This window comes from Lygodium microphyllum, chromosome 14 (assembly GCF_053477565.2).
Source record: "Lygodium microphyllum isolate KBCC chromosome 14, Lygodium_microphyllum_v1.1.10, whole genome shotgun sequence".
In the NCBI taxonomy this organism is placed as follows: domain Eukaryota; kingdom Viridiplantae; phylum Streptophyta; class Polypodiopsida; order Schizaeales; family Lygodiaceae; genus Lygodium; species Lygodium microphyllum.
Genome location: NC_141148.1, coordinates 75,686,679 through 75,758,767, shown reverse-complemented (window position 1 = coordinate 75,758,767; position 72,089 = coordinate 75,686,679).

Below are 72,089 nucleotides of genomic sequence, written 5' to 3'. Positions count from 1 at the left end.
AGCATAATGGAGCACTGCCATAATAACCCCTCTACACCATGGTGCACAATATGATCACTCTCCTTCTTTGTATCACCATTAGTCTCTTTACTATCCACTTGCATCATAGTTTCTCGATCCTAATCCTTAGTTAATATCCTCCACCTAATTTTATCTTAGCACTCTGACAACCAATCATTTAGGTTGTCAACATGCATCTTCGACCTCCATTTCATTCCTCTTCTTCTTTTCATGTGAAATAGATGGAACTAGGATGTGTTTCTTGCCACCACTTCTCAAACTCGAGTACTTTATGTGCACATAACTCAACATGCAAGGCATGCAACACAACTAATCATAATATGAGTAGGATTTGTTGTACCTCTTATCCTCCTTTTTTTGGCTACTATCATTGTCTCTCATAATGTTACTACTATGTTGATCATCGTTCCTCCATAGCTTCTTCATGCTCTTTGATGATCTAGTTTTGCATCTAATCCATTGCTCATGGAGTTGTTTTTGCATATCCTGATATATAGTTTCCCAAATGACCCTTGATCCCAATGGCATATTTTTATTTTTGAGCTATCAAGTTGATTTTTGGAATTAATGATTGAGGGGGCAATGACTAAAAAGGAAGGATAGTTGCAAAATAAAACAAATAGAGTATGATGATGGAGTCTCCTTCTTTGAAACCAAAATGCCTACTCCTAAAGTCCTCTTTTTCAGAAACCATGGTACCTAATCTTGAGCCTTGACATTTCCTCCATTCTCTACCACCTTGTAGTCTTCACAAATGACTTCTAATGTCATCACATGCCCTTTATCTCATCTCTATCACCTCCATGTTGGTTTTAAGTATCCCCCGTCTCATTCCATTGATCGCCCCTCGAGATAACAAAGTTAAGCAAGGGTGACACCCACATCACACCAAGAGTTTCATTGAGAGCTCTCAAAGACTTGAATACAAGATATAGGGATCACCTAACTTGATCAACATGGCCCAAAAATGTTGATCACTAGCACTTCACTCCATTGTTGCAAATCATCAAGTGATTATTACCCCCTTCCTTGAAGGTGAAACTTTTTATAGATACTATAGATATGATAGTACCAAGTTACATATTCAAAAAAGGGATTAATATTTAGCCACACAATCAAATCTTTATTTCTAATTTGAGAGTGGAACTTGGGAGAATCGTGATTTCTTTGATATAGTGTTTGTACTTGGTTTACTCATCTCAAGCCATCTATGACCAACCTCCTCGTCATTGTTGGTACCACCTAGAAGCCTTAATATGAATGCCACCTCTTTAGCCTAACAACTAGATCCTCCCCCTACTAATCACCAAACACATGGTCAATTTCTAGTCACCTTAATCTTTAACAAGAGTGAGAGAGAGAGCTCTTGGCATACGATAATGTCAAAGAGGAGGAGGGACTATTACCATTAATCTAAGGCTATAAAAACCTTAGATTTAAGCCCCTTATACTAGACTTTTTTGTGTCGTTATTGCACACCTAAGGGGAGAGAGAGAGAGAGAGAGAGAGAGAGAGAGAAGAAGAAGAAGGTAGGAATAGAAGAAGGATTGGAGAAAAAGGATAAGAGAGGAAGGAAGAAGAGGAGATATAGATCAAGAGAAAGATATAGTGCAAAATAGATGTTACAATAAATGAATAAACATATTACATTATGAAAATATGAATTAAGTGCTTATATTTTCCTTTTTATGATATCATTCATACGTTGTCATTGAAACAAATCAGATTCTTTGGTAAGAGTGCCTAGACACATAAATCCAATATTTTTGCTTAAGTTAAATTTGTTTGAAACACTAAAGTAAATATGATAGGCCTACTAAGGGCATGGATGTATAATCCTTGCACAAGGAGGGAAAAAATAGAAGGATCCATTGACCCTTCCCTCAAAACATTAGAGACTTAACGACCTCTAGAGAATATGATAAACATTTACGAAACCATTTAGTGAATGACCTCCAAGTGAGTTTCATGTAGGGAAAGGCAATAAAAGCTTTTAGCTAGAAAGCTCCCCATAAGTCCCAAGGGGAAAGCGAAGACAAAAGAAATGTTGAAAAGATTTCCTACTAGGATAAATCTTGCTTGTGGTTTCAATCTTGTTTCTGATTTCGATATTACATTTAAAGGACTACTTGATGCATCAAGAAAGAAGTGTTTGTATTGTACAACTTTAGGATTCTCATTGAATCAAATTACAATATGTTAAAGGAAAAGATCACACTAGACCTTTCCCAAGGCTAATTGTAGAACCCTACACCAAGGGGGCTGGCTTTATTACCTTGGAGAGCTAAGACCATGGCCCTAATGGTGAGAGGTCACTTTGTAGGGAGACCAATAGGCAGCAGGAGGAGGTGAGGGTACTGAGGGGGATCTAACTAGTAAATCTCTTAGAATCATAGGAACTTGCTAACCATTAATTGACTCAAGATGGACTTCTTGAGAGCCCTGTTACTAGAGTTAAGGGTGGAAATTTTGGTGGAAATTAAACCTTTGAGTTCTTACTTCCATATGGGCAGAAGGAGAAATTGTAATAAGATCCTTCAAGATGAATAAATATTGTCTCTCAAAGGACTATTTTCAATTGTTTGAACGCCGTGATTTTAAATTATGTGAATAAACCCAATGTCTTGAAAAAGGATTAATTAAGGAAGTTGTCTTTATATATTGAAACATAAGCGTGGTAGGTAATTAAATAACTAAAGTTGATCCATTGAGGAAAGTAGAAGGGCAAGATCTTCAATGGATCCATTCTAAGGCAAGGTGGTCTCACTGAGCGAAGAGATTTTTCAAAATAATGTATTAACTTGAAATTATGAGCTACAAAACTAGAAGATTAAATAGAATCTTGACTTTCTATCATTTTAGGGGATCAGAGTGAGACTATGGCTTATGGGTAGAGGGATTGACATGCTACAGTGGACTCATTTCTCACTCTCTTTAAACCAAGTGCAACACTAGTTTGAGTAATCTAGAGCATGCATATGATTCTCAAAAATTGATGCTATGGATCAATAGGTGGCCTTAGTCCGCTCTAGAAAACTAGATTTAGGTTGATCCTTATGGGTTCTATCCAGAACCTTTTGTTGCAAAGTTGACTCAAAAGAACCTAGTTGACAAACCTCATGTTATTCCAAGGAGTATTGGGTAGTGTCTCTTAGGAACAACTCTTGATGGACCACTAAAATCACATTGAGGGCTTCTCAATGTAGAGCATGCAACACCTAGCTTGTAAAGTGACAAATGGTTGCCATGAGGGTGGTAATGTAGTGAGGATAAGCATTGCTTGTAGATCAACTAGAAGAGTGAGATCCACAATGAGGGCATCATCCATAGTCGATTGCCTAGTATTTACAAAATTTGGGATATCATTATTATTCTTTGGAAAAAGAGTCATTGAACATTTTGATGTTGCAACATGGCTTCATATATCCATGGTTTCATACATTGCATTTAGGAGTTTTTAAATTTCAAATATTTTGGTCATTATTCTCATAGCTTGTGTTTGCCTATCACCTAAATGAAGTAAGAGCTCCAAGCAAGCACTCAAGTCATCTTTTTTCCAATTGACAGAATCATGACTATTTTCTTGAGTTTATACACATGCACCATTTACAGTGGTTAGAAGATGTAATTCCCTTGACATTATTTTCATCTTTAATATTCAAACTTGAAGATTTTTTTCAAAAGGCTTATCTATTTGTACGTCTACATTGTTTCTATTGATATTTCTATCGAGATTGACATGTTGTTGCAAGCTTTATATGGTTTATTATTAGAATCAACTTATATTTACAAATTTAATTCGGTCTTAGATCAGGGCAAGTGTCACAAAGATATAACTCAATATCATGCAAAATATTACTATTGTTTATTATGGCAAGAACCACGAGAGACAAGAGAGCATTGTATGATCATATATTGACAAAGTAAACTCAAATAGAGCAATTACAATGTTGGTTCAAAGAGGAAGTGACTCTTTGAATTTTCATGCCATCTTGCATGTTGAATAAAATTAACTTCCTAATTAGTTTAAATTATAACAAGAGATGGCTTTTAGCCAAGTTGAGAATGTAGCTACCTTTAGTAGTGACATCATAGTATAGTTGATACTAATTTTACAAGAAGTAGCTAGATGAGATATATTGCTACTTGAATGCATCATCCTTGGGTAGAGCTCTAAGCCTCATAGCAAGTGCATAGTTAGGAAAAGTAAGGTATCTTTGCAGTTCTTTTTTGGGAGTTTGCATGAGAGTTGCTCTTAGATAGGGATGATGTTATGGTATAAATTTCAAGATTGTGGGAGAGAAGGAAGGAGTCTCACTTGTAGCTTTCTTGCTTGCACAATGGGGGAATACACACATAGGTGGAGGCTGAAAACAATTTTCCTCTTCTTAGTTGTGTAAGCCAAAAGAACTCAAGTACATAGAAATAGAAGAACCCTATATATGGGTCTCAAACCAAACTCAACTAACTAAGGTGGCATACTAATTGAGTCACGAACTAGAGTAAATAAGGATAGCTGTCATCTAGCTATTATTCATGGGCGGTGTACCAACTGCATCTGCAACTGACAAGTCGGTGACATAAATGCACAACGGTCACCCTGGCATATCACGAGTGGAGATCGATATCTCAACACTCCCCCTCGAGCTCAATCCCAATTCCTGCACACCAAGCAGGTCTCTGAACTTGCGCAGCTTCTCTATGCCCAATGCCTTCGTAAATATGTCAGCTACCTGATAGACTGGGTTATTTTCCAAGTGTATACTACTCATGTTGTCACAATAAATGACAACTGGCCCATCTGTAGGCTGATGCATATCATAAAGTAGCTTATGCAACCAAGCTACCTCACATGCAGCCATTGTTGCGCCCCTGTACTCAGCCTCTGTGCTCGACAAGGCAACTGTAGGTTGTTTCTTGCTGCTCCAAGTGACTGCAGCACTCCCAAAAGAGAACACATATCCACTAGTAGATCGTCTATCAGAAATACTACCAGCCCAATCAGCATCAGTGTATCCATGCAACTGTATCTGAACCCTAGTCTCATAAAGTAGTCCATACTGCAATGTGGACTTCACATACCTGAGTATGCGTCTAGCCGGATCCAAATGTGGTTTCCTTGGAGCCTGCATAAACTGACTTACCAATCCAACAGCATAGCTCAAATCTGGCCTGGTAATATTCATATAAATCAAACTTCCTACTATGCGCCTGTACATAGTAGGGTCTTCCAGAAGCTCACCTGCATCTGTTCTCAGCTTCACATTCTGCTCCAAAGGAACTAAAATAGGCTTACAGCCTGTCATCCCATATTTGGACAGCATGTCCAATCCATACTGCCTCTGCAAGAGCCGTATCCCACTTGGTGATCTAATCACCTCAATGCCCAAGAAATAACGTAGCTCTCCCAAATCCTTCATCTCAAACTTCTGCTTCAATAGCATTTTCACATGAAGGATATCTTCATTACTATTACCTGTCATAATCAAATCATCAACATAAATGACAAGTAGCATAATACCTTTCTCTATTTTTCTCACATAAAGTGAAAAATCTACCTTGGAAATCTGAAAGCCAATAGTGAGAAGATACTGTCCTATCTTGTCAGACCATGCTCTAGGTGCTTACTTCAAGCCATACAAGGCTTTCTTCAACCTACAAACAAACTCAAGATGAATAGCATGCACATAACCTGGTGGTTGCTCCATATAGACCTCTTCTTGCAAATCACCATGCAAGAAGGCATTCTTTACATCCATCTGATGTAAAGACTATCCCTCTGATGCAGCCATAGCAATGAGTGCTCTTACGATTGCCATCCTTGCAACCGGACTGAATGTTTCTTCATAATCAATGCCATATGTTTGTGCATACCCCTTGACTACTAATCTTGCCTTGTATCTATTCACAGAACCATCTGCATTGTGTTTCACCTTATAAACCCACTTAACCAATTGCATTCTTATATTTAGGCAAAGGTACCAATTCCCATGTAGCATTTTCTTCCAAGGCATCCATTTCTTCATCCATGGCTTTCTTCCATTTTTCTTTTCCCATGGCTTGCTCAAAAGAAGTGGGTTTTGGTTCCTGTATCACTTTGACCAATATGCATAGTGAATGGCTGCAAATCCATCATATTTCAGCCTATCCACAGGATACCTAGCTCTGGTAGACCTGCACAAAGTAGGTTCACTCCCAGGTGCTCTCAAAACATCCCTGGTCTTCCTTACTCCAGGTGTAACAATAGAAGGAATATCCAACTCATCATCAATGCTCTATTCTGAGCCACTGGATTCACCATCCACATAAGAGTGACCTGCATTCACATCAAACATGGGCTGATCTACCTTCTCTTTTCGTTTTCGTGATACATGCATATGCTCTGAGAAGATTCTCCTGATCTCAATCTACCTATCCATGGCAAAGAATGTGAACCACTGCTAGAGGATGCTCCAGGTCCACTAATATCTTGTGACTGCTACTATGAATTCTATGCAGCATTACCATTTTGTGCATCTACATTATCAATCACATTTACTAGTTTATACCAGCTACTCATCTCATCAAAAACAACATCTCTGCTCTCACTGTAAACTTACAAGTAGAAGGGTTATAGCATCTATACCCTTTTTGCTGCAAAGAATAACCAATAAAGATGCACTTCTCAGCTTTTGGATCCAACTTGGATCTCAACTCATCTGGCACATGAACATAGGCAATGCAACCAAAAAATTTTAAATGAGAAATATCTGGTTTCCTACCAGTATACCTCTCCTCTAGAGTCATGCCATGTATTGTTGCAGTGGGAGTCATGTTCATTATGTAGACTGCTGTAGCAACTGCCTCAGCCCAGTAAAAATCTGGCAAGTCTTTTTCATTGAGCATGGCACGAGATACCTCTCCAATATGCCTGTTTTTTCTTTCTACAATTCCATTTTGTTGTGGGGTATGACTGCATGAATATTGTTGCTTTATGTCATGGTCCTGCAGGAACCTTACAAACTCATTTGAGAGGTACTCTCCCCCTCCATCTGACCTTAGGCATTTTATTTGTAGGCATGTTTCTTTTTCAACCATAGTTGAAAGAGTTTTGAAATGCCCAAAAACTTCACTTTTCTTTTTCATAAAATACACCCAAACTTTTCTGCTATAGTCATCAATAAAAGTGACAAAACAATGACAGCCTCCAAGAGATGCAGCTTTAGTAGTCCACACATCAGAGTGGATTAATTCCAATGGCTTCTTACTCTCCTGAACATGTCTAGGAAATGGTTTCCTTGCCTATTTTCCAAATTGGCAAGCTTCACATACCTTATGCATTTCTGCAACCTTGAATTTAGGCAATCCTGCAACAATATTTTGGGCATGCATTGATTTAAGTCACTGTACATTAACATGACCAATGTGTTTATGCTAGGTATCAATATCTGCAACTACACCGGTCCCATATGCAAACATTGCTGCACTCAATTCAGACATGTCTGCATCCAACGTAAACATTATGTCCTTCTTCTTTCCTTTTGCTATCAAGCGACCTTTATTTTTCATATCCTCAACAAAGCATCCATGAGAGTTAAATCTGACCTACAACAAGCCCTGCTCAACCATTTGACCAATAGAAACTAGGTTCTTGGTGATATTCAAGACATGAAATACATCCGATAGGCATTTCTTTTTCCCATCCTGCATAGGCAAAGGAATTTTTCCAATCTGCACAATAGGATGTGCAGTATCATCACCAGTCTCCACAAATCCTGGTTTTTCCATTTTCCTTGCATCTTGCATCCATTCTGCATGACCTGTCATGTGGTTTGATGCACCTGAGTCAACATACCACACATCGTTTCTTTCTTCTGCACTTGTCACAGAATTGGTCATGTGCTGCACCATAAACAAATGCTCATTTCTGTCATCACCCTGTCTACTAGAAGATGCATAATTCCCTTGTTGCAATTTTCCATTCATGATGTCATTCTGCTTTTTATAGCAGTCCTTAGCCATATGACCCATTTTACCACAATAGTAGCATTCAACATTGGTGTTTTCATTTTGGCCTCTTTGCCATCCACCACAACCTCTTTGGATCCCCCAGCCTCTAAAGTTACCACGTCCTCCTCCATAGGACTGGTTTTCTTGAGTTTGCTGCATATTCTGATTTCTACCACGGCCTCCAGATCGGCCTCCTCTACCTCTGCCTCTACCTCTTCCAGCATTTGAGTAGAAGACAGCTTCTTTTAAAGTTCCTCCTGAAGAAGATGCACCACCATTTCTCTGCTCCTCAGAAATTAGAAGAGCAATCAACTCCTCAAAATCAGGAAATCTTTCACGGACGGAAATGGATGTTCGGAACTGTGCATAATCCTTTCCTAGACCATTCAAGGTCACAGAAACTAAATCATCATCTTCCACTGGCGACCCAATGGAAGCAAGTGCATCTGCAATCTTCTTCACCTTCATGTGGTAGTCATTGATGCTCATATTTTCTCTTTACACATTATGCAACTCTTGCTTGAGCTGCATTTTCCTGGCTTGCGTATTTATGCTATACATTTTTGACAAAGTATCCCATTCCTCCTTTGGTGTACTTGCATCTTGAATATGCACAATCATAGAGTCTGAAATGCTAATAGACAGCTAGTACATAACTTTCCTGGCTCTCTCATGCCATGCTTTAAATGCCTACATTTGCTGTTGATTGGGAACATCAGGAAGAACTGGTTCTTCTTCATTTCCTGTAACAAATTTCCAATATCCTTTTCCCATAAGGAAATTCGTCATTCTAAACTTCCATAATTGGAAGTTGTTCTTGTCAAGCTTTTCAGTGACAATCTGTGAAAGAGAATCAGACGCCATTACAGAACACTGCAAAAAATTATATCACTGCAAAGAACACAGCTTCAGCCTCACAAGGGCAAATCTGCAAAACTGACGAAAGTGGTATTTGACCACACAGTCACTTCCTAGTGACGATTTTGCATCAACAGGCAACAAGGATGATTCTGTAACTCCCAATGTCTCTGCGCACAGGCATACGATGCAATTTCTACAGTAACTTTTCACCGACCTGTAGAACAGTGGTCGCACAGCATAAAACTGGGCCTTTTCTTGACTGCGTGCAAAAAACTTCCACCTCCAAAATAGGCCCCGAAATGGCCTCAAATCAAAAAAGCAGGGTCACCGCATGGGCTTTAAAGCCCTCGCTCGCAGCATATACTACCCTCTTGCTTCACCGCGAAGGGCGTCTCAACCTGAGACAATGCACTCTTGCACTTTCCGGCTGTGCTACCTGCAGATACTTGCTCCCAAAATAGAAGAATGAAAGCAACACTGGTCCTCTTACCAGAACATCGCAAACTTGGCTTGCTTTCTTAAGCTCCTTACCACGAACAAGGCTCTGATACCATGTCAAGATTGTGGGAGAGAAGGAAGGAGTCTCACTTGTAGCTTTCTTACTTGCACAATGGGAGAATACACACACAGGTGGAGGCTGAAAACAATTTTCCTCTTCTTAGTTGTGTAAGCCAAAAGAACTCAAGTACATAGAAATAGAAGAACCCTATATATGGGTCTCAAACCAAACTCAGCTAACTAAGGTGGCATACTAACTGAGCCACGAACTAGAGTAAATAAGGATAGTTGTTATCTAGCTATTATTCATGGGCAGTGTACGAACCGCATTTGCAACTGACAAGTCGGTGACATAAATGCACAACGGTCACCCTGGCATATCACGAGTGGAGCTCGATATCTCAACAATAAATGCTCTTATTTCTTCCACATGGCAGTAGTAGGTAAATTGGGTGGTTGGCCTCTATCCACTCCCAAGAAAACACTACAACACAAAAGCCAATAATCTCTCTCAACAAAAAGTTTCCGAATTGATGCCACATAAGGCAAAACAAGGTTCCCTACACCACTTTCTTTCAATTGATAGCTTAGTCTAGCCTTATAACAACCTTAATATTTAGCTTTAATAGTCTCCTTATTTTTAGGATTGGACCTACTCTGAGGTGTCTATTGTCATTGCAAGTAACATCCACCATTGCAAGTGATTGGCATTGCACGTAATGTAGATTGCCTTTCTTAATTATATACATATATTCCAACATAAGAACCAAGGTAAAAGTTAGGGGAAAATCTTAGCCTAGAGGCTATTTTTTGGAGGTTTTCTTGGTCACTGGGCTAAATTTTTAGGCTTGAAAACTCAAAAAATAGCCCTTATACACAAAAATTTACATCTTTTGACCTTAAATTTTTCTGAAAAAAGCTAAAAATAGGGTCTTCTTATAGCATTCGCCCAGTTTTCTAAACTCTTCACCATTGATAAGCCAAATATTTATCCGCCTATATATAACTTAAAAATCATGGGGATCTCTTAAATTTTATCCTAATAAGAACATATGTTCCTACACATTTCCCTTGATACAAACTATAGAGCTTTAAGATCCCTACAGGTATTACCGTCTACAAGACTACAAAGACAAAGGATTATAGGGAAAAAATATATTTTTATTTTAAATATATATATTTAGTATAAAAATACATATTTTAGCATACACTTCCCAAATACACACTCTAGAACTTTAGAATGTAGCGCAAGTGTTGAATACCACTACAAGGACTACAAAACTACATGAAACAAGAAAAAATTATTTCATACTTCTATACAAGCACACGGACAAGTATATATTTGAGTATACTCTTCTCTAGTAAAACACAACAAATCTCTCAAGATTTATAGAACCTCAAGGGCTGCAGAAAACTTGTATTATGTGAGTATGAAACATAGCCACATGAGAATGTCTTTTCATTCTCAGAGAAACCTACAATTTCATAGCTTTTTCTATTGCAAATCCTTCAAATTTTTCATTAAATCAAGTCACTTATTTAGCCTTTAATAGAAATACATTATTTTTATGATATACTACTCCTTCGATCACCAAAACTCCCATTTTCCTTCTCTAACTAATAAGAAACATCTAATGCATTGCTTATACCATCAACAACATAGAGCAAACCAACCCTTCTTCTATTTCTCTTACCAACAACAATACCTCCAACAAAGGATTGCACTTGTCATTCTTCCTTTAGTAGGAGAAAGGAGAGGAGAGATTGAAATCAAAACCTTGCTATTGTAGTTAGAGAACAAAGAAATTAAAACAATAAATTTCACCCCACAATTCAATTCTTGATCCCTTTGTCACCATTAATCCTAAAAACCATGCTATCTCCTATCACATGTTATAGGTCTCTTGTTTGCATGCCATGTTTGTTCTCTTCTTTTTGATTGCCCATGTTTTTACTCTTTTATTAAGGTTTATCTCCCATGCCAAGTGATAGACATGCCATTAAATACTTAAAAAGTCCACAAATGATCCCAAATACCACATGAAGATTGCAAATCCTTTCAACAGGGCCGTACTTTCTGCAACAATAATGCATTTCAAAACTAAGTGAAAAAACATGTGGCAAACATGTGAGTTACCACTTAAGACTCCCTTGCATTAATATGACTCCTACTATGGAAAATTTTTGAAAAATCAAATGAGCCACATTTTCACTACATTTCCAGTTTATTTGGATGTAGTGATATGCCCATGCACATGGTTAAGCATTTTCACACACTAGAGTGCCATTAGACAGCAAGATGAACCATGTTGAGATTAGCTATATATCCAAATCATTATAAGGAGTTTTACAAAGATATTAAAAATTGAGTTTAGCTATAAAACTCATTGTATTAAAAAAAAAATTAGTCTACTTGGCCAATTCCTATGTCATTTCGTAGTTTTAGTAACAAATTCATTTTTGAATGACTAGAAGTTAGTGGCTCGTAATCATTGATCCTAAAGGGAGACACAATAAGGGTAAGGAACTGGTTGATCAGAGTTGGTGATGATGCTAGTATTGGCAGTCAATGTTATTTGGTCTTCTTAGACATGTAGATTCTACTAGTCTAGACACCTTAGGGAAAACCAAAGGATTCATGGTGGGATACATGGGTTGATAAAACATGATGGTCTTAGAGTCCTGGTTAGATGTGGTAGTGGATACCTTGAATGTCATCTTATGCGATGCTCTTTATAGCTTGGGTAGCAAGGTTGGCTTGGCTTGGTCTACCTACGATTTTCATTTAAAGAAACTTGCAGCACAAGGCTGCATGAATATTATGTTCTCCACTTTTGAAAACTGATATTGATTTCTGTAGGACAAGTCAATGGCTTTTGACTATATGATTATAATGGTGTGGTTTGCTTAGGGAGTTAAAGGCATCTATAGCCTTGATAGTATCGTTGGATACATAGGAGAGCCTTGAATATCCATCGAGATTTCATATGCATTCTATGATGTTGCATCTATGTTTATGGTCTTATTGTTAAGAAGAGGTGGTTTTTGAGTAGAGGGAGATCCCATTTAGGATTGGAATTAGGCCTCCACTAGATTTGGGATGATGGAGTATTAGCACTCACAAGGTGTGGATTCTGAGCTTGAATGATTAGAAGTTATGAGAGAAGACCCATTTTGATTGTGGGAATAGCTTATTAAGCTAGTAGGGTAGGGATACTAATCTATATGAGTCCTAGAGATAGGTTCCTAAAACTAAATGCTGGGATAACTCATACACTATGTGTCACAGATCGCATGGTAGGAGGACTTGCTTGAGTTGTTGCACCAAACATACACCATACACACAAGAGGAAGCTCAGTCAAGAACACAAGAAGAGAGATGGAGGCCAAAAAAATTTCTTGCTTTTTTCTTTTTTTCCTTTCATACATAGCTTTTTTCTTTTTTTTCTTTCATACACAATACACTATACACAAAGTAAAGATAAGATACAATACAAAGGAAAATAGCCTATTAAGTCAAAGAGTGCATAACCGACTATACTAATTGATTGTTCCTATAACTATGCTAGTTCTAGGTAGGTGCAATAAACCAAATATGATAAGTGATAAGGCATTGGACATGTGAAAATCATAATAATCATTGACATGCTAAGTGTAGATATGCAAACCCATCTAACTAGGTGGTCCATTATCAATGTTTGGATGTGTTGAGCTTGCCATCTCAACATAGTGGATTTCAAGTGAATATGTTGGAAAGAAGGTTTGATAAGACATTGGCTATGTGAAAATCATAATAACCATTGACATGCTAAGTGTAGATATGCAAACCCAGCTAACTAGGTGGTCCATCATCAATGTTTGGATGTGTTAAGCTTGCCATCTCAACATAGTGGATTTCAAGTGAATATGTTGGAAAGAAGGTTGGTTGAAGATAGATTGTCATATTACATGCATTTCTCCATGTTTTCATACCATTTTATTAGTTACCATGGATTTGACGGGAATGTCATATTCCTTCATGGGTAGCTCATACAAGTAGTGCACTAGAGGGTAACAATGTTTGACATGATTAGTATCAAAGTGCCCAATACATTAGCCATCCAAAGTCTCTAACCCCATGTAATCTATCTTTCTCATGGGAACACAGTAGGGTTTGAGGCCTCAAAATTTCAGTATTTGTTTTTTACCTTTGATTAATTACAACAACACTAGGCTGCCTTTCTAAAATGATTACTTGTTAATGTGCTTATCTAACCAAGACTTTCGTTAAGATATTTTCAATAAGCACAATATGATACACAAGTAATTGTATCTCAATAAGGCATTCAAGTTCAATAAGGTGTTTTGTTTAAGCTTTAGTGCCTTTCCAACATTTATGCATTGTGATCTGAAGATATGTATAAGGTACTCAAATGGCATAATGATATAAGTTGCATAAGTCAACTTGAAGGGTGTTTACCATATGGCCATCCTATAAGTTGCACGTTAATGTTGAGATATCGAGCTCCACTCGTAATATGCCAGGGTGACCATTGTGCATTTATGTCACCGACTTGTTAGCTGTAGATGGCGGTTGGTACACCGCCCATGAATAATAGCTAGATGACAGCTATCCTTATCTACTCTAGTTCGTGGCTCAGCTAGTATGCCACCTTAGTTAGTTGAGTTTGGTTTGAGACCCATATATAGGGTTCTTCTATTTCTCTGTACTAGAGTTTTTTTTGGCTTACACAACTAAGAAGAGGAAAACTATTTTCAGTCTCCACCTTTGTGTGTATTCCCCCATTGTGTAAGTGAGAAAGCTACAAGTGAGACTCCTTCCTTCTCTCCCACAATCTTGACATGGTATCAGAGCCTGGTTCATGGTAAAGAGATCAATAAAGCAAACCAAGTTCGCAGTGTTCTAGTAAGAGAAACAGTGTTGCTTTCACTTTTCGAGTTTGGGAGTAAGTCTCTGCAAGTAGCACAACCGGAAAGTGCAAGAGTGCATTGTCTCAGATTGAGATGCCTTTCGCGGTGTAGCAAGAGGGCAGTATATGCTGCGGGATAAGGGCTTTAGCCCTTGGTTGCCTTGTTTTTTTATTCGAGGCCATTTCAGGGCCTGTTTTGGAGGCGGAAGTTTTCCGCACGCACTCAGAAAAGGCCCTGTCTTTTGCTGTGTGACCATTGTTCTACAAGTCGGTGAAAAGATACCATGGAAATTGCATTGTATGCCTATGCGCAGAGACATTGGGAGTTTCCAGAATCATCATTGTTGCCTGCTAATGCAAAATCGTCACTAGGAAGTGACTGTGTGGTCAAATACCACTTTCATCAGTTTTGCAGATTTGCCCTTGTGAGACTAAAGTTGTGTTTGTTTGCAGTGATAGAATATTTTGCAGTGTACTGTAATGGCATCTGATTCTCTTTCACAGATTATCACTGAAAAGCTTGACAAGAACAACTTCCCAGCATGGAAGTTTAAAATGACGAATTTTCTTGTGAAAAAAGGATATTGGGAATTCGTTACAGGAAATGAAGAAGAACCAGTTGTTCTTGATGTTCCCAATCAACAGCAAATGCAGGCATTTAAAGGATGGCATGAGAGAGCCAGAAAAGTTATGTACTGGCTGTCTATCAGTATTTCAGACTCTATGATTGTGCATATTCAGGATGCAAGTATGCCAAAGGAGGCATAGGATACTTTGTCAAAAATGTATAGCACAAATATGCAAGCCAAGAAAATGCAACTCAAGTAAGAGTTGCACAATGTGCAAAGAGAAAGTATGAGCATCAATGACTATCACATGAATGTGAAGAAGATTGCAGATGCACTTACTTCCATTGGGTCGCCACTGGAAGATGATGATTTAGTGTCTATGACAGTTTTGGACATCCATTTCTGTCCGTGAAAGATTTCCTGATTTTGAGGAGTTGATTGCTCTTCTAATTTTTGAGGAGCAGAGAAATGGTGGTGCATCTTCTGCAGGAGGAACTTCAAAAGAAATTGTCTTCTACTCAAATGCTAGAAGAGGTAGAGGCAGAGGTAGAGGAGGCCGATCTGGAGGCCGTGGTAGAAATCAGAATATGCAGCAAACTCAAGAAAACCACTCCTATGGAGGAGGACGTGGTAACTCTAGAGGCAGGGGGAGCCAAAGAGGTCTTGGTGGATGGCAAAGAGGCCAAAATGCAAATAGCAATGTTGAATGCTACTACTGTGGTAAAATGGGTCATATGGCTAAAGACTGCTATAAAAAGTAGAATGGCATCATGAATGAAAAATTGCAACAAGGGAATTATGCATCTTCTAGTAGACAGGGTGATGACAGAAATGAGCATTTGTTTATGGTGCAGTACATGAATAATTCTATGACAAGTGTAGAAGACAGCAACGAAGTGTGATATGTTGACTCAAGTGCGTCAAACCACATGACAGGTCATGAAGAATGGATGCAGGATGCAAGGAAAATGGAAAACCTAGGATTTGTGGAGACTGGTGATGATACTGCACATCCTATTGTGCAGATTGGAAAGATTCCTTTGTCTATGCAGGATGGGAAAAAGAAATACCTGTCAGATGTATTTCATGTCCCGAATATCACCAAGAATCTGGTTTCTATTGGTCAAATGGTTGAGCAGGGCTTCCACGTCACATTTAATCCTCATGGATGCTTTGTTTAGGATATGAAAAATAAATATCACTTGATAGCAAAAGGAAAGAAGAAGGGTAGAATGTTTTACGTTGGATGTAAACATGCCTAAATTGAGTGCAGTAATGTTTGCACATGGAACCGATGTAGTTGCAGATATTAATATCTGGCATAAACGCATTGGTCATGTTAATGTACAGTGACTTAAATCAATGCAGGCCCAAAATATTGATGCAGGATTGCCTAAATTCAAGGTTGCAGAAATGTATAAGGTATGTGAAGCCTGTCAATTTGGAAAATAGGCAAGGAAACCATTTCCTAGACATGTTCAAGAGAGTAAGAAGCCATTGGAATTAATCAACTCTGATCTGTGGACAACTAAAGCTTTATCTATTGGAGGCTGTCATTATTTTGTCACTTTTATTGATGACTATAGTAGAAAATTTTGGGTGTATTTTATGAAAAAGAAAAGTGAAGTGTTTGGGAATTTCAAAACTCTTAAAGATATGGTTGAAAAAGAAACAGGCCTGCAAATAAAATGCCTAAGGTCAGATGGAGGGGGAGAGTACCTCTCAAATGAGTTTGCAAGGTTCCTGTAGGAGCATGGCATAAAGCAACAATATTCATGCAGTCATACCCCACAACAAAATGGAATTGCAGAAAGGAAAAACAGGCATATTGGAGAGGTATCTCGTGCCATGCTCAACGAAAAAGACTTGCCAGATATTCACTAGGCTGAAGCAGTTACTACACCATTCTACATAATGAACAGGACTCCCACTGCAGCAATACATGGAATGACTCCAGAGGAGAGGTATACTGGTAGGAAACCAGATATTTCTCATTTGAAAATTTTTTGTTGCATTGCCTATGTTCATGTGCCAGATGAGTTGAGATCCAAGTTGCATCCAAAAGCTGAGAAGTGCATATTTATTGGTTACTCTCTGTAGCAAAAAGGGTATAGATGCTATAACCCTTCTACTCGTAAGTTCACAGTGAGCAGAGATATTGTTTTTGATGAGATGAGTAGCTGGTATAAACCAGTAAATGTGATTGATGATGTAGATGCACAAAATGTAATGATGTACAGAATTCATAGCAGCAGTCACAAAATATTAGTGGACCTGGAGTGTCCTCTAGCAATGGTTCACATTCTTCGCCATGGACAAGCAGATTGAGATCAAGAGAATCTCCTCAAAGCAATGCAGATAGTGGTATGTAGGTTTCATGAAAAGGAAAAGAGAAGGTAGATCAGCCTATATTTGATGTGAAAGCAGGTCACTCTTATGTGGATGGTGAATCAAGTGGCTCAGAATAGAGCATTGATGATGAGTTGGGTATTCATTCTATTGTTACACCTGGAGTAAGAAAGACCAAGGATGTTTTGAGAGTACCTACGAGTGAGCCTACTTTGCGCAGGTCTACCAAAGCTAGGTATCCTGTGGATAGGCTGAAATATGATGGATTTACAGCCATTCACTATGCCTATATGGTCAAAGAAATACAGGAACCAAAACCCACTTCTTTTGAGCAAGCCATGGGAAAAGAAAAATGGGAGAAAGCCATGGATGAAGAAATGGATGCCTTGGAAGCAAATGCTACATGGAAATTGGTACCTTTGCCTAAAGATAAGAATGCAATTGGTTGTAAGTGGGTTTATAAGGTAAAGCACAATGCAGATGGTTCTGTGAACAGATACAAGGCAAGATTAGTAGTCAAGGGGTATGCACAAACATATGGCATTGATTATGAAGAAACATTTAGTCCGGTTGCAAGGATGGCAACCGTAAGAGCAGTCATTGCTATGGCTACATCAAAGGGATAGTATTTACATCAGATGGATGTAAAGAATGCCTTCTTGCATGGTGATTTGCAAGAAGAGGTCTATATGGAGCAACCACCAGGTTATGTGCATACTATTCATCCTGAGTTTGTTTGCAAGTTGAAGAAAGCCTTGTATGGTTTGAAGCAAGTACCTAGAGCATGGTCTGACAAGATAGGACAGTATCTTGTCACTATTGGCTTTCAGATTTCCAAGGCAGATTTCTCACTTTATGTGAGAAAAACAGAGAAAGGTATTATGCTACTTGTCATTTATGTTGATGATTTGATTATGACAGGTGATAGTGATGAAGATATCCTTCATGTGAAAATGTTATTGAAGCAGAAGTTTGAGATTAAGGATTTGGGAGAGCTACGTTATTTCTTGGGCATTGAGGTGATTAGATCACCAAGTGGGATATGGCTCTTGCAGAGGCAGTATGGATTGGACATGCTGTCCAAATATGGGATGACAAGCTATAAGCCTATTTCAATTCCTTTGGAGCAGAATGTGAAGCTAAGCGCAGATGCAGGTGAGCTTCTAGAAGACCCTACTATGTACAGATGCATAGTAGGAAGTTTGATTTATATGACTATTACCAAGCCAGATTTGAGCTATGCTGTTGGAATGGTAAGTCAGTTTATGCAGGCTCCAAGGAAACAGCATTTGGATGTGGCTAGACGCATACTCAGGTATGTGAAGTCCACATTGCAGTATGGACTATTTTATGAGACTGGGGTTCAGATACAGTTGCATGGATACACTGATGCTGATTGGGCTGGTAGGATTTCTGATAGACGATCTACCAGTGGATATGTGTTCTCTTTTGGGAGTGCTGCAGTCACTTGGAGCAGTAAGAAACAGCCTATAGTTGCCTTGTCGAGCATAGAGACTGAGTACAGGGGTGCAGCAATGGCTGCATGTGAGGTAGCTTGGTTGTATAAGCTACTTTATGATATGCATCAGCCTATATATGGGCCAGTTGTCATTTATTGTGACAACATGAGTAGTATACACTTGGCAAATAACCCAGTCTATCATGCTAGAACAAAGCACATTGAGGTGCATTATCACTATGTGCGGGAGAGGGTTTTACTAGGTCTTATTGATCTAGTTTATGTCAGCACAGAGGATCAGGTAGCTGACATATTTACGAAGGCATTGGGCGCAGAGAAGATGCGCAAGTTTAGAGACCTGCATGGTGTGCAGGAATTGGGATTGAGCTCGAGGGGGAGTGTTGAGATATCGAGCTCCACTTGTGATATGCCAGGGTGACCGTTGTGCATTTATGTCACCGACTTGTTAGCTGTAGATGCGGTTGGTACACCGCCCATGAATAATAGCTAGATGACAGCTATCCTTATCTACTCTAGTTCGTGGCTCAGTTAGTATGCCACATTAGTTAGTTGAGTTTGGTTTGAGACCCATATATAGGGTTCTTCTATTTCTCTATACTAGAGTTCTTTTTGGCTTACAGAACTAAGAAGAAGAAAACTGTTTTCAGCCTCCACCTTTGTGTGTATTCCCCCATTGTGTAAGTGAGAAAGCTACAAGTGAGACTCCTTCCTTCTCTCCCATAATCTTGACAGTTAAACTAAGAGTGCTACCATGAGCTTATGATTTTTGTTTGATTGGAAAGTTGAGACTCTCTTAGTTGGGACACTAAGGTGAATCTTATTTGTTTCCTCTTCTTGGCTATTTTCTTGAGGATAGTAAGGGCTACACTTGTAATGCACGACCAAGAATAGGGATAGGAGATGTTCAATGACTTCATTTAAGTAACGGATTACTTTGTTGCTGACAATTTCAATGGGGCAGCCAAATTGTGAGATGAAGTTCTTCCATAAAAGGTTTGTTCCAGTATCATTCTATCACATTGTGGCCCTAGCCTTTTATCAATAGGTACTAAAATGTAGTATGCTTCACAATATTGGGCAAAATGTCTAATAGGTCCCATAAAATCTAATCCCCACTTCTCAAAAGGTTGGTGGAAAATTATAAGAAAGAGTTCCATTTTATCCTTTTTGATCAAAAGTTTGGTATATTGGCACTTATTGCACTATTTGACGTAATGGGCCATGATCTTGAAAAGGGTTAGCCACCACAATTAGAAGTGTATAATCTTCCTCGTTATGGCATTTGCATCAAAGTGTCCTCTTACAATCCCTCAGTGTACTTCTTGTAGCACACCCTCAAATTTGTGCTCATGTATGTACCCTCGTAGAAGATAAAATCATAATAATTCAATTGTGATCATGTATGTACCCTCGTAGAAGATAAAATCATAATAATTCAATTGTGATCATCTAATAGGGTCCTGTTTTGATTTGAAGATGGGTGAAACACACCTTAATCCAAAATTAGTATTTCAAAGGATTCAAGGGGAGTTGGTACTACTGATATCTTTCAATGATGAATCAAAGTTTCTCAAAGGTGCTCCTTTCAACTAGAGTCATCAATGAATACCTCAAGTTATCATCTAAGAAAAATCTTAAAAATAGTGCACATGAGACATTGGAAAATGATCGGTGCATTGGTTAAGCCAAATGACACGAAAATGCAAGCAAACACTTTGCATTTTCTTATGGTGAAGAAGGTCTTAGGTTGATCACTAAACTACATTTTCACTTGATTATATCCTAGAAACCCAACCAAGTAGCTATAACATTCCTTATCTACCACTTGCTTGATCATATGATCTATGTACATTACTAGATGATGGTCCTATTTTGTTGCAATATTAGCTTCTTTGTAACTAAGGCATACTCAAATCTTATGATTTTTCTTGTGCACCACGACCATGGGTGACATTGAGTCTGTACGTTCAATCTCATAAATAAATCTTGCACTTTGCAGCTTTTGCAACTCTTTTCAAATGACATGTTGAAGGAAACTTTATGGTGTAAGTGGAGCTTGGCATCACATTCCAAGGGATTGTATGTGTTAGTACTTGGGGTAGTATGCCCTTAAGGTTTGAGTAGTTTTAAGGAAATATATAATCATATTCTCTTAGTATATCAACAAGATCATTTTTGTTCTCATCATTAAAATCTTCAATGGCATGAACTAGTTTAGGGGGGTACCCCCTATGTATTTAGATGTTTGTGCATCAAATGGAATTGGAGTTTTGCCTTAGTCTTGTGAGACTTGGTGAGTGGTGGAATTTTGGGATCTGAGTCATCATTTCCATTTGTCTCTGAGTCAAGAATTTTCTATAGTAGAGTGTCAAAGCTCACTTTGATTTCAAAAGAAGTAAAAACCCAGAGTCCATACCATGTAATCATAGAAGCTATGCCACATGTGGAAAGATGGATGCATGCAATATGCAAAATGCAAACATAATTGCTTGGTTAAATTACAGTCCTTAACCTCACTTCTCGACACTCATCAAATAACAAGAATATGGTCCTTATGATGTTGACCAAGTAAATAACCCTTCTTGCAACTGTAGGCATCCTTCACGACCCTCAAACTATCCCAACCATCTTTCCCACTCATCATGAGACTCCTAATTCGGTGATGAAAATCCCAACTTTCGTGCATGCAAAGAACATTTTGTGCACATGCTCTCTCCGAGGCACATGCATCTTAGGTTTATTGTATATAGCTACAACAAGTATCATGCTATGCTAATGCTCAATGATGGTGCAATGAGTGCATCAATAATCCAACCCATGGCATGGAAATAATTGATAAAATCAGGAGACGACCCCTGAGTATAGTATATCCGACAAGTGTAACATGAAGTGCTCGTGAATCCAAAAATCCTCATGATTTGCAAAGATATCACTAAGAAAATATACTTATTTCAGGATGTCCAATAGATATCATTAAGGTCCTACTTTAATCTATCCTAAAAGATACCAATATCAACCAAGTCTATCAAGTCTTCAAGCTCAACAAATCCAAAATAATGATGCAAACAATTCTTGTTCTAGAAAAATACAAAAAATATAGCTACAAAATAACAAAACAAATAGTTACACAAACGACTAAGCTAAAAAAATATTATCTATCTAATGTCTCTCTTGGGGTTTTCAGTTTATGTGAAAGCACTTGATAACATGATAAAATATTTACTGCCACCAAGAGATATGTTTTTGTATGCCCCCAAACTTCTGTATGCATAACATCAAGTATATTTGTTCTCAAATCTCTATCATGTAAAAAAGTTTGTCATGCTACTTACTTATCAAACTAACATGGTTCATACACTTTATGAAATTCTACAACTCTAAAAGTAGAAAATCCTATAACCAAACCTTTGAAGTACATTAATTTCAACCTTTGTATATTTGTATATCCAATACATTTATGCCATATTTCAATGTCTATAACTACTCCTTTGCCTCTAGCATACATAGCAGCATTCATAGTAGGAATTCTAGCATCTAAAGTAAATGTACAACCAACTCTACTTCCTTTTGCGAGAAACCTACACTCATAATTAAACTCTTCTACAAAATAACCTTTTGCATTAAATAAAATATATAGCCCTTGCTCTACCATTTGGCCAATAAAAACTTATTTGTTTGTGATGGATAGTACATATAATACATCTAAGAGATTCTTTATCTAACCATCATGCAAGGGCAAGTGAACCTTTCCAATGTGTGAAATTGGGTGGCATGAGTCATCACTCATCTACACATAACCTAGATTTTGTAAAACTTTCATTTCTCTAAACCATTCAATATAGCTGGTCATATAATTAGTTGCGCTTGAATTAACATATCATACATCATCATGTATCACATTTTTTGTAACATCATTCATCATATTCTACATACCAAATAGATGCTCATTTTTGTTTTCATTTCTTCATGAAGGAGATGTATTATTTCCTTGCTATAAATCACAGCTACAAATATCATCCTTCTTAGCATAACACTAAGTTGCAATATGACCTATTTTACCATAATTAATGATAAATAATATTAGAATTTCTAGAACTTTTTCTTTGCCATCCACCACTTCCTATAAAGCTCCCTTGCCTCTAAAGTTTCCATGGCCTGTTGAAACTTGCATTTCATTGAACAGCTGATTTAACTTGTTTTATTGGTTTATCACAAGCATGTTCCATACCATGGTCTCTTGAAAATGATCTGCTACGTCCTCTTTCTAAAACTCAAGTACAATGCTTGGAAATATTCACCATCTCTTTTAGATGATTCACCTTGCATGTTGATCTCTTCAATGATCATGACGACAGAGACTGACTCATTAATCATTGGAAATAAGTTCTCTATATACACAAAAGTGACAAAGGATTTCTAGGCCTTCTCATTATTAAGGCAACCCGAAGTAGATGAAACCAAATCACCATTGTGAAGCATTGTAACAATAGCTGCTAAGACATATGTAATGCTTCTCACTTTCAAAACATACTCATTTACAGATATCTTCTCTTGAAGCATTGTAACAATAGATGCTAAGACATCTGTAATGCTTCTCACTTTCAAAACATACTTATTTACAGATATCTTCTCTTTCTTCAAAGTACTCAACTATTACTTGAGTTGAATGTTTCATGCTCTTGTATTCATTGAAAGCACATTCTCATTAATTGTCCAAGTTACATGTGAAATTTTTACATTTTTTATATATCCCAGCATAGTATTATCAATGACTATAGATAGCCAGTACATTACATTTTTGTCTTTTGCATTCCATTCTTTTCACATCTCTAATTCTTCTATAGTCACAAGATTACTTGACTCTACCTCCTTTTTTCACCTGCAACAAACTCATAAAGGCCTTTTTCAATAAGGAAGTTCGTCACAAAAAAATTCCATGATGGATAACTATTCTTGTACAACTTCTCAATGATGGGGTTTCATTGTTCTCTATCATCTTCACAAAATTGATACAAAATAGCAAGCAAGTCTTTTGCAATCTTTTACAAGAAGTGCACAATAAACACTAAGCATCCTCTTTTACGATTTGCTTGATAGTACATGTAATCTGTAACCTATTTGTAATAAAACTTGTATTTTCTTCTTGGAAGATACCTTAAAACTTACAAATTTGATCTTTAATATGTATATGCACTTTTGATTGACACAACCAAAATTATAGTGTATCTTCAAGTTGTGGTCCATAACCTTGTATACTTAAAAGGGGGCCCCAAATGGCCTTATATAGCCAAAAAAGTAGCAAAAAAGTCCCTATTGACTTATGTGTAGAATATGAAGTGCTCTGTTTGTACACCATATCTCACAACAATCTGATATTTTTGCTCTACCTTGCTTTTGATGCCTCCATAGGCACTATCCAAGAGAAAGAGTAGAAAATGGGAGAGCTTCTTACCTGTTGCGTGCTTCCTCTAATCCTTCTTTTACTTCACTATAACTTTCAAAACTAGCATCTCTCAATGATGCCACTTGAATACAATGTCATGAATCGCATGATGAGGGGACTTGCTTGAGCTATTGTGCCAAATACATACCATACATATAAGAGGAAGCTCACTCAAGAACATAAAAAGAGAGATGGTGGTGTGCAAATTGGATGATGTATGCGTACGTAGCGAGTGCCGAAAGGTCCCCAAGAACAAATAACTCTACTTCTTACTCAAAATCCAAGAGAATAGACTTGCATGACATAAAGCAAGAAGACCAATTGGGTGCAATCTCCCCCCATGCCTTGTGTGAGCGCTCCACAAAGCATGTATTTAATATTTTATTCATCTCCAAGCTCAAAAATAGCCAAAATTTACAATTATCATGCTTTAGCTTTTGTGTTTGCTTTTGTCCAAATAGAGAATAAAGCGGTTAGGTGTCCCAAGAGTCGGGCTATGCCCAAATACAATGACCAATAATGAATATTTAAATCATGCACCCATGTGTATACAAAATAATAAATATATGTCAAACGCTTCAATAAATAAGTGCATCAATATAAATATTGACACCACACCGAAGACGTGTGTCCATAAAAAATGATAATTTCTTCTCAATAACTTGAATACATGCTATTGCCTAGTGCTTCCCAATGCCACCGTCGCTTGCTCTACACATCAACTAAAGTATTCACAATTGTTAGAAAATAATAACATTAAACCAAAAAAAGTAAATACCTAGCAGTCTTTAGCTATAAAATAAATAAATAGGTTGGAACTCTGTCCTAACCTTAATTTAATACGAGTGCGCACTCTAAACTCATAAACGTCCATTAATTTAAATATGTATTTTGCAGAATCACCCGTTATGGAATCACCCACTTGCACATTAAATTAACTTGACGCCCGAAAAGGACAGGCATCCCCATCAACTTTTTGCACAAGGAATCCACCTTGTGTAGTACGAGCCCCGACAAATAAATATAATTTTATGGAATCCACCGTAAAACCTCACGGAATCCACCATGGAATATGCCTCCTGGCATTATACCCCCGGGTGGGATAGCAATTGTCCTCAATTGCTATTAGCTCAATGTGGAGCGAGTAGTGAGGGGTAAGCACTTAGGTCACGAGCGTGCATCCATTGGGCCTCTTCAACAAGATGATTTTTAAATTTCACCAAATATATAAAATATCTACGGCCAGTTCTAGTGATCATAAAGTCGGTAACTAAAATAGTCTTAGGTTCAAGGATTTCAGTTTCTTCTTCTAACAAATGAGGATTTTCATAGACAGGGTGGACAAGTAATTAGCTTTTCTTTTCTTGTTTGCTTGTTTAGTATATGATTGATGGGCTTTTACAATCATATCTTTAACTTCATCAAAAATAGTAGCATATATATTGGCAATATCATCAGCAACTTTAAAAAAAAATTGCAATGAAGTAATAGGTATAGACAATCTATATCCATAAATGATTTCAAAATGTTCTTTTCAAGTAGCTGTATGTGGAGTGTTATTGTATGCAATCTGAAGTAAATGTAAGTGTGTATCCCATGTTTGTGGTTTTGAAATTGTGTATGCACGTAAAAGATCCAAGATTGTACTGTTTGTAGCTTCTATTTGTCCATTTTTTTCAGGATGAAATGTAGATAAAAAATCAATCTTTGTTCCTAAGTTTGCAAACAAAGTAGTCCAAAAATTATTGTAGAATCTAGAATCACGATAAGAAATAATAACTTTTGGTAAACTATGGTTAGTGAAAACAGTTTTCAAATAAGCCAATGAATCAATTGGAATCCAGTTATTGGCAATTAATTTATTCCAATCAGCTTGAAAACTGGGGTGATGCTAGGAGGCATATTACACGGTGGATTCCGTGCCATGGTGGATTCTGTGAGGTTTTACGATGGATTCCGTAAACTTTGATTACCGAGTCTCATACACAAAGTGGATTATTTGTGCGAGAAGTTGATGGGGATGCCTATCCTTTTGGGCGTTTCGTTAATTTAGTGTGCACGTGGGTAATTCCATAGCGGGTGATTCCGCAAAATACATATTAAATTAATAAACATTTATGAGTTTAGAGTGCGCACTCATGATAAATTAAGGTTAGGATTGATTTCTAACCAATTGATTTATTTATGTAGCTAAAGACTGCTAGGTATTCACTTTTGTCAGTTTAATTGTATTATTTTACTAACGATCGTGAATGCTTCGGTTGATGTGTAGAGATAGCAGCAGTGGCAGTGGAAAGCATTGGAGGATAGCGTGTATTCGAGTTATCATCTATATTTTGATGGGCACATACCTTAGGCATGGTGCCTATATTTTGTCACACCTATTTATCAAGGCGTTGGATATTTATTTATTATTTTTGTATGTGCATGGGCGCACGATTTAGTTATTTGTATTTGGACATTGTATTGGGTATGCCTAACTTCTTAGCGCCCGCTCATTAGCTTTATTTCTATTTGGCACTAAAGCAAACTCAAAAGCCAAAAGCGTGCTATTTTATAATTAGGGCTATTATTTGAGCTTGAAGATAATTAATACATAAAATACATACTTTGTGGAGCACTCACACAAGGTATGGGGGGAGATTGCACCCAATTGGTCTCTTGTTCATGTCGTGCATGCTTTCTACATTGATTTTTGTGCAAAAAGTAGAGTTCTTTTGTTCTTGGGGACCTTCCAACACTCACTACGCGCGCTTACGGCACCCGATCTGTGCATCAGTAGTATCAGAGCGAAGCTGAGATCGAGAGCTTCTAATCACTACCCATCTTGCGCGAAGGTGGAGCTCCTAGAAAGATCGAGCTCTACAGTGAGTTTCATCACGAACGATCGATACGGGTGGATTCCTGGCGGTCAAGAACCTCTGTCTACAGCCTGTGATCGCGAAGGACCGGCCTGAGGAAGCGGAGGACCACTCCTACATCTCTCTCTCCAAGTCGTTTTGTAATAGAGAATACAGATAAGGTCCATAACTTCAAAAAGCTTAAAAGCTTTGATTATTATTAAGCTTAATAATAAAGCTTAGAGCTTCAAAAATCGGCGACTGGGCAGCAACAGCATGCTGACACAGTAAACGGTGTCAAAAATGGACCCCCCCTTAAAAATCGACGACAGGCAGTTCTCTTTCTTAAGCTTAAGTCACATAAGCTTTACAAAAGCTTAATCACTAAAGTTCTCCAAGTCTTGTGATTACTGTAAGTCACAAAGGTCAAACAAGTCAGAGAAGTCATTACAGAATAATTCCAATAACTCCCATAAGGACTGTTCCTGCGCAGAAGCACAGAACTACAAAATTTCTCCCTGGAAGACTCTGTTCACATACGCAGACTTGCTGAACCAATTTCAGCACACGTAGAAGGTCATACGCAGTTTCTACAAAGACTACAAATCCCGTAACTACAAAATACGAAGACCGTAAAAGCCAAATAAAAATCTATAATCCTTGTATACCCGACTTTGAGCTACGCTCATCCCACTAATTGGACTTTGAGAGAGTGAGGTCTTTTGGATTTTTACAGGATGACGGAACAAAATATGGACAATTTAATGGCTGAAGGTGATCTTCCCGAACCTACGATGGAACAAAAATTGGATTTAATTATGATGCAGCTTGATGAAGAATGAAGAGCTCGACAAGCTTTGCAAGTTCAATTGGCCAATTTGCAATGATCTACTACCGACAAAGATGGACCACAACCCGAAGATCTTATCCGACTACCATTGATGCGACACTCGAAGCTCAATCCATCCGCAAAGAAATAAAGATAAGTAAAAGAAATTTCAAATTCCATACTTTCAATGGAACTCGAGATGGAAAGACTATACTTGCATTTATCAGTCTGTTTGATGATTACTTTCATGAAGAGACATACGTTGAAAAAGACAAAATTAAATATGTCACTAATCATTTAGTCGATCGAGCATCTCTTTGGTGGACCGTGGTTCACAAGAGCATTGATTGTCCCACTACCTGGGAGAGTTTCAAAAAGAAGTTTCTGTAGAATTTCCTTCCTCCTCAATTCCATGAAAAATCCATAAAGAAATGGGATCTTCTACAGCAAAGAGATCATGAGCCTATTTCCCAATGCACCGAACGTTTTTGGAATGCCTTATTGCAACTCCGAATGCTTGAAGACGTACCTGAAGCGACTCACAAACGCAAGTTTATGTCTGGCTTACTTGCACATTACTACGCTAAAGTCAATATGTTCAAGCCTACAACCCTTGAAGATGCATTTTCTTTGGCTCATGACACTGAAGACAAGATTCGAGGAAGAGATAAGCGTCCACAACAATTTCAAGCAAATGGTAACTATGGTTCCAAGCAATTCAATTCAAATTTTAGAAGGTTCAATCAAAGTTGTTTTCCTTCATCATCTTTCCATAAGTCTTGGACAAAACCACCTGCTTTGCCATCAAATACCAATCAAAACCCTAAGCCATCCTCATAGCCAAATCCTAATATTCCTAGACTTCCTGCCATTGCCAACAATGTATCTAAAGCCAAACCAATAGTTTGTTACAAATTCCATCAATCTGGACATCTAGCAGCCAATTGCCAATCAAAGAAGCCACCTGTCCATATCAATTATCTTGGAGCAATGGAAGATGAAAAACGTGAGGAAATACCTGACTTTACGGAAGATGAAGACGACATTGCTACTCCTTCAGATACTTTACCAAGTATGCCAACTCCACATTCTTTGTTGATAATGAAATGTTTAGTACATGGAAAAGAAAAGATTATTTTGCATGATAATGGTAGCACACATGATTTTATTTCTGCAAAGTTAGTGAAAGAATTGAATTTACAAACTATTTCTACACATTATCGCATTAAAGCAGCATTCTTATGCACAAGATATAATGGAACACAAGAGGTGCATGACTTAGAAATTAAAATTGGTTAATACACTGAATGAAGGAATTTTCTAGTTGTACCTTTGAAGTCCAGTGATATTATCCTAGGTATGCCTTGGTGTCATCAGTATAATCCTGACATAGATTATTCCATGCATTCAATTAAAATTCATTTTCAAGGAAAACAAATTACATTGCATGGTATGCATACATCCAATAATTTTCCACTGCTTACTCATACTCAAGCTAAACGTGCATTATGTAAAAGTAGCAAATCTTCTCTAATTTGGGTGAATGAACTTCAAGCTAAAGAAAAACATATGCATCCTAGGCATAAACAATTTCTTGCTCAATTTAAAGATTGTTTTGTTGATGATTTACCACCTGGACTACCACCTTCACGTCATGAAGATCACAAAATAGATTTAATTCCTGGTACACAACCACCATGTAAAGCACCATATAGGCATAACCAAATTGAACAGAAAGAAATTCAAAATCAAGTAGAGGAATTGCTAAATAGAGGATTAATTAGACCTAGTAGTTCTCCATTTGGTGCACCTGTTTTATTGGTAAAGAAGAATAATAATACTTATCGCATGTGCATTGATTATCGTGCCCTAAATAAAATTACTGTAAAGAATAGATATCTAATTCCTAGGGTAGATGATCTTATGGATAGACTATAAGGTTCTGCTATATTTAGTAAGATAGATCTTAAATCCGATTATCATCAAGTGAGATTAGATAAATCTGATATATTCAAAACTGCATTTAGAACACAATTTGGACATTATGAGTTTTTAGTGATTCCTTTTGGATTGACTAATGCATTTGCTACATTTAGTCAAATGATGAATCGCATATTCTTGAAATATCAGCATTGAGTTATAGTATTCTTTGATGATATCTTAATATTCAATAAAAATGAGAATGAGCATTATGAACATCTGTCTTTAGTTTTCAAGTTGTTGAAAGATAATCAATTGTATGCTAATCTGGAAAAGAGTGAATTCTTTCAAACAGAAATTGAATATTTAGGTCATATTGTTTCATCAGAAGGTATTAAGGTTGACCCTAAGAAGATAGAAGCAATATTGAATTGGCCCATACCCAAAAACGTGCATGAGTTACGTTCTTTTCTAGGTCTTGCTAGTTTTTACAGGAAGTTTGTGTGAAATTTTTCATTACTTGCCTTGCCTTTGACTAAAATTTTAAAGAAATGTATTGTTTATCATTGGTCTGATAATCAACAAAAATCTTTTGATTTATTGAAACATGCATTAACCCATGCTCCAGTGTTACAACTACCTGATTTCAATAGACCATTCTTTTTAGTAGTTACTGATGCTAGTGGATCTAGAATAGGAGCTGTACTTATGCAAGATAATCATCCCATAGCCTACTCTAGCTGTAAAGTGAAACCATCTAAACTTAAATATTCTACATATGATAAAGAATTGTTAGCTGTAGTACAAGCCTTACGTCAATGGAAACATTACTTAATGGGTTCTAAGTTTATGATTAAGACTGACCAACAAAGTATTAGACATCTCCTTAGTAAACCCCAAATCTCTAACCAACATATTAAATGGGCAGCTTTCATTCAAAGTTTTCATCCTCTTATACAATATCAACCAGGAAAAGAGAATGTAGTAGCCGATGCTTTAAGTAGAAGACCGACCATTCATAATATCTCTGTCATATCATTTGATTCTCTTACCCTTATGAAAGATACTTATCATTAGGACATTACTTTTCAAGCTAATTGGAATAAATTAGTTGCAAATAACTGGATTCCTATTGATTCACTATCTTACAATGATGGATTCATGTTTTATGAAAAGAGATTATGTGTTACAATTCCATTTAGATCTTTTGTTTTGAATGAGATTCATTGTCCTCCATATCAAGGTCATAGAGGTATTATATCTACTTTGCCTACATTGACTAAAGATTTTTATTGGCCACATATGGACACTGATGTATCTAACTTTGTTTCTGAATGTTTAGTTTGTCAAAGAGTTAAGAGACATCATGGTAAACAGTATGGTTTATTAATGCCTTTACCTATTCCATCACAACCATGGGAACAGATTTCTATGGATTTTATTACTGGTTTACCTAACACTAAAGCTAACCATGATATGATTTGGACTGTTGTAGACAGGTTTAGCAAACAAGCATATTTCATTCCATGCAAGAAAACTTTAACAGCATCTCAAGCAGCTCAATTATTTTTGAAAACTGTTTTCACTAACCATGGATTACTCTGTTTGCTAACTTAGGAACAAAGATTGATCGTGATTCTAGATTCTGTAATAATTTTTGGATTACTCTGTTTGCTAACTTAGGAACAAAGATTGATTTTTCATCTGCATTTCATCCTGAAACAAATGGTCAAACAGAAGCTACTAATAGTACTATTTTAGATCTTTTACGTGCTTACACTATTTCAAAATCACATACATGGGATACATATTTACATTTACTTTAGTTTGCATATAATAATACACCACACACAGCTACAAAGAATGCACCATTTGAAGTTATTTATGGTTATAGATTGTCTACACCTGTTGCATCTTTATCAAATAAAATTCAGAGTGCTGATGATATTGCTAACATGCACGGTACTATTTTTGATGAAGTTAAAGACATGATTGCCAAAGCCCAACAATCATATACAAAGCAAGCAAATAAGAAAAGACAGGCCATGAATTTCAAAGTTGATGACTATGTTTGGTTACGTATAGAAAAACGTAGATTACAAAGTGTAGATAAACACCCAGTTGTGAAATTAGCACCTAGATTCTATGGACCATTCAAGATCATACACAAAATCAATGACAATGCATTTAAACTAGAACTACCACCACATTGGAAAATTCACAACACCTTTCATATTAGTTTATTATGACCCTTTAAAGGCCAATTATCTGTACACCCTGTTTATGAAAACCCACCTTTGTTAGATGAAGAGACTGAAATCCTTGAACCTGAAGCTATTATAGATACTAACTTCATGACCACTAGAACTGGCCGTAGATATTCTAGATATTTGGTCAAGTTTAAAAATCATCCTGTTGAAGAGGCCTAATGGATGCACGCTAGAGACTTAAATGCTTTCCCCACTCTGTTAGCTCCACATTGAGCTAATAGCAATTGCGGACAATTGCTATCCCACCCCGGGGGTATGATGCCAGGAGACATATTACACAGTGGATTCCGTGCCACTGTGGAATCTGCGAGGTTTTACGATGGATTCTGTAAACTTTGATTACTGGGGCTCATACACAAAGTGGATTATTTGTGTGAGAAGTTGATGGGGACGCCTATCCTTTTCGAGCGTTTCGTTAATTTAGTGTGTACGTGGGTGATTCCATAAAATACATATTAAATTAATAAATGTTTATGAGATTAGAGTGCACACTCGTGATAAATTAAGGTTAGGATTGATTTCTAACCAATTGATTTATTTATGTAGCTCAAGACTGCTAGGTATTCACTTTTTTCGATTTAATTGTATTACTTTACTAACGATCGTGAATGCTTCAATTGATGTGTAGAGATAGCAGCAGTGGCGGTGGAAAGCATTGGAGGATAGCGTGTATTCAAGTTATCATCTATATTTTGATGGGCGCTTACCTTAGGCATGGCGCCTATATTTTGTCGTGCCTATTTATCAAGGCGTTGGATATTTATTTATTATTTTTGTATGCGCATGGGTGCACGATTTAGATATTTGTATTTGGACATTATATTGGGTATGCCTAAGTTCTTGGGTACCCGCCCATTAGCTTTATTTCTATTTGGCACTAAAGCAAACTCAAAAGCCAAAAGCGTGCTATTTTATAATTGGGGCTATTATTTGAGCTTGAAGATGATTAATACATAAAATACATGCTTTGTGGAGTGCTCACACAAGGCATGGGGGGAGATTGCACCCAATTGGTCTCTTATTCATGTCGTGCATGCTTTTTACATTGAGTTTTGTGCAAAAAGTAGAGTTCTTTTGTTCTTGGGGACCTTCTGACGCTCACTACGCATACTTACAGCATCCGATCTGTGCACCATGGGGTCTTAATCATAGGTATCTTTCATAGGGATAAGGGAATCAAAAGATATCACAGAGATATTATGAATAGTTGGTCTTCTTCTCAAGGCATCAGCAACAACATTTTTTTTTCTAGGTTGATATTGGATAAGTGGATGAAAATTTAAATAAAAGTAGCCCATTTAATATGTCGATTAGAGATTTGTGACTAACTAAGGAGATGTTTGATACTTTGTTGGTCAATTTTAATCATGAATTCAAATCCCATTAAATAGTGATTCCATTGACGTAAAGCTTGTACTACAGCTAGCTATTCCTTATCATAGGTAGAATATTTAAGTTCAGAGGGTTTAAGCTTGCAACTAGAGTAGGCTATGGGATGGGAATCTTGCATAAGTACAGCTCCTATTCCAAATCCACTAGCGTTAGTGACTACTAGGAAAAATGGTCTATTAAAGTCAGGGAGTTGCAATACAAAAGCATGTGTTAAGAGATGTTTCAGTAAATCAAAAGACTTTTGCTGATTTTCAAACCAATGATATACAATACCTTTCTTTAATAATTTTGTCAAAGGCAATGCAAGCAATAAAAAATTTCTCACAAATTTTCTGTAAAAGCTAGCAAGACCTAAGAAAGAAGGTAATTCATGCACATTTTTAAGTATCGGCCAATTCAAAATTGCTTCTATCTTTTTAGGGTCAACTTTAATGCCTTTAGATTAAACAATATGTCCTAAGTATTCAATTTATGTTTGGGAAAATTCACTCTTTTCAAGAAATGCTAATGTTTCAAAAATATGCAATTCATTATACTACTGAATATGGCTGGTGCATTAGTTAAACCAAAAGGCATAACAAGGAGTTAATAATGTCCAAATTGAGTTCTAAATGTAGTTTTGAAAATGTCAGATGCGTCCAGGTGTACTTGATGGCATCCAAATTTAAGATCTATTTTGCTAAATATTGTAGCCCCTTGTAGTTTATCTATGAGGTTTTCTACCCTAGGGATCGGATATCTATTCTTGACAGTGATCTTATTTAGGGTACAATAATCAATGCACATCCTATAGGTGTTGTTTTTCTTTTTAACTAATAGGACAGGTGCACCAAATGGAGAACTGTTGGGCCTAATGAGTCCTCAAGTTAACAATTCTTCAACTTGAGTTTGAATTTCTTTCTGGTCAATTTGATTATGTCGATAAGGTACTTTACATGGTGGTTGAGAACTTGGAATTAAGTCTATTTTATGATCTTTAGGATGTGTGGATGGTAAACTAGGTGGTAAGTCAGCAACAAAACAGTCTTTAAATTGTGAAAGAAATTGTGAGTGCTTAGGATGCATCTTATTTTCCTTAACTTCAATTTCATTCACCTAGATTAAGTACGATTTGCTACCTTTTCTTAGCGCACATTTAGCCTATGTATGACTAAGCAATGGAAAATTATCAAAAGTGTGCATACCATCCAATGTGATTTGCTTTCCATTAGAATAGATCTTCATTGAATGCGTGGAATAATCTATATCGAGATTATATTGATGACGTCAAGGCATTCCTAAGATAATGTCACTAGATTGCAGAGGCACAACTAAGAAATTTCTATGTTCAACATAATCACCAATTTTAATTTCTAAGTCATGCACTTCTTGTGTTCCATTGTATCTAGAGCCTAACAATGCAGCCTTGATGCGATAATGAGTAGAAACAGTATGTAAATTCAATTCTTTGACCAAATTTACAGAAATAAAATCTTATGTGCTCCCATCATCATGTAAAACAGTCTTTTCATCATTTAGAAACAGTATATAAGTTCAATTCTTTGACCAAATTTACAAAAATAAAATCGTGTGTGCTCCCATCATCATGTAAAACAGACTTTTCTTTACCATGCACAAGACATTTCATTGTTAATAAAGAATGAGGATTTGGTATACTTGGTAAAGTATCTGAAGTAGTGTTGTTATCGTCATCGTCTTCTGTGAAATCTGGCATTTCTTCATGGTCCTCATCTTCAGTCACTCCCAAATAGTTGATGTGAACAGTTGCCTTTTTGGATTGAAAATTCACTACTAGATATCCAGGTTGATGGCATTTATAACATACTATGGATTTGGCTTTAGAAAAATTATTGGTAATAGCGAGAAGTTTTGGAATGTTGGATTTGGCTGAAGAGATGGTTGAGGATTTGGATTTGTGTTTGATGGTAAAGCAAAGGTTCGTGTCCAAGATTTACGAAATGGAGATGGAACAAAGTGGTTTTAATTGAATCTTTGAAAGTTAGAATTGAATTGCTTGGTACCAAAATTACCATTGTTTGAGAATTGTTGTGGTCACTTATCTCGTCCTCAAATTTTGCCTTCATCATCATGGGCCAAGGAAATTGCATCCTGGAGAATCGTTGGCTTGAACATGTTCACTTCCACATAGAAGTGACCAAGCAAACAAAACATAAATTGCCCTTATGGGTCACCTCAGGTACATCTTCAAGCATTCAAAGTTGCAATAAATCATTCCAAAAACGCTCGGTATATCGTGAAATAGGCTCACGATCTCTTTGTTGCAAAAGATCCCACGATTTGATTGCTCTTTCGTGGAATTGAGGTGGAATAAAATTCTGTAAAATTTTCTTTTGAAAAGTCTCCCAAGTAGTAGAACAATCAATGCTTTTGTGGACAACAGTCCACTATAGGGATGCTCTGTCCACTAAATGATTAGTGACACACTTAATTTTGTTATTTTTTGGCATATTGTTCTTCATGGAAATAATCATCAAACTGACTGATAAAAGCAAGTATAGTCTTTCCATTGTGTAATCCATTGAAAGTACAAAATTTAAAATTTATTTTACTTATCTTGGCTTCTTTCCGAATAGATTATGCTTCAAGTGTTGCATCGATCGTACGTCATATAATATCTTCAAGTTGCGGTCCATCTTGATCGGCAGTAGATCGTTAAAGACTGGCCAATTGAGCTTGCAAAGTTTGACGTGCTCTTCATTCCTCTTGAAGCTGCATCACAATTAGGTCCAGTTTTTGTTTCATCGTTGGTTCCGGTAGATCACCTTCGGCCATAAAATCTTCCATATTTTGATCAGTCATCCTGCAAAATTTCAAACAACCTCACACACTCAAAATCTTGTTAGCGGGATGAGCGTAGCTCAAGGTCGGGTTTACAAGGCTTTCTTTTTCTTTAAGTGGCTTTTTAGCAATATTTCTTCTTCACGGTTACGAAAATTGATGTCGGCCTTCTTCCAAGCAGATACGTCTTGCGTATAGTCTGCATGTGATTCTCTACTTGCTAGAATTCGTCTCTGTCACAGCGCAGGTGTGAACAAGCGCTTACAAGGAGTTGAAAACTGGTTCGGGATAAGACGAATATGAATGCCTGCTTGAGAGGAGGTTTAAACTTGAAAATTTGAAGCCTTAGTAAGCTTAAAAACTTAAGCTTAATAAAATCTTAATAGCTTTTTTTTAAATTAACGGGACTTCAAGAGATTTTTGACATCGTCGTCGGTCTACAGTACGTCCTTCCGCCACACCGTCATCAATTTTTGAAAAGCTTAAGTAAAGCTTAAGCTTAAGCTTGTTCTTAATATGATTTTTACTTTTTGTTATCTCTGAGAAGAAAAACAACTTTCAAGAGACTTTCCCAATGGTCCTCAGAGTGGTCCCTCGCGATCGACTATGTAGCAGAGGGTTCTTCACCGCTAGGAATGCACTGGTATTGAACGGATTTTCACGAGACTGACTAAAGAGCCTGTTCGTTCTCAGAGTTTTTCCTTCGCACGAGATGGTAAGTGATTGGAAGCCCTTGATCTCAGCAAAGCTCTCATGTATCACTGGTGCGCAAATCCGATGTCGTATGCATATATAGCGAGTGCCAAAAGGTCCCTAAGAACAAAGAACTCTACTTTTTGCTCAAAATCCAAGAGAATAGACTTGCACGACATGAAGTAAGAAGACCAATTGGATACAATCTCCCCCCATGCCTTGTGTGAGAGTCCACAAAGCATGTATTTAATATTTTATTCATCTCCAAGCTCAAAAATAGCTAAAATTTACAATTAGCATGCTTTAGCTTTTGTGTTTGCTTTTGTCTAAATAAATAATAAAGCGGTTGGGCACCCCAAGAGTCGGGTTGTGCCTAAATACAATGACCAATAATGAATATTTAAATCGTGTGCCCATGTGCATACAAAATAATAAATATATGTCAAGTGCTTCAAGAAATAAGCTCATCAAAATAAATATTTTCGCCACGCCTAAGACGCGTGCCCATCAAAAATGATAATTTTTTCTAAATAACTTGAATACAGGCTATCATCCATCGGTGCTTCCCAACGCCACTATCGCTTGCTCTACACATCAACTAAAGCATTCAAAATTGTTAGAAAATAATAAAATTAAACTAAAAAAGTGAATACCTAGCACTTTTCAGCTACAAAATAAATAAATAGGTTGGAACTCTATCCTAATCTTAATTTAATACGAGTGCGCACTCTAAACTCATAAACATCCATTAATTTAAATATGTATTTTGCGAAATCACCCACTGACACATTAAATTAACTTGACTCCTGAAAAGGACAGGCGTCCCCATCAATTTTTCGCACAAGGAATCCACCTTGTGTATGAGCCGCGGCAAATAAATATAATTTTACGGAATCCACCACAAAACCTCATGGAATCCACCATGGAATATGCCTACTAGCATCAGATGGAGGCTGAAACATTTTCTTGCTAATTTCTTCCTATTATTTTTTACACAATACAATGTACAAAAAGTATAGACAATATACAACATAAAGAAAAGTAGTCTACTTAGTTAAATAGTGCATAACTAACTATACTAATGGACTAGTACTATAAATATATCATTTGTAGATAGCAAGAAACCAAATATAATAAGTAATAAGTTAGTGGCCATGTGACAATCATAATGACCATGAATGTGCCAATTATATATGTGTAGAGCCATCTAATCATGTGTTCTACCATCAATATCCACATGTATTGAGTTTTTCATCTCAATACTCATGCTCTAATAAGGTTGTATCATAGAGTGGTGAAGTGCAGCCTATTTGGCAGATGATGCCTTGTGGTTAAGATGGGCCAAAAATATTGATGGGTTTATAGGGAGTCTAATGTACTTGTTATGTCACTCATTCCCTCTCTAAGGGGTGTGTCTATCTTACCTGTGTCGTGAGTGGTACATGTACTTGTTCAACTAGGAGAGTGGGCTAATTCCAAGTAAACTTGGAATGTTGTCCCACACTTAAGGACCCATTTGTTGTGAAGTTATTGTGCTATGGTGATCTTAGGTTGAGTAAGTTTGAGGTGTCCTACCCTTGATGTGCCACCCAAAGATTGTGGTATGGGGGTCGGGGGGTTAGAGAGATGAAGCCGGTTGACCAAATCCATCGGACATTGAGCACTTAGATTGCAATGAAAGTGTGAGAGAGATGATTTTCTCTGTCTTTTTCTTTTATTGTTTTCCCCTTTTCCCTTGAAATTAAAATGCAAATGAACACCTAAAGTGTAACACACTACTCAAAAAGAGGCAAGAGCTTTTAGTGGAGGCATCCTTTTTTGAGAAGATATTCCTGTATAAATTTACACAATTTTAAGGATGGATCGAGGTAAAAAGGGTGGGCATATATAGTAGCAAACCTACCATCCACTATGTCTTCTAGCAACTAGACACAAAATGTGGATAACAAGCTAGGTCTACTACATGCCTATATTTATGCCGAAATTTTTTGGCAAGAGCCCATCTTCATATGGTGCGATGGGTTGTTGTAGTAGCTTTATGAGGAGCCTAAGGTACTTACATATTGTCATGGAGGGACCAAGGGAGTTGGTGAGTTCTCTCACAAAGTGACTAATGGATGGTAATAGGTTTGTGGAGTAAAATAGGTAAGTCTTACTAACATGAGTGGCTTTTATATTTGAAATCCTCAAGAAGTTTTACCTACCATATTTTCTATCTTCATAATCCTTGCCATGCTACTCTAGGTAAGGAAAATATAATGGATTCACCCTCTTGACTTCTTGTGAGTATCGAAAGACTTCTTATACCCTCTTGTTGTTCCAAGATGGGGTATCACCATTATAGGCAACTTGGACAAGCTTCCCTTGGTTTCAACTTGACATACTTATATGTAGTTCCTTTATTTTCCATAATTCCTTTTATAAATAGTGAGATCTAGAGGGTCAAGCTACTTCATTACTATATATTTCTTCTATTTGTATAAGCAACGGCATTATATGTAAGTGGAGTGTTCTTTTGAACTTTCTTTATTCATTCATCTTGGAGACAAAGACTACCAAGCTACTCAATCCTGGTCTCTCTTAGTACCTTTAATTGATATCCTTTGCATTTTCATATTCTTCCTATGGTAGGAGATCAAGGTGAATAGGATAACATGCCACCTTATGTGACTTGCTATTAGGCTCTATACCATGGTGGCATATGCCCCCTTCTACTCTAGATGTTCTTGTTCTTTTTTTTTTCTATTACTTTGATTATTCTACATTAAACTTTAGTTCTTTATGAACATTAATGCAAGGTGACATGATTCTGGATGGTTTTGTGGCAATGGGGGATATTGGATGGAGTATTTGAGATTACAAGGATATGATGTCTTTAGTTCATGATCTTCATAAATTTTCTTTTCCGAATTGCAGATCATGTCTTCTTTAGTTTTCTCTACAAACATTAGGTTGATCTCTTAGATTTGCTCCATGCCTTTGCAAGTGCTAGAAACAATTCCTAGTTAAGCCTTGAGCTCTTTAAGGTCTTTCATTTGGAAAGTGTGAACCAATAGTGTTGCTTTCTTAATGAGTTCTTGATGCTTAGCCATGACAAAATTGTAAGCCTACAATTGGACCTTATGCTAACTTCACTATAGTGCTACTCCTAGGTCATTAGATAACATCATTCATGTTGTTTCATGAATTTTAAGATTTCACCTTCCATTAAGCTAATAACTCTTATCACACTACTAGCTATTATTTATTATAGGCTTGCATATGCAACCTTCCATTAGCCATGTCTCTATCGATACTCTAGTGATAATGTTTCATGCAAATATATTTTTAAATATTAAAAACATTTAAATATATTATCATTTAAGTTATACTTATACATATATTTAAACTATTATTTAAACACTAATTCTAAATTTAAATATAGAGAAGCCACAATTACTCTCTCTCTCTCTCTCTCTCTCTCTCTCTCTCTCTCTCTCTCACATTGTATAGTGTGTGAGGAAGAAAAGGATTGCCAATGGACCTGTGTGTCGTAAGGTAGCATGTCATGAGTGAATATTTTTCCATCACACATAGCCGACGCGCATAGCTGACGCGCAATGCCTACCTTGCGGGTGTAGTGAGCTTACCTTGATGCTCGATCAAGTTCCCTCCTCTCTCTTGCACTTCGGTAGCTCCACGATCCTTGTGGCAAGCTCAAGCAACATCAAGCCCTCTCCGTCAAGCTCCAACCTCCATAGCCATGCGAGAAAAGAGAAGAGAAGAAGAGGAGGGAAGATGAAGAGAGAAGATGGGGAGCTTCTTCTCCACGATCCCTCACTCTCACACACTCACTCCCTCACACTCCCTCAATCCCTCACTCAAGCACAAGCATGAAGGTAAGAAACAAGAGAAGACGAAGAAGAAGCTTTAGCCACACCCAAGAATGAACTTCTCATTCACTTTTGAACTTTATATACATGCCCTACTTTTTGGGCGGTCATCCCCACTTTTTACATGGCCAGCCATTAGCCTAGGCCCTCTTTTCCTATTTCCCACCGTTCTAACTTATCATGTTCCCACTAATGCATACAATTTGCACAGGAGTGAGCCCGGCACTCTTTTTACAAGGATTCGGGAGCGCCTTCATATTTAATGGCACACTTTTACTCTTTTCTTTTCTCGAGGCAACACCATCATTCAAATTTTCAGAGTTTGACCTCCATCCAGGATGCCTTTTCCTTCCTTTGTCCTATGCCTTCTTGGTTGTCTCCTTCTTCCATTTTTTCTCGCACTTCTGCTCCATTTTCCATTTGTCTGTGCTGTGGTAAACATTACCCCCTCCTAGCGGAGTGCCAATCCCATGGCACTGGGGTGGGGAGCAACAAGGTAGTTGGGGTTGGTGCTAAGTGGAATTGGCGAGTAGATGACCACTATCGAAAAGGTGGTGCTGTGAATGAGAGATGATGGGGTGTTGATTCCTGATGATTTGGAGAGATTCCGGCTTGCTTTGATCTTCATGAAGATGCTCGGCCTTTGTTACACAGTTGGAATTTGTTGTCAGTGATGACAGTCAAAACCGGGGCTCCGTAATCAGTTGTTGAAGAACACGTGGTTCCAAGATCTATGCCAATGGCGGGCCCCGATTGAGTTACAAACAGCTTGCAAGAGAAATTTGTGTACTCCCTAAGGGGTGTGTCTATCTCACGGTGAGGTGTAAGTACATATGTAGTGGAACTGGGAGATGGGTCCCTCGGTAATGTCCCACAATTGAGGACCCAGTTCGTGTGTTGTTGGAGGTGCAGTGCAGAGCTTAGAGTGATAGGTCTGGAAGTCTTGCCCTTGATGTGCCCTAAGCGTGAAGTGGGGAGAGGGGCTAGGGGTGAACCCTAGGTGTGGTGACCAAAGTGAGGCTTCGTGCCTTTTTCTTTCTTTCTTTTCTTCTTTTCTTTTTTTTCCCTTTTCTTTTCTTTTCTTTTCTTTTCTTTTTTTTTTTGAAGATTGTATACGTAGAAGGCATTTTGGCTAGTGCCTATCACCTTCAGCAAAGCGTGGGGTAGTCGAAGAAAAGTCCGTGAGGTAGCGGTTGATGGATGGAAGGATATCCTCTACTCTAAAAACTAGGCATTCCTCAAGAGTTCAGGCATTTACATTATATATTCAAGGAAAATCAAAATCCCCATGAATAGTGCAGTCATAATCCACTCCATGCCGGTAGGGGTAGGGCATGTAGGTGGGATCGTTCCGTTCTTCGGAAAGTGAACTGCAGAAGGCGGTCTAGGCGTCAAAATTGGTGTCAAAATTGCCACTTCGGATGCGCCTCATGGCCTTGGACGGATTTGGAAATCCGGTTCACCTTGTCATGCCAGTAATCTATGGGCTCTTGCCTCCACCTAGTTATAATAAGGCTCCTCTTTTCTATCCATCTATTCGCCAGGTCATTGGCCAGGTCCTTGATCTTGGATAGGATGCCTAGAGGCAACGCATGGTCCAGCGAGCGTGGATAGGAAAATGACAACTCGAATGGTCTCTTTTGGAACTCTCGGTCACGGTAGATGATCAATTCCTGAGGCCAATCGATAGGGTTGGGGTCCCCTCATAGTGGCACCGGTTCGTCAGGGAATTGTCTGGGTAGTGACCGTGCTCTGTGTTGTGCATCCTCTGCCAGTTCCTGCCTCCTTCTTCTGGCTGCCAGGATGCGCTCAAGCATGTGGGCATCTTCAGGCTCGTCTGGCAGGAGGTCCGGTAGAGGCAGACTGGGCATTTTTTGTTGTTCTTCTTCGGCCTCTTGCTCCAAGTCTGAGCCCTCTTCGGTATTTTGCTCGACCACTGCTAGGGTCGCTTGTGGTGGTGGTGCGGGCTACTCCTGTTCTTCGAACCCCATTTCCTTGAGCTCAACCGTGGAGAGGGCAGCACGGCACAGGTAGTGGAATTGCTGCTCCTTGGTGATTCCTATGCTGGTGGGGAGCTCCCATTCCTAAAGGCCATATCTTAGCACTCGGGTAGTCAACTCTAGCTTCCTTCTCACCCTCTCCACTGAATCATCGCCCTCTGCTTGGATGACATGTAGCATGCTGCTGAGAAAGGCTTGCCTCTGTGCGTTGGCGCATACATCGGCTGCTTCAGCCTTGGATTCAACAAGCACTCTTTCGCACTCAGTCGCTATCAAGCGCTCTGCTAATTGCCTAATTCTTTCAAAGTTGTTCTCTTCCCACGCGTTGGCTCTTTCATCCATCTTTCTCCTTCCTTCTTCCAGCTCACTTGTTAATGTGGTTACCACCTGCTGTGATGTTCGTTTGTTAAGGCCGAGAGTTGGTGCCACTCCCTGGACTTCCAAGCCAGCTATTCTTTGGCGATTTCTTTCACTTGATTTGCAATACTGAACCTCTTTTCTACCTCAGCAATTAGTTTTGATTTTTCATGTGCTAGCTACTCTCTCGTGGCTCTGGATCTCCACAAGGTGCAGTCTTCGTTGTGTGAAGCCCATGGCCATGAGGGTCTCTGTCTTCCTTGGCAACTTCCAATGCACCTTGCAGTTGTTGTGCCTCCTCTTGCTGCCCTTGTGCTTCTAGTGCGATGGTTGCCGGCCTTTCCCGTACTAGGAACTCTATCTCTCTCTCGAGCCTATCTTGTTCCTCGAGTTCATATTGTAGCTTTGCCATGGTATTCTCCTTCCGCTCACTCGGCTCGCCCTCTTGAGCTGCCAACTGTCCATACCCTTCTAGTCTAGCCATTCTCTATTCTAGGTTAGCATATTGCTGCACCAGTAACTTTAAGCTCCGCTGCTCGGCCACCAGGTTTTGTTCTGTGTCCTCTAGCCTCTGTCTCAAGCGGCTTTCGTTATCCTGGGCATCTCTCATTTTTGCCTCTAGCTGATCTTGCAGCACTTTTACCTCCCTTTGTCGATTGGCTCCTTGCCTTGAAACTTCGAGCCTCAAGGCTGCCAAAGTTTCCCTTTTCTTTTCCAGCTCCAACAGGGCCACCTTCTTTTCTTCCTTTGTTTTATCCAACTGCACCAGGAGCTCAGCCACGTAGGCATCGTAGTCCGCACCAAGTGGCATGGGAATAGGAGCTGTGGTGGTTGACACTTCTAGCTTTTTCCATTTTGGGTCTTTCCTAGACTCAACATCTGCTGTGGCAGGTCTTTTCACTCTAGTCTCTGGGACAATCTCAACCACTTTACTGACAAGCATCTGCATCATGCTCATCAGTTGGGTCGTGTCCAGATAGGGCGTGGGTTGCAGGGCAATTGTGGTGTTTGTTGTGGCGTCGGCACGAAGGAGGAAGGAAGGGGGTGTAACAGTGACTTTCCCTTGCCTACGATCACCGGGGCTGATCTCGCGCTGCCGCTTGCTTCGGCCTCATGGTGTGGGCTCAAGGGGTTGATCTCTCCTCTTCCATGAGTTTCTTCAATAGATCTGCGAGTGGCTTCTATCAACTCAGTTAGTTCCATCATCCTCAGCTCGTGGGCTTCCTCCTCCGCCCTTCTTTGCCTTTCCTCTTCTGCCTTTTTCTTTGATCCCTCTTCACTTTGGCCCACTCCTCTTTGCTCAGTCTCTCCTCCATCTTTTTCTGGCTCTTGTCGTTCTTTATTTGCCTCTGAGGCTTAGCCATTTGAGTGGGTGGTATTTCAGGCTCTCCTTTGTCGCTTGCCATCTTTTCACTCAAGCCTTCCTCCTCATGATGTGGTGAGCCTTGGTGCTTAACTTGCTCTTCCTCCACACCGGCATCCTTGATAGCCTCGTCAATGATTGCTGTGAGGATACCTCCGTACCTGATTGTAGAGGCTTTAGTGGCAGGTTTCTTTCTTGTGGATCGTACGATAGAGGCCGGAGATTCCCCGCCAGCTGATGCTGCGGCTGGAGCTAGAAAGGCAACTGAACTCCTGATAGTCTTCTGGACAAAGCCATTCCAGTCCACCTCCTCCAAAACTCTTTCCGCAATGCTTTACAGCAGTGGCACGCTGATTCTATTCATGAGTGCATTGTATCGATGGCCCGAGAAAAGAGCGTGGATCATCTTAGCCTGCATCCTCATCATAGGGTCTGGAATGTCAGCTAGACTAATTTCATCAACCGTGTGCACGTCCTCTTTTCTGACTCTCAGCATGGCATACACATCTCTTTTTGGGCGTCTTTCTTTTTTGGGCACAAGTCCTAGGGCTCTCTCGACAATGACTGCGTTAAGGGGCACTTGCACCCTTCTTTCTTGATCACCCGCCCTTACTGTGGCTGTGCCGTAGCTCCATCCTTCATCAAGGTTCCTTAAGGAATCTGCACACATGCTGTAGTCTACTACCTGCCCGACCTTCTCTATGTACTTTTGGAGGTTACATTTGTCCACCAGCTCCCTCATGGCCGGCTCTTTCAATATGGCTTCATTTAGATTCATGGTATGCTTGAATGTGAATTGGCTAAATCCCTACGTCTTGATGCTAATTCCATACTTCATCAACTCCGCTTCCGTAAATGGGAGTCTACCCTGTCCTACCATGGTAGGTGCATGTCATCACCCAAGTCAACGTTAGAGTTACAACTTGATTCATTCCTAGCAAATCCCAAGAAAAAATGTGTGTGACAGTTTTTCGTGTGGATTCAGAGGGATGAAACTTAGAAATAATTCACAACCAACATCTACTTCCTCCTTGCTTTCTTTCCTATTTGAATTTAGTTGAGCACTTCCAGCCTTTACACCTCTTGCTACATCACTTGGTTCGTCACTTGGTTGTCACTTGCTCTTCCCCCCCTTTTTCCTAAGTGTTATGGGAATCCTTTTTAGGATTTGTGAGGGGAGGAGGAGGGCTTGCATGGGCTGTGTGGGGCGAGCTACTTGGCCAACAGCCAAGTATAAAGGTTAGGGTTATACTCAAACTGGGCATGACGATCAAGTTCGCATGGTTTTATGGAAGCTTGAGTGATATAGGTCAAGACATCATGAAATATGTCCCTGGAGTTGAGGCGACTGGCAACATGCAACTCCTCTTCCGTGAGGAACTGGTCAATGTACGAGTGGGCCAATACCTGATCATCTAAGTGCATGTTGCGTGTAATGGCCAAAAATCTAAATGAAAGAGGTGCCACATAAGTAGGGTTGCGTTCAATTGTTTTGATTGCCCTCCTTTGCTCAGCATTGGTCATGATACGGTGGCCTTTTTTCTCCCATTGGAGTTGTAAGGCATACCACAGTTGTCAGAATGGAGAAGCAGAGCTGGCAAGCTGCGTGAGCTCCTCCAATTCTCATTCAAGTGTAGAGCGAGCAGGCTTGCAATACGAGGTGACTAGTCATCTGAGAACAACTTGCTCCTTTGAGATTTCTCCATTAGCGATTAGCTCGACTGTAATTTTGGGAAATTTGATGGTCATAAACTCGTAGTCTTCCCAAGTGCACGGCAATGCGCGAACATGAGAAGCAAGTGGTTTATCAAGAAGTCCCAGGTCAAGCCTCTCATAGCTTCTAGTGAATGTAATGAAGGTGTCATCCAACTCCTTGATGCATGTCACTATGTCATTCCCTGAGGTCTCAGCAAGATCCTTGGCCCCACTGAAAGGAAAGATCGTCTTTCGTACGAAGGCTTAAGACCTGCTGATGGTGATGGCACAGTTGGGCTAGGCAGTGGTGACTCCCTTGCTAGCATCACAAATGGGACTTTGCACTCTGGAGCACTTAGAGATACTGCAATGGGCTTCTATGGCATAGGAGGCGTGCTGCATTCTATTCGAGCCGGCATGGGGGTGCGCACCTCCTCTGACCTAGATGGTGCTAGGACATCCGGCTTGGGACAATGAATGTGTTGGGGGTCCTTAATCATCACTGGTGCTAGTTCGGCGTTCTTTGTGACTTGTGCTTTGCAAGTGCCAACCTGTCCAGCTGGAGTGGGGTTGCTCAAAGTTGAGCTTCTTGAGTGTCCACTCTTAGGCACCCATATCCAAGGGTTGCCCTCATAGTATCCTTGTGCTCGCAGGAGATCTTTCGATATCCATCGTGGCGTGGCAGTGCACTTGTGTCGATAGTATCTGGGCTGCCTCTTAGGCTGGGACTAATATTTTTTGTGTTTAGAAGTATGTTTCTGCGGTGGCCCTCACCGTTTTGGCACCCATATGCACGTGGGCTCTTTGGCCATGTGAATGGCTTGGGTGAGTTTGATTCTGGAAGTTGGAGCACGGGGTAAGATATCCATGCCCTTCTCCTTAGGCTTGGTCATGGGGGTCTCTATCAGGGCTGTGCAGTTGTAGAAGGCGCATGATTGCGCTTGTTGAAAGTAGTTACTATGCACACATTGCCTACAGCAAGATGGATGTGATCTAGGTTGTAGTCCACATCGCAGCTTTTCTACTTTTTGAAAGTGTGGCCTAGTAGTGATTTATCACTGGCCCCCTTAGTGTTTGTTAGCACATAAAAGACGACTAGGATGCTTTCAGACTTGATGGAGATAGCCACTTTAAGACTGGGACGCTTTCAAACTCGACGCGGATAGCCACTTGGCATTTTCCTAAGAGAGAGTAAGTGTTGCCCCCAAATGGGTCAAGTTTCGCGTTTGTGGGCTATAATTTAGGCTGACCAATGCGTGTCCAATGGTCATGCGTCAAGATATTACGGTCGGCACCTTCGTCGATCAGGGCATCAAAAGAATATGTCCGTTCTGTGGTGACCGTGATTCCTAGCTAGGCAGGTGGTACTGCTTCTTCATCTTGATCTATTAGTTCGGTAATTGTGGCCATGCAGGCGTTGACAAGAGCTTCGCGCATAGGTGGCTCGTGCAACGAATGGGAAGGAGGATAGTACTTTTTCATGCGACTGCCATCGAAGAAGCCTATTCCTTCCCCTTCGAGTGTCTCCAACTCGACCTTGCCCGTTCTACTAATTGCATGCACCCGAAAAGGTCCCAGTCCTCGAAGTTTCATTTTATGTTTGTGACCTTTCACCAAGTAGAGTAGGACAAGGTCTCCTCGATCAAAGTTGCGTTAGTTGACATGCTTGTCAAACCACATATTTCGTCGCGCCTTCTCACAGATCAGAGCATGGGTGGCTAAAAGTTGAGTCTGCGTGAGACGCTCTAGCTCCAATAAGCAATTAGTCCAAGCCTCTCTTCCCAACAAGCTAGACGTCTCTTCCCAATAAGCAGCTCCAATAAGCTAGGGACAAAGAACTCTAAAGGTAGAATGGCCTCTGTTCCGTAGGTCAGCCTAAAGGGCGTTTGTCCAATAGCCGTCTTATAAGCTATCCGATAGGCCCACAAGGCCGCCATCGGTTTATTATAAGCTGTCCGATAGGCCCATAAGGCTGCCATCAGTTTATCCGATAAGCTGTCTGATAGGCCCACAAGGCCGCCATCAGTTTATTATCCCAGTCTCTTCGTGATGTGGATACTATCTTAGTAAGCACGTTGACTAGGATTTTATTTGTGGACTCCGCTTGGCCATTTGCTTGAGGGTAGTAGGGAGACGACCTTCTATGAATGATTAGGAAGGTTGAGAGCAGGTGGGATATCACTTCATTAATGAAGTGTGTGCCTTGATCACTCACTAGTTTGATTGGACAACCAAACCGTGAAAAGACCTGCTCCCACACGAAGTTCGCAATGGTTCTAGCATCGTTCTTTCTAGTGGCTCTTGCCTCCACCCACTTTGTCAAGTAATCCATTTCCACAATGATGTAGCATGCCTAGGAGTATTGCGCCGTAGGACTGATAGGTCCGATGAAGTCAATGTCCCATTTTTTGAAGGGTTGTTGCGCTATTACAGGGGTCAAATCCATCTTATCTTTGCGCATGGGCCCCTTAGTCCTCTAGCACTCATCGCAGTGTTTGACGAACTTAGCGGCGTCACAAAATAGGATGGGCCACCATAGTTGGGATTGTAGCACCTTACAGGTGGTTACATCCCCACTAAAGTGCCCACCAGCTATCCCACCATGCACCTCTCTTAATACATCGTGCATCTCGTACTCGCACACACATTTACGCAACAACCCATCCTACCCCAACCTTTAGAGTTGGCCAGCGATCAATTGGTATGGCTGGATTTTTAAGATAAGTCTCCTTTTCCTGGCTTTCTCAATAGGCCTCTCAGGCAGACCATTTTCTAGCTCTTGGACTACATCATCGGCCCAATATGGCATCAAATCAGCCCTAAACAAGTCTCATTCACTAGACGGGCCAAAGAGATGCGCGCCCGGTAAGTCGTCAGGTATGCCTTTTCCAGTAGCTTCCCCTGTGGGTATGCAGGACATGTGATCTACCATGAAGTGCTACTTTCTCTTACGTACAACCACCGAGAAATCAAACTCCAATAGGAGAAGTAACCATCTCGCTATGCGACCTGTAGCGCACGGCTTGTTCACAAGATAAAGCAAGTCTTGATGGTCAACAAAAAAGACGAAGGGTGTGCCCAACAGATAATGCCTAAATTTCTTTACAGCAAACACCATGGCTAGCCCTTCCCTTTCTGTAGTGGAATAGTTCATCTCCGTTTCAGTGAGCTACCTGCTGGCAAAGCTCACAAGGTAATCAAGATTATGTTCACCAGGTTGGCATAGAATAGCTCCGATAGCAAACTTAGAGGCATCTATGTGTACATGGAACGTTACACTCCAGTCTGGGGCTCGTAAGATTGGTGCAATGGTGAGATCCTTCTTTAACTATTCATACGCACGTTGGCATTCCTCAGTCCACTCAAATACAATCAGCAACTTGTACAATGGTCTAGCAATCAGCCTGTAGTTCAGCACAAAGTGTTGGTAGTATCTCGTGTGGCCTAAGAAAAAATGAACACCCTTGTAGTTTATGGGTGGTGGGAGGTCGACAATAACCTTGAATTTTGAGAAGTTGGTGGCAATGCCATTCCTTGACACTACGTGCCCTAGGATACATCCGTACTTCACCCAGAATTGGCACTTCAAGGGGTTCAGATAGAGTACAAAGGTGTTGTAACTGTAGCATGTGAGGTAGCTTGGTTATGCAAGCTACTTGGTGATTTGGGGATGCATGTGGACAAGAAAGTTATCATTTATTGTGATAACCTTATTACCATTCAATTGGCTAGGAATCGAGTGTATCGTGAGCGGATGGTGCACAAATCGCATATCATATGCGTACATAGCGAGTGCCGGAAGGTCCCTAAGAACAAAGAACTCTACTTTTTTCTCAAAACCCAAGAGAGAAAATTTGCACGACATGAAGCAAGAAGACTAATTGGGTATAATCTTCCCCCATGCCTTTTGTGAGCGCTCCACAAAGCATGTATTTAATATATTATTCATCTCCAAGCTCAAAAATAGCCCAAATTTACAATTAGCATGCTTTAGCTTTTGTGTTTGCTTTTGTCCAAATAAAGAATAAGGCGGTTACGCATCGGGCTGTGCCCAAATACAATGTCCAATAACAAATATTTAAATTGTGCGTCCATGCGCATACAAAATAATAAATATATGTCAAGCACTTTAATAAATAAGAGCGTCAAAATAAATATTGGCACCACGCCTAAGATGCACACCCATCAAAAATGATAATTTCTTTTAAATAACTTGAATACACGCTGTCACCTAGTGCTTCCCACCTGCTCTACACATCAACTGAAGCATTCACAATTGTTAGACATTAATAAAATTAAACCGAAAAATGTGAATACCTAGCAATCTTCAGCTACAAAATAAATAAATAGGTTAGAACTCAGTCCTAACCTTAATTTATCACGAGTGTGCACTCTAAACTCATAAACGTCCATTAATTTAAATATGTATTTTGCGAAATCACTCGCTATGGAATCACCCACTTGTATATTAAATTAACGAGACGCCTGAAAAGGACATGCGTCCCCATCGATTTTTCGTACAAGGAATCCACCTTGTGTACGAGCCCTGACAAATAAATATAATTTTACAAAATCCACTGTAAAACCTCACGGAATCCACCGTGGAATATGCCTCCTGGCATCATACCCCCAGGGTGGGATAACAATTGACCTCAATTGCTATTAGCTCAATGTGGAGCGAGCAGTGAGGGATAAGCACTTAGGTCACGGCGTGCATCCATTGGGCCTCTTCAACAGGATGATTTTTAAATTTCACCAAATATCTATAATATCTACGGCAGGTTCTAGTGGTCATAAAGTCAGTATCTAGAATAGTCTCAGGTTTAAGGATTTCAATTTCATCTTCTAACAAAGGGGGATTTTCATAAACGGGATGGACAAGTAATTCGCCTTTGAAAGGTCGTAACAAACTAATATGAAAAGTGTTGTGGATTTTCCAATGTTGGGGTAGTTCTAGTTTAAAGGCATTATCATTGATTTTGTGAATGATTTTGAAAGGTCCATAAAATCTAGGAGCTAACTTTACAACAGGGTGTTTCTCAACACTTTGTAGTCTTCGATTTTCAATTCGTAACTAGACATAATCATCAACTGTAAAATTCATAGCTTTTTTTTTCTTGTTTGCTTGTTTAGTATATGATTGTTGGGCTTTCGCAATCATATTTTTAACTTCATCGAAAATAGTAGCATGCATGTAGGCAATATCGTCAGCAGCTTTAACTTTGTTTAACAATGAAGTAAGAGGTGTAGGCAATCTATATCCATAGATGATTTCAAAAGGTGCTTTTGGTGTAGCTGTATGGGGTGTGTTATTGTATTCAAACTGAAGTAAATGCAATTGTGTATCCCAGGTTTGTGGTTTTGAAATTGTGTATGCACGTAAAAGATCTAAGATTGTGGCTTCTATTTGCCCATTTGTTTCAGGATGAAATGCAGATGAAAAATCAATTTTTGTTCCTAAGTTAGCAAACAAAGTAGTCCAAAACTTATTGCAGAATCTAGAATCTCGATCAGAAATAATAACTTCTGGTAAACCATAGTTAGTGAAAACAATTTTTAGAAACAATTGAGCAGCTTGAGATGTAGTTAATGTTTTCTTGCATAGAATGAAATATGCATGTTTGCTAAATCGATCTACAATAGTCCATATCATATCGTGATTAGCTTGAGTGTTAGGTAGACCAATAATAAAATCCATTGAAATATGCTCCCATGGTCTTTCAGGGATTGGTAAAGGCATTAACAAACCATACTGCTTACCATGGTGTCGTTTAACTCTTTGAAAAATTAAACACTCAGATACAAATTTAGAAACATCAGATTCTATCTGTGGCCAATAAAAATCTTCAATCAAAGTACATAAAGTAGTAATAATACCTCTATGGCCTTGATATGGGGGGCAATGAATTTCGTGCAACACAAAGGATATAAATGGAACAATTACACATAACCTTTTCTCATAAAACATAAATCCATCAGCGTAAGACAATGAATCAATTGGAATCCAGTAATTGGTAATTAATTTATTCCAATCAACTTGAAAACTAGGGTCTTGGTCATAGGTATCTTTCATAGGGATAAGAGAATCAAAAGATATCACAGAGATATTATGAATAGTTGGTCTTCTACTTAAGGCATCGGCAATAATATTTTCTTTTCCAGGTTGATATTGTATAAGTGGATGAAAACTTTGAATAAAAGTAGCCCATTTAATGTGTTGGTCAGATATTTGTGGCTGACTAAGGAGATGTTTAATACTTTGTTGGTCAGTTTTGATCATGAATTCAGATCCCATTAAATAGTGTTTTCATTGACCTAAAGCTTGTACTATAGCTAGCAATTCCTTATCATAAGTAGAGTACTTGAGTTCAGAGGGTTTAAGCTTGCATCTGGAGTAAGCTATGGGATGAGATTCTTGCATAAGGACAGCTCCTATTCCAGATCCACTAGCGTCAGTGACTACTAGGAAAAATGGTCTAGTAAAATCGGAAAGTTGCAATACAGGAGCATGAGTTAAAGCATATTTCAGTAAATCAAAGGACTTTTGTTGATTGTCAGATCAATGATACACAATACCTTTCTTTCATAACTTTGTCAAAGGTAATGCAAGCAATGGAAAATTTCTCACAAATTTTCTGTAAAAGCTAGCAAGACCTAAAAAAGAACATAATTCATGCACATTTTTAGGTGTCGGCCAATTCAAAATTGCTTCTATCTTTTTAGGATCAACTTTAATACCTTCAGATGAAACAATATGTCCTAAGTATTCAATTTGTGTAAAATTCACTCTTTTCAAGGTTAGCATATAATTGATTCTCTTTCAGTAATTTGAAAACCAAAGATAAATGCTCATAATGTTCATTTTCATTCTTGCTAAAAACCAATATGTCATCAAAGAAAACAATGACACAATGTTCATGCTTCAAAAAGATGTGATTCATCATACGACTAAATGTAGCTGGTGCATTAGTTAATCCAAAAGGCATAACTAGGAATTCATAATGTCCAAATTGAGTTCTAAATGTAGTTTTGAAAATGTCAGATGGGTCCAGTCATAGTTGATGGTATCCAGATTTAAGATCTATTTTGCAAAATATTGCAGCCCCTTGTAATTTGTCCATAAGATCATCTATCCTAGGAATGGGATATCTATTTTTAACAGTGATTTTATTTAGGGCACAATAATCAATGCACATTCTATAAGTGTTGTTTTTCTTTTTAACTAATAGAATATGTGCACCAAATGGAGATCTACTGGGTCTATTGAGTCCTCGGGTTAATAATTCTTCAACTTGAGTTTGAATTTCTTTCTATTCAATTTGATTATGTCTATAAGGTGCTTTACATGGTAGTTGAGAACCTAGAATTAGGTCTATTTTATGAGCTTCAAGATGTGTGGGTGGTAAACCAAGTAGTCAGTAGCAAAACAGTCTTTAAATTGTGAAAGAAATTGTGTGTGCCTAGGATGCATCTTATTTTCCTTAACTTCAATTTCATTCACCCAGATTAAATAAGATTTGCTACATTTTCTTAATGCTAGTTTAGCCTATGTATGACTAAGCAATGGAAAATTATCAAAAGTGTGCATACCATGTAATGTGATTAGTTTTCCATGAGAATGAATCTTCATTGAATGCATAGAATAATCTATATCGGGATTATACTGATGACGACCCCAAGGCATGCCTAGAATAATGTCACTAGATTGCAAATGCACAATTAGAAAATTTCTACGTTCAACATAATCACCAATTTTAATTTCTAAGTCATGCAATTCTTGTGTTCCATTGTATCTAGTGCCTAAGAATGCAGCCTTGATGCGATAATGAGTAGAAACAGTATGTAATTTCAATTCTTTGACCAATTTTGCAGAAATAAAGCCGTGTGTACTCCCATCATCATGTAAAATAGTCTTTTCTTTACCATGCACAAAACATTTCATCATTAATAAAGAATGGGGATTTGGTATACCTAGTAAATTATCTGAAATATTAGCGTTATCGTCATCGTCTTCCATGAAATCTGACATTTCTTCATGGTCTTCATCTTCTGTCACTCCCAAATAGTTAATATGAATAGTTGGCTTTTTGGATTGAGAATTTGCCGCTAGATGTCCAGGTTGATGGCATTTGTAACAGACTATGGATTTGGCTTTAGACACATTATTGGTAATAGCGGGAAGTTTAGGAATGTTGGAATTTAACTAAAGAGATAGCTTAGGATTTGGATTTGTGTTTAATGGTAAAGCAGGGGGGCGTGTCTAAGATTTACGGAATGAAGATGGAAGGAAATGGTTTTGATTGAATATTCGAAAATTAGAATGAATTTTTTTGTACCAAAGTTACCATTGTTTGAAAATTATTGTGGTCGCTTCTCTCATCCTCAAATCTTGTCTTCAACATCATGGGCCAAGGAAATTGCATCTTCAAGAGTCATTGGCTTAAACATGTTCACTTCCGCATAGAAGTGACCAAGTAACCTAGACATAAACTTTCGCTTATGAGTCGCCTTAGGTACATCTTCAAGCATTCGTAGTTGCAATAAAGCATTCCAAAAACGCTCGGTATATGGGAAAATAGGCTCATGATCTCTTTGTTGCAGAAGATCTCATTGTTTGATTGCTTTTTCGTGGAATTGGGGTGGAAGAAAATTCTACAAAAAATTCTTTTGGAAAGTCTCCCAAGTAGCAAGAAAATCAATGCTTCTACGGACAATAGTCCACCATAAGGATGCTCTGTCCACTAAATGATTAGTGACACACTTAATTTTGTCTTTTTCAGCATATTGTTCTTCATGGAAATAATCATCAAACTAACTAATAAAAGCAAGTACAGTCTTTCCATCGCGTGACCCATTGAAAGTAAGGAATTTGAAATTTCTTTTACTTATCTTTATTTCTTTCTAAATAGATTGCGCTTCAAGTGTTGCATCGATTGTACGTTGTATAATATCTTCAGATTGCGATCCATCTTGATCGATAGTAGATCGTTTGCAAACTAGCCAATTGAGCTTCCAAGGTTTGACATGCTCTTCGTTCCTCTTGAAGCTGCATCATAATTATGTCCAGTTTTTTCCTCATTGTTGGTTCCAGTAAGTCACGTTCGGCCATAAAATCTTCCATATTTTGATCGGTTCTCCTGCAAAATTTCAAACAACCTCACACACTCAAAATCATGTTAGTGGGATAAGCATAGCTCAAGTTCGAGATTACAAGACTTGTTTTTTTTTTAATATTTCTTCTTCACGGCTATGGAAATGAATGTTGACCTTCTTCCAAGAGGATATTTCGTCCATGTAGACTACATATAGCAATCTGTGTGTTGGAATTTGGCTCTGTCAGAGCACATGTGCTAACAGATGCTTGCAGGGAGGCCGAAAACCAATTCAGAATAAGTCAAGTGTGAATGCTCGCTTGAGAAGGTTGAAACTTAATGGTTTGTAACTTTAGTAGCTTTAGAAAATAGTTAATTTTTAATTAAAAAGCTTTGACTAACTAATCGCTGACAACCAAGACAAGAGGATGTTGTCGATGGATTCAACGCGGCAAAATAGAACTTCTTCTTTCTGTTTGAAAACTCAGAAAAAAAAACATCTTGATAAGGGAGCTTTCTAGGTGGCGGTCTTCCGCCTGTAGAGTTTGGTCCTTCACAATCCGAGTGCATAGCAGGGGGTTCTTCACTGCCAGGAATACATTGATATTGACAGATTGTCATGAGACTGATTGCAAAGCTCAATCATTCCAGGAGCTTCACCTTCACATGAGGTGGTAAGCGATTCGAAGCCCTCGATCTTAGCTTCACTCTGATACCACTGGTGTTAACCCCAACACAAAGAAAGCTTTTGGAAATAAAAAAGACGCAGGGCAAAGGCGGAAAAAATGTACTTTTGGAAATAAAAAAGACACAGGGCAAAGGCGGAAAAAAGGTAGCCTGACTAAAGAAAGAATAGGAGAAAAGGCCAAAAGCGCAAGGGCAACCTTAAAAGTCCAAGGAAAATACAAAAGGGGAAAGGCGCATTTTTAAATAAAAAGGCGCACCCTGAAATCTTGTAAAAGAGCGCCAAGCTCTCACCCGTGCAATTTGTAAATGTAGATGGGCGGTGGAAAGGAAGCTAGGAAGATAGAAGGACAATGGGGAAAAGGGCCTAGGCTATGGCCGGCCATGTAAAAAAGAGGAAAAGGGGATGACCGCCCAAAATGGATTTAGGGTTTTTTATATAAAGTTGAAAAGTGAATGAGAAGCTCATTCTTTGTTGTGTGGCAAAAGGAGTCTTCTTCTTCCTCTCTTCTTCTCTCTTTCTTGCTTGTGTGTGCTCTTGCGAGAGGGAGTGTGAGAGTGTGAGGGAGTGAGTGTGTGTGAGAGTGAGGGATCAAGAGGGTGAAGCTCTTCACCATCTCCTCTCCTCTTCTTCTCTTCTCTTCTCTTCTCTCCTCTTGCACGCGCGGCTATGGAGGATGGAGCTTGGAGATGGAGGAGGCTTGAGGATGCTTGAGCTAGCATCTAGGATCATGGAGCTACCGGAGTGCGAGAGGGAGGAGGGTACTCGATCGAGCATCAAGGTAAGCTCACTACACCTGTAGGATCGACGGCACGTCGACTAGGTGAGAGATAGCCATTAGAGCTCGCTTGAAATGCTTGAAAGAATAAGCGGTCCGAGGGTCTTGGCGGTTGAGCGAAAGCTCCCACATTTTGGTTCCGTTGCCGGGACCACGGATTCAAGCTTGAGCACTTGCGCGCCTCATATCGAGCATCGAAGTAGGGTGTTCATCCCCGAAACGGAGCTTGAGATAGGTAGGAAGTTGGGTGTTTTCGATCTTCAGAACATGTAAGTATTTTTGGATATTCTGGTTGTTTGATGATTGGAAAACATGGAAAAACTAGTTCAGTGTTTTGCTTTCGATTTATGTTGTGTTTAGGGTAGATTAACAATAGGAAATCACACACGAAGAGGCAGAGGGTTGCTACTGTGAAACAAGGAGAAAATCGCAGAAAACAGGGGGGAAAATAGAGTAAATGCGAAGGTAACTGCGTAGGAAACTCCAGGAGAGGGATCTGTAGTGTTCAGGGAAGGACCAGAATCGGACACTCGGACCTTGAGACTGCCACTCAGCCCTAATACACCTGGTCCGATTCCCAGAATCGGACCACTGGTAAATCGGACCACTGGTAAATTGGACCACTGGTAAATCGGACCACTGGTAAATCGGACATCCGATTCCCAGAGTCAAACCAAAACAAAAACTTGACCCATCTAGGGACACATTGGGGCACTCCCTAGCGATCCACCCCCGCGCGAACAACAGGAAGCAGCACAAGACCTTAGAACCCATAGAACGGCCAGGACTGGAGTAGCAAAGCCTATCAGGCCCGAAACGAGCGAGAGTGAGTGAGACGCCGGGGAATTGCTCGCAGCACTCATGTTGAATTTCCACACTTGAAGTACACTTAGGAAAGCTGAAAGCCTGATTGAGCACAAGTGCACGAGGAACAACACACTCACGAGTGACCATAAGTTGAGCACTACATTCAAAAATTAAAGGAACTCACTCAGAAAAATCACTCAAAAAACCCACCAATAGGAGAAGACCCAAGGTATAGGCAAATGCGCGAAGCGCAGGGTAGAATCAAGCAAGGAGCGTCAACGACAAGGATCTGTCTCACGACCGGGCGCAAGAATTCAACCATGACAGAAGGAGGCTCAGACCATCGGTTTACCGAGGAGCTCGATGTGAGCGCATTCCCAGACACTATACAGCAGATGGTGAGCAGTTACGATGCGCATGCCCGGTACGAGCACCGTGGCAGGATGGCAGATGCAATCATTGCGGACCTAGAGGAGGAGAAAAGGCTAGCCCGCAAGGCATTGCAGGGCATAGCTGAGTATAATAGGGATCAACAAACCAGGAGCCTAAGGCAAAGCATGGAGCTGCATGAGGTGCAGCGAGTGCTGAACTTGGCTGGTCGGAACCGGACAGCAGACCAGGAAAGAGCACTAGAGGGAGAGTGCACTTGTGCTCAATCAGGCTGCTTGATAACACCGCAGTAGAGCAGAGTGCCACTGTGCTAACAACGTCGCTGCTTACAGAGTTGGGGGCAAACCAGGGCTCAAAGAGCCAAGCTAAAATACCTATTGTCGCCAAGCAACTCAACAAGTACTAGCCACCTGACGACCCGTACAGCTTTATCGAGCAGTTTGACCAAGTTTGCGAAGCCAATGGCCTCAACGACCAGGCTCAACGTTCGCAAGCATTCGGACTTTGCTTAAGCGATAAGGGTAGGACGTGGTATACAAGCCTGGACACCATAGAATGAGCCAACTTCAATAACCTCAAGGACCTTTTTGTCAAGAGGTTTGCCGAACCCGGATACTCTGACAACCTGCTAGTATGCCTAATGAATGTCAAGCAGAAGGAGGAGGGCATCCGCAACTATGTGACCCATGTGAGAAGCCTCCTTAAAAGAATCCCCTTAGGCGAGAGACCGACTGACAGGGCAGTATCGACTGTATTCATCAGCGGAATTCGAGATGAGGAATTGTACAAGGCACTGGCAGGCAACTCAAGCTTGCAGCGAGACGTGGTGGCTAGGGTTTTTGAGGAAGCCATGAGAGTCGATGACCAGCTGAAAGAGTGGAGCTCCACAAGCTCAAACCTAGAGGAAACCAACCCACGGAGTTTAGAGCGAATGTCAACCTCTAGCGAGCGATCAAACCCATCATCCCAAGATAAGGGAAAGACCACCGAGAAGGACCAAGGCTTGGACGAGGTCAAGATGGAATTGGCCAAAATACAAGACATGTTGAGGCGATCGACGCGTTTGCACGTCCAGTGCATGTACTGTGGAGGAAACCACCTGCTAGCAGAGTGTCAAGACCCTGCGCTAACTGCGGTAGGTTCAGCCATGATGCTGCACACTGGAGACTACCATGAAGACTACCATACGTGCAACCCTACAACCAGCCTTATCCGGCTAACAGGCCGTAGCCATTCTTCGGACGGGGAGCCCCACTAGCCCTACCTGCACCTAATGATATGAAACCAGATGTCCCTAGGCTGGATATAAATCCTACAAACATTCCTAGACCGCCTGGTCCCTATGTGACCCACCCACCGAGTGACACTCCCGTACACTACGTAGAGGAGCCCAGTGACGAAGAGACCTACATATACCCTTACGTCTCGCATGCCGACAAAGGCAATGCGGTCCTCATGGATTACCAACCCGTGCCGATGATGGCATTAGGACAAGGACGAGGTAGAGGCCTAGGAGGGCAGCCACAGTTGGACTTGTGGACATCCCGGTCATGTCTCATCGTGCTGCCCCGAAAGAGAGCAGCAAAACAGGGACAAAGCTGACCAAAGGTGCGCAGAGTGCGGAATCACTCATCTTTTCATAGACTGCCCAAAACGGAAGTTGCCCTTCGGTTCAGCTAATTTGCCATCCGTCCCGTTGGGGCTGTTTGGTGTTGAAAACCCCGATGGGGAGGCCACACCTATTCCCTTGCGAGTTATGACCCGAGCACAAACGAAGCAGGCCAGCATCTCTCTGCCAAGACCTAGCAATCTTGACGCGACCTCAGTAGGAAAGAAAAGCCGTAGGCGGAAAAAGAAGAGATCGGAGGCTAAGGTCGCACTAAAAACCACAAAAATCGACAGTATTACGACCTTACCTCATGGGAAGAAAGTCTCAGATGCAGAGGTAGAGACTTCAACCCCTAAAATAGCCCAAAAGGGAAGCGCTAAGATAGGGGAATACCCACACCCCAAGTGGCAATTAGAGGCCATAGAAAAGGTGAAGGAATTGGTGAGAGAGGCTCAACAGCACCTCAAAGATGTTGAACCCATCACGGAGGACGAGATCGATGAACTCTCCAGCATAAGCACGCCAATGTCACCGCCTCAATCTAAGTTAGCCGAGGCTACCATGCCACAAGCAGTGCCATTGAGGCCAAGCCTAGACGCAACAAAGCCGCAGATCAGCCGCGGCCATTGGCCCGGACAGTCTAGGCTAAAGGAAGGACGAGTGTTTAGCAATCTCCTGACCACACTAGTAACCACCCCTGTAACGTTTGGCCTGGGAGATTTGCTTAAGCAGCACCCTGCCCTATGGCAAGACCTCAAGCAGTGGGTTGAGGGATCGCAAGAGCAGGCCACGGCAAATCCTCAAGACCAAGATGCGGAAACACAATTGCCAAGTTTGACGCTACACTCCGGGCCTAAATCCTTGCATGTCAACGCCTTCTGGGAGGGCTCGGAGATGCACGCAATCCTACCGGTCCTAGCCTTGGGGGACGCAACGAGGAAGGGAATTGTAGACACAGGAGCTGGGGTTAGTGTGCTTACCCACGCAGTGCTGCAGACGTGGGGAAACCCGCCTGTCAAAGCTACTCAATTTAATGTCACGCTAGCAAACAGTATGCGAGTGAAGCCATTCGAGGTCTTGAAGAATTGGTCAGTAAAGATTGCAGGAGTCCAGTTCTCTGTCAACTTTATAGTCATGAAGGGAGTGGACTATGATATCCTATTGGGTCGACCCTAGATGCGCAATGCTAGGGTTATCGAAGATTGGGGTAACAGCCTGATCTTCCTTGGCAACCGAATTGACGCCGTAAGAATAGAGATGGACACTTGGAAGACCTCACCAGTCGACCTAGACGCCATCTCTACTATGCTCAAAGGGAACACTCAAGTCAAGGAACCCTATGGGTCCTTAACTAAGTATATCCCATGCCCAGAGGACGAGCGGGATTGGATGCACGTTCTCGCTACACTTGACCTACCATTCTCAGACCATGAGGCGTATGAGCAGGCTATCAAAACATTTGGCAAGCCAAACGAAACACTCTCTACACCTGTCTACATGATGGCAGCAAGCCTCCATGAAGGGCCTAAGCCTGTCATATTCCAAGTACCTTCCAACAAGAGGGAACTCCAGGGAATACTGGAGCACTTAACGAACCGACTGGCAGGCAACACAGCCGCCAACCTCAAGCCACTCCAGGACCTCTTGGAAGAGTCCGAGTGGAAGTGGACCAGGGTACACAACCTGAACCTCAGGTATAATTGGGCTTTGGTTCCCGAACAACAAGATGAAGCAGAGCAAGCCTTGGGAGACGATGAGCAGTCGAGCGATAAAGATTCCTGTGATGAATACAAAGATTGCCAATCCTTCGATGATGAAAGTGAGGGTGAGGTGGATACCATAGAATACGACACCGAAGGGCGAGAAATTGAGTAGATACGGGCAGATGCTAAGCCGCAGAAGAGACAGGCCCTTAGAGTGGACCAAGGTGTTATGTGTACGAAATGTGATCGTGTTTGGTTGGAACGAATAGGAGCAGTAGACCTTGAGCAAGCTGGCCTAGCCCAACCAGGAACGGTAGCACTGCTTAGAACCGAATCAGCATCTGAACTGTGGCCACCAGGGGAGACCACCTCCTCTAGTGAAAATGGGGGGTTTAACTCTGAATCGGAAGTTACTTCGAACAGTGACCCAGAAATCCCTAGGCCACCCATGACCAAACGCACCAAGGGGGACTTACCTGTCCACCTGAGGCGCAGACGGTTGTGGCAGGATGAGGCAAAGCGTCCCAAGGATGCACAATCAGAGGAACAAAGGAAGCCGCAAGACCTCCCTAAACGCTTCTCTAAATTCAAAAAAGGGGACAGGGTAGTGGTTCTGCTAAGTGCCAAGCGCGAAGGGCAAACCAGCGAACCAATCGAAGGGCCAGCCAAGGTCAAGGAGGCAAACCTAGCCCTGGAAGGGGAAGTACCCCAACCAGTGTTCATTGCCGAGGACTTGACTACTGAAGAGGAGTCCAGTCTTGTCACTCTTTTGCGGGAGTACATAGGCGTATTTGCTTGGTCCTTAGATGAGCTACGAGGGGTAGATCCGAGTGTTGTGACTCACAACATACCCATGATGACGGATGCAACGCCGGTCAAGCAACGACCGTACCCCATGAATCCAAAGCACGCTCATGCTGTCAAGGAGGAAATCGACAAGCTGATGAGAGCTGGATTCATTTACGAAATTGAGCACACAGACTAGGTGTCACCCATAGTCATTGTGATGAAGAAAAACGACAAGATTCGAGTGTGCGTCAATTACAAGAAGGTGAACGCTGCTACAAAGAGAGACAACTACCCCTTGCTGTACACCGAGCACATGCTTGAGAGAGTGGCAGGTAAGGAAGTCTATAGTTTCCTAGATGGCTTCTCGGGGTACAATCAGGTGCAAGTGCATCCTGCAGACAGGCACAATACTGCCTTCGCCACTGAGTGGGGCATCTTTGCGTACGTAGTCATGCCCTTCGGGTTAACCAATGCCCCCGCCACCTTTCAATGCCTCATATGCACCATATTCAAGGACATGCTTCACAAGGAGTTAGAGGTCTTTGTCGATGACCTGTGTGTCCATTCAACCTGGATTGAACATCTAGACAAACTCCGCGCGGTCTTTGAACGGTGTCGCTTATACCGTTTCTCCCTGAACCCCTTGAAATGTCAGTTTTGGGTAAAGCACGGATGCATCTCAGGACATGTGGTGTCAAAGAACGGCATTGCCATGGACTTCTCAAAGGTCAAAGTTATCGTTGACCTTCCACCCCCAGGTAATTACAGGGGAGTTCAATGCTTCTTAGGTCACACAGGATACTATCGGCGGTTTGTACTGAACTACGCGTTGATCGCTAGGCCATTGTACAAGCTGCTAATTGTCTTCGAGTGGACCGAAGCATGCCAACGGGTGTACGAAGAATTGAAAAAGGCTCTAACAACGGCACCTATTCTACGAGCCCCAGATTGGACCATTACTTTCCACGTACACATTGATGCCTCTAAGTTTGCCGTGGGGGCAGTGTTGTGCCAACCTGGTGAGCATAACCTAGATTACCAGTAAGTTTTGCTAGTAGGCAACTCACTAAGACGGAGATGAATTATTCGACAATGGAAAGGGAGGGATTAGCCATGGCGTTCGCCATGAAGAAGTTCCGGCATTACCTGCTGGCCACCCCCTTCACCTTCTTCGTAGACCATCAAGCCCTACTCTATTTAGTGAACAAACCTTGTGCTACAGGACGTATAGCTCGATGGCTTCTCCTGCTCCTAGAGTTCGATTTCTCCGTGGTGGTGCGGAAGGGAAAGCAACATTACATGGCTGATCATTTGTCTCGTATACCCACAGGAGAAGCCATTGGACAAGGCATCATGGACGAGTTACCAGACAACCACTTATTCCATCTGTCCAGCGAAGGAGACCTATTCAGATCTGACACCATACTGGGCAGACGACATAGTCCAAGTGCTTGAGCATGGGCTGCCCGAACGAGCAATAGAACGGGCACGGCTTAGGCACTTGATCCTGAAAATCCAGCCCTACCAGCTGATTGCAGGCCAGCTCTATAGGCTGGGGCAAGATAGATTGCTACGTGGGTGCGTATGTGAGCATGAGATGCATGATGTGCTCTCAGAGGCGCACAACGGTATTGCAGGAGGACACTTTAGCGGAGACACGACAGCATGGAAGGTGCTGCAGTCCCAACTATGGTGGCCCACACTTTTCCACGATGCTACACAATTTGTCAGGCATTGTGACGAATGCCAACGGACAAAATTCCCGATTTATAAAGATCAGATGGAGTTAACCCCTGTTATTGCTCGCCAACCCTTCGAAAAATGGGGGATTGACTTCATAGGACCCATCAGCCCCGCGACGCAATACTCACAAGCCAAGTACATCGTGGTGGCCACGGATTACCTCACCAAATGGGCAGAGGCGAGAACCGTGCGGAGAAACGATGCTAGGACGACTGCCAAGTTCTTATGGGAGCAAGTAATCTCGTGCTTTGATTGCCCCATCGAACTGGTTAGCGACCAGGGAACACACTTCATCAATGAAGTGATAGCCCATCTCCTATCCGCCTTTCTCATCATCCATCGCAAATCCTCACCATACTACCCTCAGGCTAATGGCCAGGTGCAATCAACCAACAAAATTCTCATCAATGTCCTGACTAAAGTGGTCTCAGCCTCACGAAGCGATTGGGATAACAAGTTGATGGCAGCCTTGTGGGCCTACCGAACAGCTTATAAAACGGATGTCAGTCAAACACCTTTTAGGCTGACCTATGGGACGGAAGCCATTCTCCCATTAGAATTCTTTGTCCCTAGCCTGAGGATAGCGCTCCAAGAACGGTGGGAAGGGAAGGAAGCATGGACGCAACGCTTGGTTGAGCTGGAACGCCTGTCAGAGATTCATCTTCTACCCACCCACGCACTTATCTGCGAGAAAGCCTGACGCAAAAGCTGGTTTGACAAACATGTCAAGCAACGGGAGTTTGAGCAGGGTGACCTAGTGCTCCTCTACTCAGTTAAAGGACATAAGCAAAAGATGAAATTCAAAGGTCTCGGACCCTTCAAGGTCCGGGCAATCAGCCAAACTGGTAATGTCGAGCTGGAGACACTGGATGGTGAAGGAATGGGCTTCTTCAATGGCAATCGGGTCAAGAAGTACTACCCGCCCACCCATCCTTTGCATGAGCCACCAATGGTAGCCACAATTACGAAAATCTATGAGAATGAGGAGGAGCCTGTAGAACCCGCCTACCTCCGTGTCACGGTCACTGCCAAGCAAACGTGCTCCTTCAACGCCCTGATTGATGAGGGGGTGGATTTTAACGTTTTAACACACAAGCATTGGATCCAGCTTGGCACGCCAATACTTCATCCCACAATAGCCAAATTAAGCCCATACGGGGCTCAATCCTACCCGCTTCTCGGCACATGTCGAGTCGTCGTTTCTATCGAGTCTGAAACTATCCCCATGCTGTTTTACATGTTCCCAAGTACCATGGATGAAAGCACAGAGTCATTGCTTGGGCGAACCTTTAAAAAGCAGACCCACTGCAATGTTGATTATGAGTCGTAACGCATCCACTTAATGATCGGCAACGTGCGTATTGTCACGACTTTCAGCAAAGGGCCTCGTAACCCTATCACCGCTCACACGGCCACCGATAGAAACAGCCGTAGCTAGGACTAAGGAGGGGAGCCATGCATATCTACCGCACCCAGATCCCCATAAACCGCAGCCTGCAGCACCCAAAGCAAAACCCCAATAGCCTCACTTGCAATGGGTACCTAAGCAGCCTCGAGAACCGCCTAGAACTAGACGCGCATGTCTGCAGAAGACCTACAAATATAAACCTAGGAAACCAAGATGCCATCACCGCAAGTGCCGCGTGATTAAACAAATATGGGTCCCTAAAATCCTCATGCGTGCACAAGGCTACTATGAGGGGAATGCCTCGCTGTGGATCCCTAAAATCCCAACTGCCAAATGCACTAGTTCTACATCGACCTCAAGTCTAATCAATCCTTGTCCCCCGACGCCTCAAGACCATGAATCGCAGGGCTCACCCCACTCATCCGACCCATCTACGTGTCAACCCAAGAGTGTCGCACATGCCTATCGGCCCAAACAACGGCCATCACCACAAGTGGAATCATCCAACCAACTCAACCCGCCGCTCTGCAGCCTAGCTGACTACAACAGCATAGCTCCTGAGATCAAACCCAACCCATCCATCTTGCCAACACCCAGGTTGTCGACTCAAATGGACCCCCAGCTGCAACTCTGTACTGTCAGAACCTCCAGCTCAGCAAACCTCAACCACCCACCGGCCTTAAGCCCTCCTATGAACGAAAGTCATTTCTAACACTAGCCATGCTGACCTTGTAGAGGACACTGGAGATGATGTGGTGGACTGTATCAAACAGCTCGATGCCACCTTTGTTGCAGTGGCCCTCAGCTATGATCGCTTGGACTTGGGACTATTAGCAGAACCCTTTGCAATAGACATGCGCAATATGCCTTGCTCTTGGGAGACTTTTGAATTCGCCTTTGCACAGGCTTCTCGCTCTGCCGAGGCCGCTAAGTTGCTCGCTAGCAAGGTCTCCAAAGAGCAAGCCATTAAGAAACGCCTCATCACATCATTTGACCCACGGACAACGTCGGCCATCACTGACCAAGAGAGCGCAAGGTTATCCCACCTGGCAGATACGGGATCACCCTTCTTGAAGTAGTGGTACGCTCTTAGGTTGAAATGGGAAGTCAACAGATGCCGCATAATGACCAACGCCGAACAATGACGAGCCATCAAAATGGCCGAGTATGATCCCACCTACGTCGCACCTACCTTGTATAGAGTGTTAACCACTCTTCGGGGTCAGCATCATATCTCAGGGCACCCCTATCTCGACTGCCTCTTAACAGAGGAAGATCTCCACATCGCAAGTCGGGTTGACTTCGGTGATTTTCTCACAGATGTCCTCACATACATCACACATGTAGGTATTCGACCCTGTGACCTGGACTGCGCTGCACAACTGGAATATAACCCCAACTTCTATGTTTGGCTCCTACACAAATAAACATGAACGCCTTGGCCCCACAACCTCCAATCTTGGGACGGATTCTTCTTTTCCAAAAGGGGGAAGGGGCAGTAAGGGGATGAACGAAGTAAAATCTAAAAAGTAAACCAAGTGTGAAATGCTCAAAATTGAAATGCCATATAAAAGGAGGTGATAGAAGTCTGAAAGGAAAAGTTAGGGCTATGGGCAATAAAATCTGCTATGCTATTGGTCGTCCAACAAATTAGTTGCCAAAAAATACTAAAAAGGGAAATGGCTAAATGTGCAGGTGGCGACCATGGCAAGCTAGGACAAAGCAGGCAAGCTCCCCTTCTCGGAGGAAAAACAAGTAAAGTACGGCCTCATAGTGGAAACAAGAGCGTTCAACCAGCTAAAGTTCCGCCACGTATTCAACCTGGAAGACGTAGTCATCGAAGAACCGGCAGTACGTCAAATTATAGATCAATGCCGCCTACAAAAGTACCTGGACACAGTGGGCTAGAGGATAAACTACACCCTGTGTGCTAAGTTCTTACGTATCTTCAACAGAAACAGGGGCACTGTCACGGTGCAGGACAGGGAAGCTACTAGACAGGTGCAGATCGAGCTAACCCCCGAGCTGGTGGAAAGGGCACTAGGGCTGCCAAACAAGGTGGAAAGGAAGCCAAAAAGAGACATCTATGCCATGTTGGGGATGGATAAAGTGAAGGTTCACACCAACGACAGAATCAGCCTGGCAGACATCCCCAACCAAGAAATTCAGCTGCAGGCAAAGATGATGCACACCTTGTTCTCAAGCTAGCGGTACAACAGCATTATGACCAAAATTAATGTATCTCTGCTCGACAGCATCGCGGCGCAATCGTTGGACGAGGTGAACCTCAATGGGTTCGTAAGAAAGACAATTGAGGCTTTGGCAAAGGCCCTGGCGATAGGAGGAAGAGCCGTGGCAGGAGAATCCCCTTCACCCCGATCGACCCGCAAAGCCTCATCCTCCAAGGCCTCCACCATAGGGTTTGGAGGTGTCCTTACTGCAATCATTCAAGAAGCGATAGGGCAGGGACAAGCAGGAGAAGACAACCAGGGAGGTGACGAGAAAAGTGGCAAATCACTGTCACAGTCCCAACCTCACACGGAAGAGTAGTCTGATGAAACGGAAACAGACACAGATGAGGAGGGACAACCCTAGGCTACACCACAAAGGAAGGCGGAACAACGAACTAAGGCCCTACATGGAAAAAGAGAGGAGGAGCGAAAGAAGAAGGATAAGGAAGATCTCGAATGGGCCCAAAGGGAGTCGGTGAGGGATGAGGAGGAAAGAAAAAAGAAGGCTGAGGAGAAGCTGAGAAGGAAGGAAGAGGAAGATTTGGAGCTGGCAACCCGTCGCTCCATCGAGGAACAGCAAAGAAGAGATGAGGAAGGAGCAAGGGGTCCGCACCAACCTGAGGCACCCGGTCCCAGTACTGGTGTGTCGGAAATTGCGCCCCTGCCCCCTACAGAAGGAAAAGGAAAGGACCTAATCAGGCGGCTTCCCCTCTCCTTATGCCACCCATGCAAGCCACCCCTATCATGATGACACCCCCTGCCACCGCCACCCAGGGGCACACCCCAAAAGTCGACGAGAGCAATGTGGTCACCTAGCTGTAGTTTTTGGTGGAAAGGGAGCTGGCAAGGGAAGCAGCCGTGGCCACCCCAGCTTCAAGAGCCAAAAGGGCAGCCACGGCCGGAACTAGAGCCAAGGTCGGAATTGAAAAGGCAAAAATTAGAAGAGGTTGCCACCACTACAACCATGCCCCACCCCCCACCTCCAGCAGGCCACTACGACGAGTACGTAAAGGAGCTGCTCGCGCAGTTGCAAAGAGCCAGACAGGAAAGGAGGATAGCCGTGGAGGAGCTGGCAGCGGAACGAGAATCACAAGCCGCCCTCCAGCTGAAAAGAATGAAGCAAATAATAGAATATCAAAGGGAAATCGATGTGCTCAGGGAGGAAGCCAGCACTAAGGAGGCGGAAGAACTAAAAGCCCTGAAGGAACGAGACGCTGCCTGGGAGGGAAGAAGAAAAATCTTGATGGAGCGTCTCAACAGGGAGAGGGAAACAAATGCCCACCTGCGGCGCAAAAATGATCAGTTATCTGCAGTCAACCTGGAAGCGCAAAGCCAGCTTGACAAAATCAGACAGGAGGCTGCAGAGTTGGACCAATTAAGGGCAGAACAGGCGCGAAGGATACAGGTGAAGCTGGACCAGCTCAATGCGCAAATCACAGAGGAACGCCAGGAGTAGTCCCGCCTGCATCGTGAGCTCGAGGCCCATCAATAAACAACTCATGGCAATGACCCTCCATCAGGGGGAGAGCGTGGAAGATATGGAAAGAAGGGCAAAAGAATGGTCCGATCATAACGAGCATAGAGTACGGGACTTAGCACACCGGCTAGCCAAGGCCGAAGGAGACAAGGTGCTGGCTAAGAATCAGGTAGAAGCGGCCCAGCTCTCCATGATAGCCCAGCAGCACACCTTTCTCAATACGCTACTCCACGCCACCAGACCAGAAGGAGATGAAGCCAATGATCAACTGCAAAAGAAACTAACCATTGCGAGCAGAGCTCTCACAGCAGGCCTGCACGTGCCGCTGCAGCTAGAAGGCCCGCCGCAGAGCCTAAAAGAGCAGAGAAGATATCTTGCACAGGTAGGCCTGACGGCGCAGGAGATAGATGACCTCGGTTTCACAGAGGAAAAAACACAAGAAGACGAGCAAGCAGAAGGGGGTGAACCGGAGCTCGATCTAGGACCTCAGGAGGAGGAATACGTCCCACCACCCCCTCAACCACAACAAGCCAAAGTGCAGCCCCCTGATACATCTGCCGAGCGAAGAGAGGCCCAAACCAACCATAGGAAAGAGATGGTGGAGAAGGCAAGAAGAAAGCTGAATGCCAGACCTGTCCCGAGAGAGCCTGCCCCTCTCCTACTGCGCACCCAAGATTCCCCTGCTGAATTCTGTGCCGAAATGATTATCTGGGAACAGCAGGAGTATAACCGCGACCCCTTCGACTTGCTCTTTGAGTTTCCCACTGCCTTGAATAGGGTACTGCCCATTCAACCGGTGGAGGATGTCATTGCCATGGGGGCAAGGCTCAAAGCCAAATGGTTAGCGGAGCGTGAGGCTCACCCAACTGCTTGGGGAGCCGAGGACCGCGAGTTTTGGCAAGATAAAGTCCTCTAGGTGCCAAGATCAGTGGAAGGCTATAATTGCCAACCCATCTGGAGGAGACGCATTTTTGACATCAACCTGGAAGCGTGGATGGCATTTTGCAGCACCCTCCCTTCAGAGAGAAACAACCCCACTTTTATGTTGTATCCTCAAAGGGTAAGAGTGGACTTCAATCCGTCCATCCACGGCAGGTTCGATTTCCCCATCATCTATAATACCAATAGCACCTCCCATAGAAACGCCCTTCTTTTCACCCTCCCCGACTTGTATAGCTCTATAGATAAATTTCTTAGCGAGTTCACCTCTTGCCCCGACCCCGCATTCATCACCACTTGTAATTATCTTAGGTTAATTAGGATCCTAGTCCACCAAGAGCCCGCACCCCAAGAATGCCACCTCCCACCCCTCTATTTTGACCCCAATGCCATAGACAGCAATACCATGACTCGCCTCATGATGCGTGCTTCTCTTTTTCCATCTTTCTGTGGTGCACTACTCGAAGACATGAACGACAGCAAATTCACCCAGTGCAACCACCCCTTCCTTTCTACCACCACCCTCAAAACTCGCCTCCACATCAAAGGCTACTTGTTGAGTCGAAAATTCCTTAGCAAGGCCCCCTGCCCTCCACCAACCCCTACCTACTATTCAGATGACGAGGCGTAAGCTCCTGTCATGCCCTTGTACCGCTTGCCTCCATGTATACGCCTCCTCATGCTATTATATTGGAAAAAAAAAAGCACACACGATCACAGCACCGCACCTAGGGGTCCTCAAATTAGGTATGTCTAGCGACCTTGGTCGGCTGGCTCCATCCCTAATCCCCTAGCCCTTTCATACATCCCCCACACTTGTTCAGGGCACATTAAGGGCAGGACATACCTAGGGAGCTCGCCTCGCCTATGATTAAACCTGTCACCCTGAACCACTTGCACAATCCTTTTGCACTAATCTCAATGCCGTTACAACCCACAGTGGTAAGCAAGGCTTGAAAGACAATGGAAAGACCATAATGACGTCCCAAGCAATCTTCAAGTGTACTCCCCGTCTTCATTGACAAATTTTTCCATCAACTTAGCCCCTTGCTTCACCGACCCCTTGCTATACAAGGAACCAGGCCGACAGTCTTCTAACTAAGTAATATCTAAGTATGCACAAGCACTCACATAATACCTGCACTGAAGTATATACGCAGTTTAGGTCCTCAAGTGCAGGTCAATACTCTCAGCTTGCTTAGAGTTTGACCTATCTCCCAAACTAATCAAATATGTCTTGTGCACAATGGAGAAGACTAGCACTACCCTTAGGGAGAGACCACCTGAGAGGTTTTCAATTGCAGGTGTTGAAGACCACAACGGAAGTGTCATTCGTTCTTCATCAAACACCCAACTCTGACTGCTTATCCCTCACCATCCGACAAGCCCGGAAAGAATAGTCCTGTGCAGAATCCCCAACAAACCAATACGTGTGCCGGCCACCAATGCAAACCCCACACAGAATATCCCTACCACCAACACTTCTTCACGAAAACCACAGGCGTCCTTGTCACCCACGTCTTCGGTGCATGCTACCGCCTACTACCTACGACAAGGAGTGCCATGGGACTGGAACTCATCTAGGAGGGGGGTAATGTTAACCCCAACACGAAGAAAGCTTTTGGAAATAAAAAAGACGCAGGGCAAAGGTGGAAAAAATGTACTTTTGGAAATAAAAAAGACGCAGGGCAAAGGCAGAAAAAAGGTAGCCTGACTGAAGAAAGAATATGAGAAAAGGCCAAAAGTGCAAGAGCAACCTTAAAATTCCAAGGCAAATACAAAAGGGGAAATGAGCATTTTTAAATAAAAAAACGCACCCTGAAATCTTGTAAAAGAGCGCCGGGCTCTCACCCGTGCAATTTGTAAATGCAGATGGGCGGTGGAAAGGAAGCTAGGAAGATAGAAGGACAATGGGGAAAAGGGTCTAGGCTATGGCCGGCCATGTAAAAAAGAGGAAAAGGGGATGACCGCCCAAAAGGGATTTAGGGTTTTGTATATAAAGTTGAAAAGTGAATGAGAATCTCATTCTTTGGTGTGTGGCAAAAGGAGTCTTCTTCTTCCTCTCTTCTTCTCTCTTTCTTGCTTGTGTGTGCTCTTGAGAGAGGGAGTGTGAGAGTGTGAGGGAGTGAGTGTGTGTGAGAGTGAGGGATCAAGAGGGTGAAGCTCTTCACCATCTCCTCTCCTCTTCTTCTCTTCTCTTCTCTTCTCTCCTCTTGTACGCACGGCTATGGAGGATGGAGCTTGGAGATGGAGGAGGCTTGAGGATGCTTGAGCTAGCATCTAGGATC